We start from the raw sequence: 72,089 nt of genomic DNA, 5'->3' as shown, positions 1-72,089 counted from the left end.
GAATTTTGGCAATTTGTACAATTAAAACTCAGGTGGTATGAAAATGGCAATCACAATTTTAAGCTGTATGTAGTAAATTATAGCTTCTCAGATTCACAGGACATGTAATTATTCACTGATCATGTTTATTTCTGTGGTTTGGATATTTATATCAAAGCATTATGGTGCTTATTCAGCACAGGATGTTTAAATCAATGGTATGCTGGCAAAAGCTGTTTGGATTAGTGTAAGCTTTGCTTAGTCAACATGTCTTGGTGTTACAAACTTGAGTCATCTTTGAGGAAATGTGATGGTGATTTGCAATGTAATTTCCCACACACTGACAAAGCAGTGACAAAGCAGAGGAGCACATTGGCAAAGATGTTAATAAAGACTCTTTATTCTAATTGGAGATAGGTCAGAACACTATGGAAGAGTCCCATGTTAGTTAATCTTCTTGAAAACATGAGTCCAACACGGTTGGAAAGAAGCTCTTCTTCATCTTAGCTGTTTCCTCTTCCTCCCGCACTCAAGGGACACCTTACAAACAATAATAGAAGGCGAATAGGCTTGGGATAAAGTCATGCTGTTATTTTGATTAGTATTTTTTTCTGGGCTTTCATGGACTTTTTACTCAGAAATTAAGAAGCTGTACATTCAAGGAAAGTTTTCTTGTTGCAAGTAAAAGGAAGTCTGTATTGCATTTTATTAACAATTTTATTTATTAAGAAAAATACTGAGAGACATTCCAGGACCTCTTAAGTCACTCAGTCACAGTGTCCATTTACATTGCTATACTTACCATGCTAGTTTTCATTCTCCTGTAATTGGTATTGGCTATGAAATCATTGATACAGATCTAGGCACTAGTCCTCATACAACAGTATGAAAAAGAAGAAGTAATTTAGGAGAAAAGGAACCTTTCATCATGTGATTCTCTCCTTTAATCAGGAAGAAATTATTTCCAGGAGATACCCACTCTCCAGCGAACCTTCTCTAGTTCCAAGTTCTGATGTTCACATGACACCAATTTGTGATTAGTCTAGACAATATATAGCTTGTCCCCTTGGGCTTATGAAATGAAACCCAGTAGTATCAAGTAAAGAGGTCCAATGATATTACCTTGGTGAAGAAGGAAAGGAATACCAACAACTGTAGGATGTCTGCTATGAACTATGCTTGACACAAGTCCTCACATGGGTTTCCATCATTACCAATATACAATGTTGAAGGCCAACAGAAATCAACATGGAAAACAAGAAAAAACAGACATTTTTAAATAAAATAAATCTTATGTCTTAATATTTTCATTTTAAAGACATAACTACTCACTTTCTTTTAAATTATTTTTACTGAGATACAATATTTAAGAGATATTAAGAGATACAATATTTAACACAATATTTAAGATACATATTTAAGAGTGTTGATAGACTAGATCGATTCATTTATACTTACTATGTTCATATATACATAGCATATGTAAATGTTCATGGGAGGCTCATAGATCTGGTTATATACTAGATTATAAACTCTCACTAGCGAAAAAAATAAAATATTTTCAATTCTATAATAGCATTATAAAACATCAGTAGGAATATCAACAGGTTACTGCAAATTCCTTTCCACCAAGCAAAAAAACTGAAAGTATGCACTTCTGAAATAAGCTGTGCTTATATACCAGATCCAACTTCTTTTTATGAAATTAAAATAACACTATGAAAATGTGTCCATGCACCACAGAAGAGAGCATAGAGTGCACAAAAGAAAGGAAAAAAATCAACAAATGAAGATGGAGATCAGACGACCATTACTATCCTTGAACAAACACATCTGAGTTTATCTTTTCCCCTAAATATTTGTTTCATTTGCTAAAATAGCTTTCCTGATGCTTAAACTTTTTCATGTGGCTCGACACCCTTCTCACTAAATTATACTGTAAATAGTGATGGAGAAACTTTATAGAACATCAGGCAACATGTGACAATGATCTGTTGTAATGGAAGGCTAACATCTGTCCAGAAAAAAATCATGAAAGTGACCAGAATCATCATTAAAAGAGAAATGACACAAATGTGGGTGTGGAAATGCAGGGGACAGTATAAAAACTGGAAGACAGATGTTGGAAACAGGAAGAATATGATGGGAACAAACAGAGAATGGTAGTTCCTACTTGTGGAGATTCTTGGATTGTTTTGGTGATCTTTTTTACCCCTAGTTAAACCTTATACTACACTGTTACCAGCATAACAATGTGGTACCACTTTAAAAGGTATCCCACTAAATTTAAATGGTGTAGATTGGCTCTCCTCTCTTCCCACTACCTATCTTTACTGAAGCATAATTAACACAAAGAAAGATTTTGTATAAATGCATATAGTATATAAGTTGATGACTTTTCATACCTACACATCATGAAAAATTCTCTAAAATCCAACTAACATATTCATCACTTCATAGTTACCTTTCTCTCTGTGTGTGTATGTTGAGAATATTTGAGACTCTTCTTTTAGTATGAAGGATTCCCACAGCTTCATGTATTTTTTAGTACACAGCTGTGCTAGCCTTTGGGGAGGTGAGACCCATCTGCCTGAAGTAGGCCACTTGGGCATGGTTTTAAAGGTTGCACTTGGTCCCAAGTCTTCTCATTGATTGTGCTTCCTGTCTACGTGAAGTTGAGACTATCTTTCGCTACACACTTCTACCACCATGATGTTCTTTCTACCCTAGAAATGAGCCACACAACTATGGAGAGGACCAGATTAAGTCCTTCCTCTTTTCAGGTGTTCTCTGAGGTGTTTTACTTACAGATGTTCAAAAGTTAAAGTTCAGCAGATGTTAATTGAATGAATGCATCCTTTGTAAGAGAAGATTCGCCTGGTGCTGGTGGCTCACTCCTATAAGTCTAGATACTCAGGAGACTGGGATTTGAGGATCACAGTTAAAAGCCAGCCCATGTAGTCTCTTATCTCCAGTTCACCACCACAAAGCCAAAAGTGGTGCTGTAGTGTTAGAGCAAACAGAGTTCAGAGACAGTGTCCAAACCCTGAGTTCAAGTCCCATGACTGACAAAAAAAAAAGAAAAAGACAAAGATTGGGTCTGGGAAAGTGGCTCAGTGGTACAGCACTTGCCTTGCATGCATGAGGCCCTGGGTTCGATTCCTTAGCACCACATAAGCAAAAACAAAAAAGCCGGAAGTGGCACTGTGGCTCAAGTGGTAGAGCGCTAGCCTTGAGCTGAAGAACTGAAGGACAGTGCCCAGGCCCAGAGTTCAGGCCCCATAACCGGACCAAAAAAAAGAAAAAGATTCATGTTTCTGCTTTGTTTTATTTAATCAAATAATTAATTAAATTTAGAGTTATATGATAGATTTGTTTAAAATTAATATAAGAAAAATTTCAAATAAATTTTTATGTATTCTCTTATATAAGAGAAAATTTTACCCTGTCTCTTTTGTTCAGATCCATTCATTATTTCTCTGGGTTTTATGCTTGGAATTTCCCGTGAGGGAAATAAACAATTCAGCCAATATTAACCCTTGTTTGGATATATTTTGATCTTGATGAGTGAGTAATGGTAATTTGTTTCATTTTCTTTGGCCTAACAGGAAATTTATATCTAGAAGGATTTCCTTTTGGGGAGGCAATTTGTCTAGAAGTATTTATTGAGCTTAGTCAGGATGAATCATGTTGTCAAGGATTCATACTTACAAATAAAAATAATTAATTATATAAGTAGAGCAATGGAGAATATTGGTGAGGCAACTGTTAGTACACAGAGGTTATTAGACATCAGAATTGACAATGAAAGGTGCTTTGGAATCTCTTAAAACCCTTAGAAGTTATAAACTAGCTTTGGGGCTGGTCCTTCCTCTACTCTCATGTGCAAAATGGAGGAAGTAAATGAGTTACTGTATAAGTTGTGAGAATTCAATGAGATACTATGTATGATGCACCTAAATGAAATATAAAGATGAAAACTGGCTCTTTGTGATTGCTCAGTACGTGTCAACAACAGACATTAATTACTCTATACAACTTGGTGTTTATTTGATAGAGTTCTGAGGAAATAGAAGGCACAATGTTCCCTTTCATTACAGCAATTAAATTAAAAAATTACACTAATATTTCCTAATGGCTTGTCTTCTTCCTGCAAACCACAATAAAGTGCAATTGACTTTTGAAGAGTCTAAAGTTTACTGCTTCCTCCTTCTGAAAAATTCATAATTGGTCTGTCTTATACTGTCTTCCTAATTCTTTCTTAGATAATTGAAAAGTAGTCATCAGCATAATCAACAAAAATATTTTTGTAACACTACAAAATCCAGGCAGTTATGCTACATACCACGTCATGATATAGTAAGAACTTTTTCATATATAACCTAATTTGTTTTTAACAAACTACTACTGAAGCTAATTTTATTATTTCCTATCTTCAGTAGGTGTCAGAAACTCAAACAAATTCCCATGACTTACCTTTCACTAAAGGCTAGCACTCTACAGTGCCACTTCCACTTTTTCTGGGGGTTAATTAGAGATAAGAATCTCACAGACTTTCCTGCTTGGACTGACTTTGAGCCCTGATCATCAAATCACAGCCCTCTTGAGTAGCTAGGATTACAGGCATGAGCCACAGGAGCCTGGCTTTCCCTTATGGTTAACCACTATGCTGTAAGTACTGATGCTGTGTGTGTGTGTGTGTGTGTGTGTGTGTGTGTGTGTGTGTTTGATCCTGGGACTTCAACTCTGGTTCTTGGTACTGTATCTGAGCTTTTGTGTTCAAGGCTAGTACTCTACCACTTTGAGTCACAGCTCCATTTCCAGATTTCTCATGGACTTTTCTGCCTGAGCTGAATTTGAATGGCGATCCTCTGATCTCAAGCTTCCTGAGTAGCTAGGATTACAGGCATGAGACACCAGCACCCAGCTCTTACTGACTTTGAAGCTCATTCCAGATTAGCCTGCTCCTTCTCCTATATGGATAGAGCAGACTCAAAGTCATACAAAGCTTTACATTCCACAACACAGTGTTATAAAAGCATCCATAGTCCTTCATGCCCTCCTCTTCATCCACTCCACAGCTATAATGTTCCACCTCATTCATTTTATCATCCTTTCTCACGTCCATAATTTCCTTCTGCTCTTCGTCTGCTGTAATGGTCTTGCTTTCATGGGTCTTTTTTTCAGTCCAATTTCCTTCCGATCAGCCTCGATTCATCCAACATTGACTTTGCTCCTTCAGAGACCCTTCTCTGATCAACCGTAGCAATGTTCCTACAGCACTTCAGACAAACATGGTTCCTTTTGCTCCTAGCCACCACATTTTGCCGACTCCCATGTAATGTATGACCCAAGTAGATCTATTCCCCAGTAGTGCTCCCAGGGCTGCCCCATGTTATTTCCCAGACCATAACTAAAAATATGTGAATATGTGAATATGGCAGCTAACATAAATATTTGAATATCAGAACTGAACATGAGGTGAAGATTGCATCACTGTGCATCCTGGTGGAATCCTTAAAAAGTATTGCCACCTGAAAAGTGTATGGTTGATTAAGAAGACCCATTTTACATGGATGTTCCTGAAGGACGTTGTGTTAAATGAAATTAAATGGGAACCAAAAACACAGAGCAACCATATTGATACAAAGAAGCTGAAGAAGTTGATTTGATAGAAATAGAGAATAGGAGGATGGTATGAATTCAGGTATAGTGATGAATGCCTGTAAGCTCAGCATTACATGAGCAAGGTAATGAGTACATTTCTTATCAAGCATTGTTGCCTCCTCCTTTGTTTCCCCTTCCCATCACTGCCCTCTCCTCCCCCCCCCCCCCCCCAGTTGTAAAGTTTGTTTTACAACATAACATCTTGTAAATCTCATTGTTGCAATGGATTCACCTGTATCCTTATTTAAACAATTTGTTTTTTCCCTTCCCCTCCCCGAATTATACCAACATCAAATACAATGTAAACAGGGGTTATACCTTGGGGGAGGAACATAAAAAGCAACAAAAAATGGTCTTACAAATATGTTAGAAACAATAGCAAGAAATAAAAAAAAATTTTGAATACTTATCTTGGGGTTCATTTCACCTAACATCACCTTATCTGACAGTTTCTGTTTGTCTCAGACATATACTAGTTGTTTCAAATAAGGGAAACCATGGGACCTATGTTTCTTTGGGCCTGACTTACTTCACTTAATATAATTTTTTCCATGTTTTTCCATTTCCTAACAAGTGGGGCAATGTTATTCTTTCTGCTGGAGGCATAGAATTCCATTGTGTATATATACCACATTTTCTTGATCCATTCATCTACTGAGGGGCATCTGCGTTGGTTCCATGTCTTAGCTATGGTAAATAATGCTGCAATAAACATAGTTGTACTGGTACCTTTAGTATGGTCTTGTTTGTGATCATTCGGGTAAATGCCCAAAAGTGGAATTGCTGGGCCATAGGGGAGCTCTATGTGAAGTTTTTTGAGGAACCTCGATACTACTTTCCAAAGTGGTTGAACAAGTTTACACTCCCACCAACAATGCAGTAGGGTTCCCTTCTGGCTACATCCCCTCCAGCATCTGTTATTATTAGAGTTCTTGATTTTAGCCTTTCTAACTGGGGTGAGGTGGTATCTCAGTGTTGTTTTCATTTGCATTTCTTTTATGGTTAGGGAGGTTGAGCATTTCTTCATGTGTCTATTGGCCATCTTTCTTTCCTCTTCAGAGAAGTTTCTCTTCAAGTCTTTAGCCCACTTATTTATTGGGCAGTTGTTTCTTTGAGGATTTGTTGTTGGAGGATTTAATTTTTTGAGTTCCAGGTATATTTTAGATATGAGACCCTTGTCCGTTGTATGGCTAGTGAAGATCTTCTCCCAATCTGTGGGCTTTCTATTGATCTTGCTGGTATGTCCTTTGCTAGGGAGAAGCCCTGCAATTTCATGCAATCCCATTTGTCCAACCTTTCTTTGATTTGTTGTGTTTCTGGGTCTTTATTAAGAAATTTTCAGCCTGTGCTAAGGAGACCTAAGGTTTCTCCTATTCCATCCTGTAATGTTTTCAGAGTGTATGCTTTGACTCTAGGGTCTTTGATCCATTTGGAATTGATTCTGGTGCAGGGTGATATATGAGGATCTAGCTTTAGTTTTTTACAAATAGTTAACCAATTTTGCCAGCACTATTTACTGAAGAGGCTGTCTTTCTTCCCTTCTATTTTTTTAGCTCCCTTATTGAAGATTAGATGGCTATAGATCTGTGGGTTCGTTTCTGGGTTTTCAATTCAATTCCATTGGTCCTGAGGGCTGTTCTTGTGCCAGTACCAAGCTGTTTTGATTACTATGGCTTTGTAGTAGAGTTTGAAATTTGGTATTGCTATTCCTCCAGCACTGTTATTTCTGTTGAGGATCATTTTTGCTATTCTGGGTCTTTTGTTGTTTCATATGTATCTTTGGATTGCCTCTTCTATTTCCTTGAAGAATCGGTTGGAATATTGAGAGGTATCACATTGAATTTGTAGATAGCCTTGGGAAGTATTGCCATTTTTACAATGTTGATCCTTCCAATCCAGGAGCATGGGAGGTTTTTCCACTTTCTAAGTTCTGTTTTGATTTCCTTTTTCACATTTTTAAAGTTTTTATCACAGAGGTCCTTCACTTCTTTGGCTAAGTTAATCCTAGGTATTTTATTTTTTGTGGGGCTATTACAAATAGAGTTGTTTTTCTGATTTCAGCCATGCTCTTCTCATTGTTGGCGTACAGAAAAGCCATTGATTTTTAGGCTTAATTTTATAACCTGACACTTTGCCAAAGTTTTGAATCAGCTCGAATTATTTGAGAGTGGAGTCCGTAGGATTCTTTAAGTACAAATTGTGTCATCTGCAGAGGGAGAGTTTTACTTCATCTTTCCCTATTTGGATCCCTTTTATGTTTGCATCTTGTCTTATTGCTGTAGCTAGGCATTCTAATAATAAATTGAAGAGGAGTGGAGAGAGTGGACATCCTTGTCTGATTCCTGAGTTAAGAGGAAATGGCTTTAGTTTTTCACCATTAAGTATAATACTGTCATATACAGCCTTTATTGTATTGAGGAATGTTCCATGGAGTCCTAGTTTTTCCAGAGTCTGCATCATAAAGGGGTGTTGGATCTTGTTAAATGCTTTTTCTGCATCTATTGAGATAACCATGTGGTTCTCATCCTTAATCTTGTTGATGTGATGAATTATATTAATTGATTTGCATATATTGAAATTCTATTTCTGATAGACACAGCACCTTGTTTATGACATGAGGCTTTTGCCATGCTTTTACTTGGATGCATTTCTTGTTGCTTTTTTCTTTGAGTATTTAAGTTTGTACTCAGTTTAAGATTTTAACAAGCAAATTATAATGCTGCATTCCTGTATTTTTTTCTTGATACTTTTTTATTCAGTACGAGGATGATAGTTTTCTGGAAAAAAAATAGATGATGTTCCAGTGGCTACTGTTGTCAACTGCTATTATTGCATAATTAAGAAGGCTTGCCAGATGAGACGAGCTTACCAAGCAATTGTTAAATCAGGTGGTTGATTCTGAGTAGACAATAATCAAGTTTTAAAACTAAAGTATGAATATATAGTGTTCATTGACCATTTAAAGCAGATTAATAGAAGGCATAATATTGATTCTTACAATGAATCACACCTTGTATAATTAAGAGGAACTATAAAAACAACACGATTTATTGACCACGAAAAAGAAACAGCTCTCCACTTGGTCATTTATATCTGTACAACAGCAGAAACAGGATACCAGTTTTCATGAGCAGAGGTAAGCATGCTTTAAGTTCAACATATTTGGAAGGATAGTGTTTGTACTTCAGATGTCATATTCATTAAGGCTTATGATAAATGAATTAAGCATAGTTATACTAACATATACAGTGAGGTGAATTTCAATTGTAAAAATGTAATCTCTCATTTTTCTACCTGATGTTCTTTGGTTTCAATCTGACCTAATTTCTATCATGTGTTAGGTAAGATATATTTTTACTATAAATCTAATTCATTTGAGTTGTTTGAGCTATAATTGTCTAGAATTATAAAGAGGCTTAAAACTTGGAAATCTTAAAAAGGATTTTCTTTTCATTGACTGGGATACATTCATACATCTTTGAGCTAGTCTAACAAGAATATCTCTTTAAACTGAGGACAGACTCTGAGCTACAGATAAATTAAGTCCAATCAAATATTTCCATGTAATAATTTTAAATAGTTCTGTGTTCTGAAAGTTCTGGGTATAATAAGAATTATTAACCCAGGTGGCAGAGTGCTTGAAAAGGAAGAAACTTTCTTTGGAAGTCATATGATCCTAAGCTAAAATGACTTGGGTATACATTATATGCATAACAAATAAAGAGGGTTTTCACAATCAACAGATGGCTTGAATTGTACTTCCAAGTCCTATCTAGAAATCCTGGAACAATGAGAAATTAGCATATCTCTCATTCATTGGCAAATGTTGTGGAAACACATTTTAAATATTGGCTATTCCTTCAGGTTACACAGTAAGAAATACAAATGCCTGATGTGAATTGAAATCCATCATTTGATGTAATAAAGCATATGTAAGCGTTATGAATTTAAAATATCAATCAGATGTATTCATGCCATATTTTATTCTATTTTTTCTATTTCCTCTGATGTAATTGACTCTTAGAAAGGTTTATCCCGTGCCTGGAAGCCAATTTAATTAGCTTTTTAAAAAAGTCATTTTAAATAATCTTATCAGATTACCATTTTTATTAACTATTCCAATAACAGCTCTAGACCATGTTTGCCAAAGGCTATGGTATTGGTTCTAGATAATATATGTGTATAACTTGGCCTTCAGGGAAGTTCAAAGGGCAAAATTCAGGCTAAGGCAATTGTACTGAGGTTCTCTGTTTTTCTGACAGGAAAATTATGCAATTCATAGGTATCACAGTGTATTTTGTGTATATGTGTGTGTTTGTATGTATGTATGTGTATATGTATGTGTGTGTGTTTGTATGTATGTATGTGTATATGTATGTGTGTGTGTTTGTGTGTGTGTGTGTGTATGTATGTGTGTGTGTGTGTTTGTATGGTGATTGGTGGATTTATCTTATCACGGTCCCAGAATAGGCAGAATTTTCTGGGACAGTTGTCAACACCCTAAAGAGGAGACTTAATTACCTTCTCTCTCTCTGACTCAATATTCCAAGTGTATACAAAATTTATTTCCAGCTCATACAATTTAGCAAAAGGAAGATCCAACATTTTTAAAATTACATGGAAAGTAAGACAAAACAACTGAAATAAGGCCTGTCTTCCTTTCCATCTGAATTCCTATAAAATGGTAAGCAAAACAAAACCCAAATCACAGTTTTTAAGAAAAAAAAGCAAGTCCAAAACAGAGTGGGAGAAAAAGAACGCTACCAAAGAGGTGAAAAATGTTAACAGATTCCAGGAAAAAGTAGAGAGGATTGGATCTATGAAGTTATTAAAATGAAGAAAAACACAAGTTAAACTTGGAAAAGATTACTGTGATGGGAAGATAAGTGGGTGGGTGACTCTGAACCTAAAGTCACAACCTCAAGCATTCATCTGGGAAGTTGTTCATTCAAGAGCAAAAGAGAGAGCTGGCTAATCAGCAGGGCTCGCCTCTCTGCTCCATACTGAGCAACAGGAAGCAATGGTGTTTCTCCATGAACTAGGAACGAGCATGGCAATTGAAACCTAAGGTCTAGTAATGCTCCTAAGAGGACAAAAAGCTGTTCTCCATAGAGGAGAAACTTAAACACACTGACCATCCTCCGGCATTAATTAGGCCTTCCCTTCACCAGAGTAACCTTAATGAGTACAACAGAACATGAATGTAGAGATACAACGACACTACATGAGCAGATAGATTCAAGGAAACTAGTAATATTATAATGAGGAAATAAGAATACAGGAGAAGCAGGTCAATACTTAAGAACAAATTAAAAGTGTGAGAATATACACACACACAGAGTTAAAGGTAATTTGCAGAGTCAAAGATAATCATTAGACTGCACTTGATCACAGCAGAAAACAAGATGAACTACAGCGTTTGTTGAGTTTCACAATCATGCAGTTTCAGAACAGCAACAATAAAGATGAAAAACTTTAGAGAGAAAATAAAACAATTTATAAAGAAAGGAATAAGAAGGCAATTAATGGAATGTACCTTACCTATAAAAATGTATTTTGAAAAATAATAGCTAATGTCATTCAACAACATTACCACATAACAGCTGAAGATGTCTTCTTATTTTTAAAGACATTTTTATTGTAAAAATACTGTGCAGAGAGGTTACAGTTACATGAGCAAGGTAATGGGTACATTTCCTATCAAGCATTGTTACCTTCTACCATCCCTTCCCTCCCACCTCTGACTTTTTCTATATATAAAACAATCTCCAATATAGTCATATAACAAATATGTTATATGTTATATAACAAATATGTTATATAACAATATATAGTCATATAACAAATTTTGATTAACTTAAATGCATTTAAATTTATGAAGATTGAAATCCTATGAAATATGTTCTCTGACCATAACTAGATGTCTTAGATATCAACAACCAAAAGAAATTTGGAGAAATCCTACATTCTTGGAAGCTAAACAACATACTTCCAAAAGCAATTTGTGAGTCAATGAAGAAACCACAGATATAAACACAATAAACCAAAATCTGGAGTTAATGCAATGTTTAACAAGTATTTTGTAGGTGGGTTTTTCCTATTCCTTTTTTCTCTTTTGTTTAGTGCTAGGACTAATCCCAGGGCTTCACACATTCTGCCATGTGCTCTGCTATTAAGCTACATTCCAGTTCATGTTTGCAGTTTTAATAACTACATGAGAAGCCAGAAAGAACTTAAGCTGAAAATCCAATTCCCTGCCTCAAGGGAGGCAAGGAATCACTTTTTCTACCTCCCTGTGGGGGAGGTAGAAAAAGAACAAATCAAGCACAAATAATTAGAAAATCAGAGAAAAAAATAGAAAACAATGAGCCCCAAATAGGAAAACAATAGAGGAAGTCAATTCTGTTTCTTTGAAAGGATAAATAAAATAGATTATTAGCTAGATCTGTTTGGGAGTCATTAATAAGTAAAGCATCAAAGGTAACCTAAATTCCTAAGGAATGTAACCAACAGTAACAAGGAGTGAAGATGAGAAAGATCATAATATTATAGGATGAAAAGACCAATGAAAGCTGGAAATTATATGTGTGTGTGTGTGTGTGTGTGTGTGTGTGTGTGTGTGTAGACACAGGGGCTTGAGCTCCCACTTCGAATTTTGTTCATAGTTGGTACTCTACTACTTCAGGCACATCTCCATTTCCAGCATCTCAGCCTCTTGAGTGGCTAAGATTTGTGGACTTGAAGCAACCAGGCATCAATTTTATTTATTTATTTATGTATATATGTATTTATTTATTTATTGTGAAAGTACCGTACAGAGGGGTTACAATTACACAATTACATGAGCAAGGTAATGAGTACATTTCTTATCAAGCATTGTTGCCTCCTCCTTTGTTTCCCCTTCCCATCCCTTCCCATCTCCCTACCACCCCTCCCTCACACCACAGATGTAAAGTTCATTTTTCAATGTAACATCTTGTACATCTCATTGTTGCAATGGGTCCACCTGTATCCCTATTTAAACGATTTGTTCATTCCCTTCCCTTCCACAAATTATACCAACATCAAATACAGTGAAAACAGGGGTTATACTGTGGGGGAGGGACGGAATAGGAGAATCCTAGGTCTCCTTGGCACAGGCTGAAATTTTCTTAATAGAGACACTGAAACACAACAAATCAAAGAAAGGTTGGACAAATGGGATTGTATGAAATTTCAGATCTTCTGCATGGCAAAAGACATAGTTAGCAAGATCAATAGAAAGCCCATGGTTTGGGAGAAGATCTTCACTAGCCATACAATAGACAAGGGTCTCATATCTAAAATATACCTGGAACTCAAAAAATTAAATCCCCAACAACAAATCCTCAAAGAAACAACTGCCCAATAAATAAGTGGGCTAAAGACTTGAAGAGAAACTTCTCTGAAGAGGAAAGAAGGATGACCAATAGACACATACAGAAATGCTCAACCTCTCTAGCCATAAAGGAAATGCAAATCAAAACAACACTGAGATACCACCTCACCCCAGTTAGAAAGGCTAAAATCAAGAACTCTAATAACAACAGATGCTGGAGGGGATGTGGACAGAAGGGAACCCTACTGCATTGTTGGTGGGAGTGTAAACTTGTCCAACCACTTTGGAAAGCAGTATGGAGGTTCCTCAAAAGACTTCACATAGAGCTCCCCTATGACTCAGCAATCCCACTTCTGGGCATTTACCCGAATGATCACAAACAAGACCATACTAAAGCTACCAGCACAACTATGTTTATTGCATCATTATTTACCATAGCTAAGATATGGAACCAACCCAGATGCCCCTCAGTAGATGAATGGATCAAGAAAATGTGGTATATATACACAATGGAATTCTATGCCTCCATCAGAAAGAATGGCATTGCCCCATTTGTTAGGAAATGGAAAAACATGGAAAAAATTATATTAAGTGAAGTAAGCCAGGCCCAAAGAAACATAGGTCCCATGGTTTCCCTTATTTGCAATATCTAGTATATGTATGAGTCAAGCGGAAAAGGACAGATAATGTGATGTTAGGAAAATGAACCCTTAGATATGTATTTTAACGTTTTTTTCTTTCATGCATGTGTTTCTAACACATTTATAAGATTATTTCTTTGTTGCTTTGTATGTCCCTCCCCCACATTATAACCCCTGCTTTCACTATATTTGATGTCAGTATAACTTGTGGAGGAGATGGGGAAAAACAAGTCGTTTAAGGATACAGGTGGACCTGTTGCAACAATGAGAAGTACAAGTTGTCATGTCGAAAAGGAGCTTTACAATGTCGGTGTGGGGGGGGATTGAGAGGGAGGGGGGAGGCTGGGAAGCAATGTGAAGGGTAAACAAAGGAGGAGGCTGCAATGCTTGGTAAGAAATGTATGCATTATCCTGCCCATGTAATTGTAACCTCTCTGTACAATATGTTCACAAATAAAATAAAATAATAAAATAATAATAAAAAAAGACTCCACATAGAGCTCCCCAATGACCCAGCAATCTCACTTTTGGGCATTTACTCAAGTGATCACAAACAAGACCACACTAAAGCTACCAGTACAACTATGTTTATTGCAGCATTATTTACCATAGCTAAGCTATGGAACCAACGCAGATGCCCTCAGTAGATGAATGGATCAAGAAAATATGGTATCTATACACAATGGAATTCTATGCCTCCATCAGAAAGAATGGCATTGCCCCATTTGTTAGGAAATGGAAAAACTTGGAGCAAATTATATTAAGTGAAGTAAGCCAGGCCCAAAGAAACATAAGTTCCATGGTTTCCCTTATTTGCAATAACTAGCATATGTCTGAGACAAGCAGAAACGGTCAGATAAGTTGATGTTAGGCTAAATGAACCCCAAGATAAGGACATAAATGGTTTTTCTTTCTTGCTATTTTTCTAACATATTTATAAGATATTTAAATTTTATTAAAAAAATCAATCATTATAGATCTATACATAGTGGGAAGAAATCCCATATTTCAGGAAACACAATTCTTTTAAATAGCCTTGGTCACCAATAGGTTAGAATACAGAAAGTCTATAAGATTCTTAGAAGTCATTTTCACAGTAATAGACAAATTGATCCTAAAACTTAGATAGAAATGCAAAGCACCTATATAAGCCAAAACAATATGGAGAATGAAGAATGCATTTGAAGAACTTATATTATCTTATTTCAATCTTTAAATGAAGCTACAAAATCAAGACCATGTGGTATGGACTTAAATGTAGACATATTAACCAATGGAATAGAATAATAAATTTTGAAATAAACATTTACATTAGCCAGATACTGGTGGTTAATCCTTGCTGCTCAGGAGGCTGAGATCTGAGGATTGCAATTTGAAGCCAGCCCCGGCAGTAATGTCCATGAGACTCTTATCTCCAATTAAAGACCAGAAAACCAGAAGTGGTGCTGTGGTACAGCACTAGTCTTGAGCTGAAGAGCTCAGGGACAGTGCCTAGCCCCAGAGTTTAAGCCTTACAATGGAACAAAAATCTCCAAACATTTACATTAATATTCAAGATCTTTTATTATATTTCTAAAGCAATTCTAAGTATATTTTAAAGAAATGCTAATCATTGTATATCCATATATAACAAAATGAGCTTTAGACTTCTATTTCACACCACATGTAAAATTACCACACAATGAGTCTATGTAAAAACTAAATCTGTAAATTTCTAAACAAAACATTGAAGAGAAATCCTTCTAATCTTGATATCAGCAAAACTTTTCACTATATGACATTCAAAGCACAACCAACAGAAATCTTCACAAATTAGACTTGTAACAAATTTTAAATGTTTTGATTTCCAAAAGACAACATTAAGAAAATAGAGAAGCCAAAATATCAAAAAATTCAAATTATCTAATAAAAGACATTTAAAAAGAGAACATTATATCTTAATTGTAAGAAGACAATGCAGTCTTGAAAGAAGAAACAATTTAATAAATGTTCCATTAAGAAAACACAAGTGGTTAGTAAGTGAATAACAACACTGACAGTATCATTATTCATTAGGGAAATGCTAATTAAAATTACAATAAGATATCACTGTATCCCAGTAGAATGACTAATAACAATTGGATAATACTGAGGTTAACAAGGATCTGGAGTAACTAAAGTCTTCATGTAGTGTTAGGACAGATGTATGGTATAGCCATTTTGTAAAACAAGCTTCATCAAAACTAACCACATGCTTATGCAAATGGACACTTATGCTATTAGGTATCTAACCAAGAGAAATGAAGATGTATGTCCACACAAGAAGCTTTACAAGAATGTTCATAACATTATTTATAATATATCAAAACCAGAACTAATACAAATGCCCTTCAACTGATAAATACAGCAACAGGTATATGCAAGTAATGGAATACTACTGAACAATATAAACAGTATACACTATAGCACAGTTGAAGCTCTAGTACACAAAGCTAAGCAAAAGAAGCAAGATGCAAAAACTACATAGAACATGAGTCCATGCATCCCAAAACATTTTTATAAGTTTTTTTTTATTGTGAAAATACTGTACAGAAGGGTTACAGTTACATGAGCAAGGTAATGAGTACATTTCTTATCAACCATTGTTGTCTCCTCTTTTGTTTTTTCCCTACCTTCCCTTCCCTCCCACTTGTACAACTACACTCCCTCCAACCCCATCCCCAGCCCCCGCCTAAATTGTAAAGTTTGTTGCTCCACAGTGCCTTGTACATCTCATTGTTTCAATGGGTCAACCCGTATCCCTATTTTAGGCTCAAAAATTAGAGACAGATCCTCAGCACCACATAAGCAAAAAGAAAAAAAGCCGGAAGTGGTGCTGTGGCTCAGGTGGTAGAGCGCTAGCCTTGAGCTGAAGAGCTGAGGGACAGCGCCCAGGCCCAGAGTTCAGGCCCCACAACTGGACCAAAAAAAAAAAAATTAGAGACAGAAACTGTACCACGGAGAAAGATCAATGGTAGAACTGCTTTTGGGATAGAGAGCTGTCTGCCTTTGGTTATAAAGAAATTTTTCTTGTATTGATGGAGTTAGCCTAAAAAAGACTGTCCAAATAGTTATGTAATTATAAATATTTGTGAAAATCACCAAACTATCCACATATCATTTTGTCCTTAAAGAAAACATGTAATACAAATATTCAATCTGTATATGAGGCCCCATTTCATTACATTATTATGTGAAGAAACTTAAGTGAACTAACCAGTTTATATTCAGTTATAGGTACTAGTAACAATATAGTTTAATGGCTTAAAATATGTACATTTTTGTAATTAATTGGTAACTAACTTATTTTTATTGGTAACAATAAAGATAAGTTTCAGTAATTTAGTTTTTGCTAAAAAAATAATTATTGAGATTATATTTGTATGTCACTATATTTTACCAAGAAATTTTAAGTACAAGTTTTATTGTCTGCTTTTGAATAAGCCCCTATCAAATAACAAAATATAATTTGATAATAACAATTACTTTTTGGAAATTTCTATGAAGGATATCATCTCTAATATTTATAATTTTGGAATTATAAACTGGTATGAAATGTTATGTTTCATTAATAATTAAACTATTAAATTATTATCATCAATAATTAAAGTTCAAAGGAAACAAGATCCTAATTGTAAGTGGCTAGATGCCATCATTTTCCTGTCTACATTATGCACTTAAAATCCAGTTATTTTCAATAAACATAGTCCAATTAAAGGATGCTTCTGCTAGATAGGAAATAATGAAGCAATAACAAACAGTTACAGGGTTGGGGTAGTCTTAGGAAAATATTGTTGAGAAATGCCTAAAATGAACAAATCCAAACAAAGATAATAAAAGTGGTCATAAAAACATGTTTCTCCCTCTGTTCATTTCAGCAGAAGGCAGGGGAAAATTCAGATATCTCACACCATGCATCTATATTTTTTAGTGTTGAAGCAGGAAGGGGACAAGTTAGAAATGATACATGCTTTGGATATATATTTCGTATGTATGTGTGTGTGTGTGTTGTATATATGTAGGGGGAACACACATAGAAATGGGCGCAGGAGCAAATTTACAGAAATGGTTATGTGTAGAAATTGTGTGCTGGAAAAGATATAACAAAGAAGGGCTGTTGACTTCCAGCCACGCTTTTCCCAGCATCCTCCATGGCTGAGTTCCCTGAACCCCTCATCCCTGTCTCAGAGCTAACATAGCTCTCTAATGCTTGCTGCTGTGATATACCCTCTGCCCCAGTTTCCAAAACCATCACTTGCAGAGTCCTCCTTATTCTCATTTGCCTTAGTGATCCTTCTCAGCTAAGTGTAGAGAAAAGCAATTAATCACAATAATTCATGGTAAGAAGCAAGAAACATTAATACTCTTGGAAGGTATTTCCATTACAAAATAGTGGGCCATGGGTACATAAAATGCCAGGCAAACAGCAGGATCAACGAAAGTTCCTGTGTCTACCCATCCTTCTGATTCGTTCCTTTCTTGGTTTTTCCAGATGCATTACCTACTTCAGATAAATCATAGCAAGGTGTGTGGCCAATCCCTGCCCCGTATGTCCTGAAGAGAGATGCCTGTGGGAAAACTGTGCAGGTGGTGAGATCCAACATCTATATTATCCTTCATCAATCTTGCAATAATCCATACTACTGGACAGATGGTTGGTGATACACTCATTCTAATTCCACCCCAGTGGTGGAAATGATTGCAACTTGCCATTTCAATCAGAAGATTTGGGGAAGACTTTTTCACAATTCTTCAAGATCATCATGACCACTCTACTTACTCTTAAATTCAACTCAGTGTGCCCTAAGTTGATTGTCAGCTGTATTGAGGTCCTGGCTTCCTGTGTTTCTTGTGTTAGGTGCCCCAGGTGTCACTTAGGTGTAAATTCCACACTCTAGGGCAGAGTTTGCCAAAGCAAAAGACAGTTAAAGCTAAGTTCCATCCTGAGCAGTAGATGGCTTTGGGAAGCAGTTTTCTTGCTTTCTACCCATGTGGCACATGTGTAAGCAGCAGTTTTCGAGGTTTTCTTATCTCTACCTAAATGGAAAACATCTCAATTGATCAGGAACGTCTTCCCTGGCACACAGTTTACACCTAGACTGTTGAGGAATCAATGAAACACAAGCCCAGGAAGATAAGTCTCTCAAACAAAGGTGGTGACGAACAAGTCAATAGTGGTTTATGTTTAACCTGTCATTCTCTTAATATAAACCATTCTTAAATACGAAAGCATAAGGCAGGCTAATATTGCTGTTATCCAAAAGACTGGGGACCTGGGATTAGGAGGGACTTCATTTAATCCCAAACATAGGATGTGGTTTCTTCCAAATATCTGGGTTTTGCTTAAAATCAAATCAAATACACACACACACACACACACACACACACACACACACACACACACACACACACTTCAAATCCAAGAGACCCTCCAAGGGAGGTGGATATAGGCAAGACAGGTTCAAGAGTTTTCTTTAGAAAAACAATATCGTAAAAAATTTTCCCCATGTAGAATGTTGGAAAGTATGATATTGGTCAAGATGCAGTGAACTCGGTATGTTGAATTAAAACCCCTTTGTACAGCTATTTTAAAAATGTACCAAATAATACAACGCCCTCCCCCGCCCCCGCCCCATATATCCAGGCGTACCCTCTCCCTCTCTCACTTATTCGCCCCCTACACTCCCCATGCACCCTCGTGGTAGGGCTGAAGTGTTTTTTAATAGAACAGATTCACTGAACCCACGTCAACCCCAGCAGTCGCGTTGTTCTCCTAAAGGGGCGCGTCCCAGCCCAAGCCAAGGCTGCGTCTCTGCCTCCTCCTGCGCCCCGCCTGCTTGCTGCCCTACAAGTAGCACTGACCCGAGCGCTCCTGCTAGAAGATCTCCGGGCTTTAGGGCAGTTTTCTGCGGGCCGATGGGGATTCCATACCTGGCTTGATTGGTGAGCTGGGGGCACTGACCCGCGGCATCCCGGTCCCAGCCACTTGCGCCCGCGCCCGCCGACCGCGCCTGCGTGCTCCCCGCAGGAGCAGCTGCACCTGGTGACGTCCAGGTGGAGTCGATGAAGCGTAGCCTGAGAAAGATGCTGCGACCCGCGGAGAAGAAGGAGCCGCAGGGCGTAGTGTACCAGGGCGTGGATGACGATATGGATAACTCTTTTAAGGTACCTTGGGCGACCCGCGGACAGAACAACTGTTAGGCACCGGCGTGTGGGCAGGGAGGAGGGCGGCCCCGGGTTTTCTGGGGTGCAGCTTCGGGATAAGAAAACGTGCGGCCGTGAGCTTGGAGAGGCTAAGCGCTGAGGTGCTCACTGTGGGGTGCATGTACCTTATTAAGTGCTTCTTCCAATCAGGGTGCCTCTTGGGTCCTTTCTGTGTGTTGGCTTGTCGGGTTAGCTTGTTCTTGCTAATGGGTGGATAACTTCCCTCTAGGCAACTGCCTAGAATCAGAAGTTTGGCATGGACATGCTGTTTGGCATGGACTGGTTTTGGCAGATTGTTCAATGGGAGCCAAACAGCTGAACGGTGCATTGGGGTGGAGAAGCATTCCTGTCTGATGGCGAGACACAGCGCTCTGCATGTGGTGCCTTCCAGATAAGGACTCTGGAAACAGAGGCATCCGAAGTAGAGGCATCACAAAGGCTTTGGCAGAGAAGACGGAAGGCAGAGATAGCTGCTACTCTGGTCCGAGGATGTGAGGGGCCAAGGGTGTTGGATTCTCAGAATGCCCATGAGGTTTCCTCCTAGAGGGATCCCTTTTGAAACAGCGGATTGTCAATAACTGCAAACCCTGGCGCAAACTCACAGTGGAACCATGTTGACAGTTTATGTATTTTCCAGGGGAAAAACACACCTACCCAAATGCACAGATGTTCATATATTTTTAACAGAAGCGTGAGGTCAGAGATGTGCATTCTGATTTACTCATCAAATATGTTTTGGAACACTTTCAAACTCAGCACTTTGCGATTTACCCTCCCTTCCTCCTTCCCTCCCTCTCTCCTTTCTTTCTTTCTTTCTTTTCTTCCTTGCTGTCTGTCTGTCTTTGCTTCTTTCCCTCCCTCCCTCCCTTCCATCTTTCTTTCTTTGCTTATTTCTCTTTCCCTTCTCCCTCCCTTCCTTTCTCTTTCTTTCTTTCATTCTTTCATTCGTTCTTCTCTTTTACTTTCTTCCTTCCTTCCTCTTTCTTTCTCTCTCTTTCTTTCCTTCCTACCTTCCTTTCTTTCCTTCCTTGCTGTCTGTCTGTCTTTGCTTCTTTCCCTCCCTCCCTTCCATCTTTCCATCCTTGTTGTCTGTCTGTCTTTGCTCCTTTCCCTCCCTCCCTTCCATCTTTCTTTCTTATAAAGTTTTTTTTTTTTTGGTCCGTAGTGGGGCTTGAACTCTGGGCCTGGGCGCTGTCCCTCAGCTCTTCAGCTCAAGGCGAGCGCTCTACCACTTGAGCTACAGCGCCACTTCCAGTTTTCTGGTGGTTTATTGGAGATAGGAGTCTCACGGTCTCTCCTGCCCGGGCTGGCTTTGAACCGCGATCCTCAGATCTCAGCCTCCTGAGTAGCTAGGATTACAGGCTTGAGCCACCAGCGCCCGGCCCATCTTTCTTTGTTTATTTCTCTTTCCCTTCTCCCTCCCTCCCTTTCTCTTTCTTTCTTTCATTGCTTCTTTCTTTCATTCTTCTCTCTTTTTCTTCCTTCCTTCCTTCCTCTTTCTTTCTCTCTGCCTTCCTTTCTTTCTTTCTTTCTCTAAGGCTTGTCAAGGCCTCTTGATATCACTCTGCTTTCTTGCTCATGGCCATTACCCTACCACTTGATCCATGTGTCCAGCCCAGCTCTTTGATGGCTAACTGGAGATGGAGTCTCTTAGACATTTCTTTCCAGGCTGACTTTGAACCTGGATGCTCCAAGTCTCAACTTCCTGGATAGAATTACAGTTATTTGTGAGTAGTTCTGTCTGCTAACGTCATAACAGTCATGAGGCATATACAGCTTGACTTGGGGTAGAAATTGCCAAATTGTGAAATGTTTGCAATGACTTAACACCACTGTGAGTAATGTGTGAGTTAGAGATGTGTAGTAAATCACACAAACCCACAAACCAGGCCTACAAAGAGGAATTTCTTTGCCTATCTAGATTTACCACCAGATTTCCCCCCTCCTTAATACTAACATAATAATCATTGCCTTTTGGCCTAGTTAAAGAACTGAGTCATGAATGAATAGGATAAAGTCTTTGGAACTAATTTAGGAGAAGACAAAAAGTTTAAATTAAACAAAACCAGTCATGACTTGCTGAAGGATTTCTGCAACTCAGTTTCAATATCCAGGCTTTCACATATTTTATTTAGTTTTTTTTATTGTTGCTACTGTTGGTTTTGAAGTACTAGGACTTGAATGCAGGACCTTGTGCTCAATTGTGTTACCACTTGAGCCATACCTCCAGCCTTGATGTCTTATTTAGTTGTGTTGTTTAAGTCAAGTGGAGACATTTGGGTGGATCATTTAGGTCCTACATTAGGACCAAGAATATAGAGTATACGTGTAATCTCAGCAATAAGGAGACTGAGGCAGGAGGACTGATTGGGAGTCCAAGGCCACCCTGGGATACGAAGAGCCCTATCCGAAAAACAAAATAGAAACCAGAAAACCAATGAATAAAACTGTAGCTTATAGGCTGAGGACTTTTGATATGTTATTTTATTAAGTACAGTAATTCTAGATCATTCTATAAAAAATCTCAGTTCTTAGAATCACGTCAGTTCTATGGAGAGTTTTTATTCTAATGAATTTCTTGATAACTTCCAATTTGACAAATAAAGCATATAACATATATTCATCAACACACACACATACACACTCAGAAATATTAACCAAGTTGAGGAATCACTGAGCACTTGCAAAATGAGAAATGTGCAAAAGAACTATCAAATAGATGCTTTTATCCTTATTCCATAACTCTTTCAAGGAAGTTAATACTTTAGCATTTAGCCTTTGCTTTTTTATAGTCTGTCTCCTTAGTTTTCCTTTCTTTTTGCTCTACTACTTCTTTAGTAAGATAAAACAGATGGATTCGATATTTCAAATGTAAAGGAATTAGAATTAGCTTCTGTAAAAGTGATGCCGTCTAATAGATATGAACCTAATCCTGTAGCTCAAAATCCTATAGAACCTGGTGACCCAGCAATAGGAAACCATTTCCACTGGGCACATATGATTTGTCTAGGCTTGCTTACCTGCAACCATTTCTCTAATGAACCTCTTCAAAGCCTGAAAACATATCAGGTTCTGGCCTGAGGCTGAGAGCCCACCTCATGTGTTGCTTTTCAGTGTTTAGCTGCTGTTTTGTTCCTATGACTTCCATAGTACTTGGAGGCATCTGCACCTAAAGAGTGTAAAACTGGGTGACAGCACAGGGCTTACAGGATCTGTGCATTGTCCTTTCCAGTGCAAAGAGCACAGAAGGTAAATCCCTTCATTGTCATTCAAAAAACATGAAAATCAAGTGCTAAAATGCTTCCTAACTGATTCTAAGATAAAGCAAGACATTAAAGAAGTAACATTTGTGTAAGAAGCTCATCTTAAATTAAATTTACTAGTGATTACGTGTAAATTCAGAAATATTTCAATGGTCGTTCCTATATGCTGGAGCCACTAAAGGTATATGTGGTTTATACAGAATTCTTTGTTGTTGTTGTTGTTGTTGACAATTGACAAATATTTGTGTATGTATGTGTGCTTGAATTCAGGTCCGGGGTACTGTACCTGAGCTTTTTCACTCAATGCTAATGCTCTACTACTTTGGCCTCAGCTCCATTTCCAGCTTTTTTTTTGGTTAATTGAAGATAAGAGTCTCATGGAACTTTCTGCCTGAGCTGGCCTCAAACCTTGATCTCCAGATCTCAGCATCTTGAGTTGCTAGGATTATAGACATGAGCCACCATTACCCAGGGACAAGTTACAGATCTTTACCATGCCACAGTAGAAAACCACTTTCTTCGTTGCTGCTTGCCTTGTGATAACAAAGGCAGAATCCAAAGTTCAAGTCTTTGAGATTAAATTCTTATCCCAACCTGACTTCTCTAACTGCATGAAAATACTGTACATATGTCAGCATTTTACTTTGGCAGCTTTTCTTTTCAGTAATAAGAAATGTCCTATCTTTAAAATAACAAATTAGGATAATGACAAACATATATAAATATATAAATGACAAACAAAATATAAAGTAGATGTATTAATCTTTTGTTAGGAGACATTATTTTTTGCATTTTCATGAAAATGTTTTATAGTGGCTTCTGTGAAAAATGACTTGTAAAACATTTTGCTTTTGGTATGTGTAATGAAATATTGATTAGAGAATTATGGCTGAGTGCTGGTGGCTGTAATCCTAGCTACTCAGGAGGCTGGGGAGGAAAGTCCATGAGACTCTTATCTCCAGTTAACTAGCAAAAAACTGGACATGGCACTGTGTCTCAAAGTAGTAGAGTGCTAGCTAGCCTTTTGTGAAAAAGCTCAGGACATTGCCCAGGCCTGAATTCAAGCCCCAATACCAGCACACACACACACACACACACACACACACACACACACACACACACACATTTGTTAATTGTCAATTAAAAAATAGAAAATAGTTATTAAAATTTTAGGGAAACTTTTTATTTGGCCTCTGGAAGATATACTGAGAAATTATTTTAACCTGTATAGTACTGTAGAATACAATGTATTTCCATTTATTTTGCCTATTTTTTGTATTGATATGTTTATGCTTCTAGAAAATTAAAACTTAACAAATAGTCTAGGAGATTTCTAATGTATAAAGTACTATGTAGCTTCTCCTGCTGTCTATAAAGCTTTAAACTTTCCTTTCTTCCTCTTTCCTTTGCTGTTTCTCTAGAAAGATATTTACAGCTATGGAATTAAATGTACAAATGTGTAGTAAATATTGAATATATTTTTAGACAAGAGATCATGAAAGGACTAGAAGGCTTCTCAAACTTATTCTCAGAATCCCATTAAACTTAAACAATATGGAGCATTATTAAACTTAAACAATATGGAGCATCCTGAAGAATGTTTGTGTTGAGCTATAGCTACTAGGACTTATCATATTAGAAATTAAAGTGTTTAGCATTCTTAAAACAAGAGAGAACACATCAATTCCTATAGCCATTAATTCTTTGTAATCCTACATTTTGTGGAATATGGAAGAGTGGATAGTAAATCCAGGGAGAATATGAGAGAGGCATAAGGGAAGGATGGTCTCTTGGGCTATCAGCAGGGGTAGGTTGGATGTGGGAAGCTGAAGGAAGCTGAATGGATGTAGAACAAGGAGAAGCATCAGATGTCATTCGTGCAAGTGAAGAACCTCAAGCAAATAAGCAGAGCAAGCCAGCACAGCATGGGTTTGAAAATGCTGGGCTTGGGCTAGGAAGGTGGCTCAGTGGTAGAGTGCTTGCCTTGCATGCATGAGGCCCTGAGTTCGATTCGTCAGCACCACATAAGCAGAAAAAAAAAGCCGGAGTGGCTCTGTGGCTCAAGTGGTAGAGAGCTAGCCTTAAGCTGAAGAGCTGAGGGACAGCGCCCAGGCCCAGAGTTCAGGCCCCACGACTGGACCCCCCCCCAAAAAAAATGCTGGGATTCCAGAGGAGGGTACCATATACAATCAGGAATGTGTCAACATTTGGCTTCTGTCTGGGTTTGGCGTCCCAACATGCAATTCAACTTTGTACTTTTTACCTTTCCTGTGGTAGCCAAACATCAGAATACCTAATGTATTGACATTTCTGGCATCTGTGATTTAGCATGTGGCCAATATTATCACCGTATGTAAGCAATGTAAAAATGTTAGCAGTAAACCAGGAGCCAGTTTCTCATATACTAACTATTCAGGAGGCTGAGATCTGAGGTTCATGGTTTGAAGCCAGCCCAGGGCAGTAAAGTCCTTGAAACTCTTATCTCCAATAAACTAGGGAAAAAAAGTGCTGGAAGTGAAGCTCTGGCTTAAATGGTAAAGTGCTAGCCTAGAGTAAAAGAAGTTCAGGGACAGTGCCTAGGTCCTGAGTTCAAGCCCCAGGACCCACCCCCACAAACACACACATACACACACACACACACACACACATTAAAATACATGTTAGCAGTAGAATAAATTCTGCCTTTTAGCTTCACTGATACCTCTTCATTCTCAAGTATAAGTAACAGTGCTAGAAATAACTTTTAATAAAAATCATCAAATAAAGTATATTTAAATGCTGCTGTACAAAAGATTTTGAAAATTGTCAGCCTTCTAATAGTGTCTAGAAAATGTAGTTAATGTTTACAAGTTATGATAAGAAAACTAAAACACTTATTTGCATGCTATCAATATTTATGCATTTGCTTTACCTTCTATCTGTAAGTATTTTGATAGTTTTGAATACTGGGATATGAGTGTTGTTCAGTAGCTTTCTTGTTCAAGGCTAGTGTTTTACCAGTAGAGCCACAACTCCACTCCTGTTTTTGGTTTTGGTTTTGTTTTTGCTGGTTAATTGGATATAAGATTCTCACAGACTTTTCAGCCTGAGCTGGCTTCAAACTGGAATCCTCAGATTTCAGCCTCCTGAGTAGCTACAGGCTTAAGCCACTGATGCCTAGTTACTAGTAAAGTTTTTAAGCTATAAAGTGAGTAACTTTATATTAGTACATTTTGCAAATGTTTGTTTAGGGTAACATATTTTTCTCTACCTATAGGTGGATTGTGAAAGAAGTGTGTATAAATTGCACAAATGCATGAGGAACCTAAGAAAATCAAACAAAGATGAGGATGAGAATGTCTCCCCTTTGCATCATGCTGCAGCTGAAGGTCAAGTTGAATTAATGAAGATGATCATCAGTGGCTCTTCTTGCGATGGTAAATAAATGTTACTGTAATGGTTCCACAGACCCATCATCCCTTAGATTTATTGAGATCTGTGGTATGTAGAGATTCTGAAGGGTATATTAGTATACAAAGGACCAGAATGTTTCACTTGAGTGGGAATTTCCCTATATTTGAGTGCTCTTCAAATTTTGCCTCCTAAGTTATGACATCCTCTCTCTCCTTGCCTAGAAAATCCAACATTGGACATATCTGGGAAATCCAACATAAGACAATGAAATAGTGGATGCCACAGATATTTAAACAGGGAGGTGTAGGATAAAATCTTTATGATAGAACCCCACTAATACTGTGAAAGTGTATTAGAAGGCCAATTCAAAATTGATGGCGAGCTGTGTGTGTGGCAGATGCTTTTAATATCATTACTTGGGCAGGGGAAGAGATAGGAGGATGGAGAGTTTGAGGCCAGCATGGGCTACATAGCAAGACATTGTTTCAAAAACTACATCTTCTCTGAAATCCATTTTATTTATTTATTTATATTTAATTTTTGTGAAAATACTGTACAGAGGGGTTAAAATTACATGAGCAAGGTGATGGGTACATTTCTTATCAAGCATTGTTGCCTCCCACTTTGTTTTTAAGTGTAAAGGGAAAATGAAATTCCATTCATGTGGCTGAAATAGGGCCAGGGGGAGATTCAGGATATATCACATGCAGTGTCAATAGTGCTGGACAATAGGATTGAATCTGAAGAGTAAGTGTACTAGAGTTGTGCCTGACTTTGAGATTCCTAACATAGGGAAGTAGGCTAGTAGTATAAATAAACCATCCCAGGGAGGAGGCCTAAAACTAACCAGAAACAAAGTGAGTGTCTGAGGTTAAGGGGATTTGGTCATGCTGAGTTTATATAGGCTAGCGGATCACCGCTTGGAAATGCACAGTAGAACCAGAACTATAGAAGGAAGGGATTTCCCTCAACTACCAGGGGCTATTATTGCATAGGAAGTAGATGAGAGTGAGAAATGTGCTTTAGGAAACCATTCATTGCTAACAAAAAGTGGTTAAGGCCTGAGGACCAACAGTTAGAGACAAATAGTAGAGGAAGATTAGAACGGACAAGAGAGAGGTGGACAAGAGTGATGACGGTGCCCAAGCCAAGGAAAGGCATTGTGACTGATGAATTCCAAGGACCAGCTAGTCCAAAGACATCAAATATGAGAGGTCAATAGCCTCAATAACGTTTGTACAAATGAATTGTGAAGAATAGTAAAGATGAGGTCATATTCAAGTTATTTGGTTATAGAGTAGAAGAGTAGAAGTATAGATCCTTGTTTAGTGCTTGATGTGTGGCTACAGCTTGCTCAGTTGGAATGACTATTGAGGGTTGGATGAAATCACAGTTACATGGAACACATAGATTGCCTGGCATACAGTTTCTGCTCTTATATTATCTCAATATTTTATCACAGCCTCCAAATTCATAAATAATAGAAACATTTGGCTATAGGACTATCTATTATTTCTTGTGGATACTAGAGACTGAAATTTATCTCAGCTTACAAGATCAGTGCCACAGTTCCAAAAAGTTGTCTTAATTCCAAACATACCCATTAGATGTTTCTTGAGAACTGAAACTCTAGTATTGTTTTTTAATGTGTGACAGTACGGGGGGCTTGAACTGGGGCCTGGGCACAGCTCCTTAGCTTATTTTTTCAAGGCTTGAGCTCCAATACTTGAGCTACAGCTTCTCTTCTGTAGTTAATTGGCAATTACGAGTTTCACAGACTGCCTGGGCTGCCTTTTAACTGTGATCCTCAGATCTCAGCCTTCTGAGTAGGTAGGATTACGGCTGTGAACTACTGGTACCCAACTGAAACTGTATTTTCATTTCTCATAAAGGAGATGCAGCTGATTATACTTAGACTTGGCACTGAGATCTAAAGTGTGCAGGTACTTAGGGGATATTCAATGGAATTAGAACAAAACACTTTGCTATTGTCTTCCAGTGCTGAATGCAATGGATGATTATGGAAACACCCCTTTGCACTGGGCTGCAGAGAACAACCAGGTTGGAAGTGTGAAGTTCCTTCTCTGCCAAGGAGCAAACCCAAACCTCCGAAACAGCAACATGATGGCTCCCCTTCACATAGCTGTGCAGGGCACGTACAATGAGATCACCAAGGTTAGTGTGCCAGACCACTTCCGAAGGCCTGACTGCTGGAGGGGTGTGGTGCCCATAGCTGCTTCTCTCTCCAGATCCATAGTGACCAATCTAAACTGCCACAGTAAATGAAATGTGATCATTATAAGTATTTACTCTTAACAACTGATGATGATGATAGTAGTGAGGGTAGTGGTTGTGATGGCGATGGTGATGACATTTAAAAAATAGCTTTAGCTTATTATATGTGCCGATTCTAAGACTCAGGTCTTAGGCACTATAACTTAGCCTTTTTGCTTAAGTCTGATTCTCTTCCACTAAAGCCACACTTCTATTTCTGGCTCTTTGGTGGTTAATTGAATACAAAAGTCTCATGGCTTTAAATTGGAATTTTCAGGTCTTAGCCTCCTGAGTAGCTAGGTTATAGATGTAAGCCACTAATACCCATTTTACTACCATAAATTTTATTCACTTTTAAATTTTATTTTATTGTAAAGATGCTGTACAGAGGGGTTACAGTTATATGAGTAAGGTAGTAAGGACATTTCTTTTCGAGCATTGTTACCCATCTTCTGTTTTTCTTCCACTATCCCTTCCCACCCGTATCTCCCTCCCCTCCTCGCACCGAAGTTGTAAAGTTCATTTCCAACAATTAATGTTTCTGTGCTTATTAAATTCTTATTAAGAACCATCTATACATTAAGTCTATTATTTTACAGCTGAACAAGGCAGAGAAAATTAAATAACTTGCCTAACATCCTGAATGATGAAAACAAGAATTAGAAATTCGTCTCTTTCAAAAGTTCCCAAGATCAGGCTTTGGCACTCTTAGTCTCATTGATTTTATGATTCATAGTAGGAAGGTCGTGAGCACTTTGGCAAAGATAGAAAATACAATTGTAATGTGCTGTTTTTGTTAGAGCAGGAGGCCTGTTAGAATACAGGCTAGCAGAAAATACATAGACAACATTGGGAAATTTTCTTATTTTTTCAAAAGTTGAGAGTGAATTTCTTCTAAGAAAGGAAATATTGGTGAATGTCCATCAGGTGAAAATTAGATTTAGTCCCTGACTTTTCAACTACATCTCAGAGCCTCACAGGTACAATAGAAAATACATGTACTTCTTTAACAAAGAATGCCATTTTACAAATGAATCATGTTCTTCATGTTCTTTTTTTTTTGGTGGGGGTCCAGTCGTGGGGCCTGAACTCTGGACCTGGGCACTGTCCCTCAGCTCTTCAGCTCAAGGCTAGCACTCTACCACTTGAGCCACAGTGCCACTTCCAGCTTTTTTCTTTTTGCTTATGTGGTGCTGAGGAATTGAACCCAGGGCCTCAGGCATGCAAGGCAAGCACTCTACCACTGAGCCACCTTCCCAGCCCCCTTCATGTTCATTTCTAAGTTAAGCTATTTGGAACTAACAATAAACTTTCCTGTGGAAATAATTTTGGTAATGATGATTTTGCTTTTGTACTAAGCCATACCCAAATCTAACTATGTATAAATAAGTAAAGATAAGATGATGTTGGGCAAAATGAACCCCAAAATAAGGACACAAGTGGTTTTTTCTTTCTTGCTATTGTTTCTAACGTATTTATAAGGTGATTTTTTTGTTGTTGCTTTGTATGCCCCTTCCCCATGGTATGTGAAAACCCCTGTTTTCACTGTATTTGATGTTGGTATAATTTGGGGAGGGAAAAGAAAAAACAAAATTTTTAAATAGGGATACAGATGCACCCATTGCAACAATGAAATGTACAAGATGCTATGTTGAAAATGAACTTTACAACTTTGGCATGGGGGAGGGGCAGGGGGTACTGGCAGGGGAGTGCAGTTGTGGAGATGGGAGGGCAGGGATAGGAAGGGGAAACAAAGGAGGAGGCAACAATGCTTGATAAGAAATGTACTCATTACCTTGCTCATATAATTGTAACCCCTCTGTATAGTATTTTCACAATAAAAAAAATAAGCAAAGAGATCCATTTCCCTTTAACAAAAACTTTTAGCCCTCCAAAATGGGCATACAGGGACAAAGGGAAGCCTGCTTCATGTTGTCTCACTGTATCTGATTTGAACATCATAATTCTTAACATGTAGTATTGTCAATAAATATTCACATGCTTTTCTTTCTACCGGATGGTTATCAATGAAAGAGGAACTCTGCTTTGCTAATGTCTCTAGTGCCCAGCACTGTACTGCTAAGTGGTGGCTGCTAAATGAATGAATGAATGAGTGATTAGAGGAGATTGCTGAGGAACTATAAAGCTGTGGCAAGATGACCTCTGGGGAGGTTATTAGAAAGTCCCATGAGAATACACTTTTTTTTTGCCAGTCCTGGAGCTTGAACTCTGGGCGTGGGCTAGCTCAAGGCCAGCACTCTTAACACTGAGCTACAGCTTCGCTTCCAGTTTTTTCTATGATTAACTCGTGATGAGTCTCCTGGAGTTCTTGAACCATGATCCCCAGATCTGAGCTTCCTAAGTAGCTAGGATTACAGACATGAGCTGCTGGTGCCCAACAAACATTTTTATTTTAATGTCTACATTATACATGTTCCGTATAGAAAGGAACATGTTGGGTTGGGTCCCTAGTCTTTGTAGGGAACCCTCAGCAATGTCAGAGGCTGTCTGAAGACTTTTCAGAGACAAATGCCCATTAATATAATTAATGTTGACTCTAAAAGTATGATTTGGGAATTAGAAAATTTCAGACCAATAAATACAGAAAGGTGATTATTGCATAGAAATAGAACAAAAAGGATTTAAAATAAGCTCATAACAGATTTATAAACTAGATTGTAGACATAAAAGAAATGTTGCTGGGTCATGACTAGAAAAAGAAGAGATGTATGGTCATGAAAGGACTGAAATAATCTCTTCTTTCTTGGTGCCACCAGCCATAACATCATCGAAAACTATTCTTAAACCCATCTGCTTCAGTAGAGATATCAGGAATAGGAAGCAGATGGAGTAAAGCCCTAAAGCCTACCTCTACACATATGCCCAGAGCACTGGCCTACACCCACCAGCCCTTGACCATTTACAGAGTATCTTCCAGTCTTCCCTGAGACTTTCCGCCATTGCCCATATGATTGTAAAATAAAAGAGGTGTAATCTGTTTATCACCTCACATTCTTACATGGGCAATACATAGGCAGTACAATATTCTATGGGGCCCATTGGACTGGGAATTAGTCAGTGGTCTTCTATCTCCATAGTCTTTGTTCTGGGATATAATCTCAAAATATCAACTTATTTGCCCTTTTTGGATTCCTATCTCAGGGATCTCTAGAGAGTTCACCTCTCAGGTTTCCAGAAATGCCTAGTCATGATTAAATTTGTATACTTTCATTGCTCTCTCTAGAAGATAGAACTTGAAGGCTTAGTATCATGTGTAAAAGAACCTTTCAACATTTATACAAAGAGATTTTTTTCATTTTAACCCTTTAAATGTCACAGATTATAGATTTGTAGCATTTGTTAGAGTATAGTTATTGTACTGTCATATGCATAACTTTAAAAAAGCTGTTTAAATTATATGCAATTTTAGATCTGTTCTACTACCCTATTGGTTAGAATGTAAAATTGTTCAACCACTCTGGAAAGCAGTATGGAGGTTTCTCAAAGACTAAACATAGGGCTTCCTTATGATCTAGAAACCCCACTCCTGGGCATCTATTCAATTAACCACACTAAAGCCACACTAAAGCTACAATCACAACCATGTTCATTGCAGCATGATTTACCATAGCCAAGATATGGAATCAACCCAGATATCCCTCAGTGGACAAATGTTTGTGTGTGTGTGTGTGTATGTGTATGTGTGTGTATAAATTCTACTCATGTATCTGAAAGAGTGATATTCCATCCATGCATAAGGAAATGGAAAGACTCGGAAAAAATCATATTAAGCGATGTAAGCCAGACCCAGAGAAACATGGGTTTCATGTTTTCCCTCATTTGTGGTAACAAGAATGTGTCTATAAATCTACATACAAGTAAACACACTGGATACTAAACAAGAAAATACTATGGGACATGGTAAATTATACAGGTCTCTAGATAGTCACACAAGTAAGACCAAAGGAGGATATTTATAGGAGCAGATCACAAAGGTTCAATAGCTATGTGTATATAAATAATATTTTAATAAATGGCCTTCAAGAATCGGAAATAAGTGGGGTTTTATTGTGGTTGTTGCTGTTTCTTGTTGTCTTCCTTTTGTCTTGCTTGTTAGTTTGTCTTTGAGAGGGTAAGGGAGCACAGAAAAGATAGGACAAAGGACAAACAAATACTGGATACTATGTGGAAAATGAACTATACAACTTGTGGGTGATGAGAGGAAGCAAAAACTGGGAGAGAATGAGGGAAGGGATGACATGGTTCAAAACAAAATGTACTCATTACATGACTCATATAACTATAACCCCTCTGGACATCACCTCTACAATGACAATAAAATATTTTTTGAAGGAACAGAGTGAGAAGTTGTCTAAAATCCAGGAAATGATCTTTTTGGTTTTATTTCCTTGTATCCATTGTCAGTTTCCTCATGTTGTTGAGCCCTAAAACCTAGAAGTTTCTCCTAGGAGCAGAGCTTCTTAGTGGCCAAATTTATTTGCTGACATTCACACTGGGACATATTCTATTGGGAATGTACTCTGATAACATAGTTATTTAATAAACCTTTTGAAAAGTTAAAATATGTCATAGTTTTATCACACCATTTTATCAAGAGGAGAAGTATCTGGTGGGTCAGTTCAAAGATGTTAGTTTTAGGAGGAAAGAAAAAACATGAAGTAATTTTTGTTAAGTTGAATCCCATCCTTCTATCATTTCTCTTTCTCTTTTCTTCCTTGTCTTCCCATGCCTCTTTCATTCTCCTCGTGTACACATTCCAAATACTTCTACAAAGTAATTTTTGAAAATATCACTTAATGTAATTCACTTTAAAAATAGTAAGTATTCAGTGAAACTCCAATATGTATCTATAATTGTATTCTATTTTCAATTCCATAACTCAACATTGCCTTAATTGATGTGATATTACACTTATAATTTTATCCATTTTGGTTAATTTACTTTCTATCCATTATATGCAAGTTTGTTAAGAGAGTTAAATGAAGTGGAAAAAGACATCTCAGCATCTGAGAGCTTAGAGTCGAGGGAAAATAAGTTCTTATTTGGAAATCTGAAAATTTTCTTCTTGACAATTGTTCCTCTCTCCTGTGTAGGTCTTAACTGAGCACAGCACTACTGATATTAATTTGGAAGGAGAAAACGGAAACACAGCGGTATTGAGCACATGTGCCAGAGATAATAGTGAAGCACTGAATATTTTGGTTTGTATGATATTATTTTGCTATTTTCTTTTCACAGAAGATTGGTTTAAAATCTTAGTTCTGTATATTTTTATGTCTTTCTACATTCTTAGATCCTAAATGGACTTAACATTGAATGTGGAGCATATGAATCATGTTGAAATAATGTTTCATGGAAGATGTGAGAAAACTCAAGTACAAGGAAATATAGGCAAGAAAAATTAAGATGAAACTAAGGCTTAGGCTAGAATAAAAATGCAAAGTGTACTAGCAAGTATATTGATAAAGATATTTAATTCTGAGCCTCCAAGTAGTCAAAGGTAAAGATGAATTATTTGACCCATAATATAAAAACCAAAAGGAACATAGCCATTCCAGCTCCCAAGAGCAGCATTGTTACCTCAGTTTTCAAATGGGAAAATATCAGCAATGTAATGACTAAAGATTCTCAACCACTGTCCTGAGTGTGCAGAACCAGTCTATTCTCAGGAAAGGCTACCTGGGGGTCCAGAAAGACTAGCAATGGGGATTACAATTTGGTGACTTCATTTGCTTCTGTCATTACCTTTTTAATGCACTCCTAGAATTCCAGGCAATAGCTTTCTGTCAAATATTCTTTAATCTCATGTGTACTATTCAGAACAGTTTCTGTATTTGTTATCTATTTTTATTATCTTTAAGTAGTTGTACAAAGGAGTTGCCATTCAATAAAGCAGTTTATGAATACAAATCATCTTGGTCAATGTCACCCCTTTTAACATTCTTCTAAATCTCTCCCAACCCCAGTCCTTTCCTTGCTTTTCTTAATATTGTAGAAAGTTTAGGATTTTATTCTCTCCCTTTCCTCTTCATTCATCTACCCCTCTCTCCTTAACCCTACTCCTCTATTCAAGTACCTCCTTTCTGGTTTTATTGGTTGAACTGTGAGTTAGCCTTTCTATGAAATTACATTGAGTTCTCCCTGAATCTTACCATTGATTTTGCTTATTCAACACTCCAAAGAAAGAACATAAAATGAAAACATTTTAAAATGATTACCTATACTTGCATGTGCAAATATATGTTAATATATTCACTAGATAGACTTAGAAATGAATATGTAGCCTACAAGCTGACATGATTATACCAAAAAGAGAATACAGTACATAATAAAAAGAATGAAAATAAACTTCACTCCAACCAAAAACTAAAAATAATTAGATAGAAAATAGGAAAAATTAGAACAATTATATATACATATATATGTTCATACATACATATATACATAATTGCATATATGCATATTTGCAAGCATATATGTGCATATATATTTAAGATGTTATCTCTTTCCAAGTATAAGTTTTATGTGTATACTGTGTGATGGTATTGTTTTATAAAGAATTTGCTCAAAAATGTATTTGTTAACAATATGTTTTTTTGAGGCATATGCTCCATTTTTAAGAACACAAAATTATACAGAGGCACACATATATGTTAAACACATGCATATGCTTATCCTGGCTCTCAGATGCAAGATTTTAAGAATTTACTTTCAAAGTCTGATATATCATAATGGTGAAAGGTACTTAAAATTGAAGTTTAAGGTATACAAAATAGTACTTCAAAGTGATTGGCTCAGGTGAAATGATAAATCCTAATTCTAATTTTTGTGTAGTAAAGAACATTTATTAATGAAAATAACTGATTTTCTTGATTTTATAACTACTGGTATATTATTAATCTTTATTTATAGCTTATATAGTTCTTATTAACTTTAAATAAATAAAGGAAAAATCTGGAGACTATCACTTTATTTTCATAGAAATTGCAACACAGCATAGAGATCATGATATTCTTTTTTTTAAATATTCATACATTCCATTAAAGTATGTTGCATTTATGAGTTATCAAGTTGATAATTTTGAATCACGGTGTTACTCCATCTTCAAAAGTTATAATGTAAGTATATTGAAGAATCTTAGCCTACTTCTGAAATTACTGTCTTTCATAGATTTTTGTATAAGTACAAAGTCTCTATGTTTTTATTGTGGCCCAGGGAAGTAGAACATTCCAGGAATGGCACAGATATACACATTCACTCTTGTGATTTCGGGTTTAACTCATGTCATTGACTTTTGTCTTTATCTTTTCCACCAGTTAAGTAAAGGAGCAAAACTCTGTAAGTCGAATAAGTGGGGAGATTACCCTGTACACCAGGCTGCGTTTTCAGGTGCCAAAAAATGCATGGAACTAATATTAAAGTTTGGTGAGTAGAGACTTGCTTTAATTCTTCGAAATACAGAAGAGTGTCCTGGTAGATATGCTTGAGAAGTTTCTAATAGGATCTCTGCATAATCTTTCATGTAAGTCTAAATTTCCTTATAAAATCTTATTTTATTGAAATGTTCATTTCAAATTATACTTCCTTTTAAAGGTGAGGAGAGTGGATACACCCGGGAGTCTCATATCAATTTTGTGAATAACAAGAAAGTCAGCCCACTCCACCTGGCAGTTCAGAGTGGTGACTTGGAAATGATTAAAATGTGTCTGGACAATGGTGCACACATTGACCTGCAGGAGGTATTTGTTCATACTTTGTAAGATACTTTTATTTTAGAACCATCACAAGATGTATCTTGTAATGTATCTCAAGATACATTACAATTTATTTACAGTAAAATGTGAATTGGAAATGTATATAGCAGAAAGTATATAGTATTCCCTTCTGTTCTAGTAAAAGCACAATATCTTGATTTTTATATTTGTAAATTTCAATGTATCTAAAACAATTACAAATGCAGATGCAGTAAAGACTACAAACAGCTCACCCATCATTAAATAACTCAAAGTGTTCCCTCAAGTACAATAATAAATTATTGTCATCCAGGAACTCTGAATTCCAATCATGAATATCTTTGGTTATAATTCCATCCTGAACAGTTAACATATTTTAGTTTTGGACCCGTCTAACTAATTTCTAAGGATATGTATATACAAGAATTGAGTGACCCCGGGGCCAGTTATGGGTGACTAAAAGTATAGATTTCAGGTCTTTGCCTGTCAGTGTCTGGAATTTTGTTGAACAACATGTTTTCCACAAAACAGTATATAAGTTATATCCTCCTCTGAGATATAAACACTGACTCTGCTATCAAACCTGTTTCTAGAATGGCAAGTGCATGGCCCTTCATTTTGCTGCAACCCAAGGAGCCACTGAGATTGTTAAAATGATGATCTCTTCCTATTCTGGTAACAATGATATTGTTAATGCTGTTGATGGAAATCATGAGACTCTGTTGCACAGGCAAGTTCCCCACTTCTCATTCTGTATAAAGATCTTTAGCCTTCACAAGTTCAATTATACATTCAGCAAAAGGATTCTAAACAATTTTAGCCCAAGAGAGAAGAACAACTAACAAAGGTCCTATAGTTCAACTGGATGTTTTTCTATAGCCTAGATATCAAAACACATTGTTAAACTGATTTTTACAGAATAAAATTTCCATTGGTGTGTTCTGTATTCTTAGGCCACTAGATTTAGGCTCAAGAATAACTTCCTATGTGCTAAGGAAAGCCAACACACATGACTTTCTAAGCCATTTCAGTCCATCCTGCTTCAGTTCTCCCATGCTCAGTGAAGACAATGGGGCAGGAACAGGTGCAAAACACAGACACCTCCAATCTCTTCTACTGGCCCTCACAAGTATGGATAGATATTTTCCAAATATGCAGCTTTGGGAAAAATCTCCCCAGATGACATATTTCTTTGCAGTTTAACAGAAACATAGTAAGTAAAGTGCCTAAAAACTATAGTCTTCATACTGCGATAGGGGGTGTAGATTGAGAATTTGGGGGAAAGTTTTGTGAAGTTTGGGGGGAAGTGTTAATCTGTCCCCCTGTGAGTAAAAGAAGTAGATGAGATGTCTGTCTCTCCCTCAATTTCTTTCTTGCTCTCTGTTTCTCTCTTCTCTCCTCTCTTCTTCCTCCCTGTGTCTCTGGTTCTGTTTCTCTCTGTCTCTTTCTCTTTTTCTAATACAACAATCGCAAAACACACATACGCCACAGACTTTTAATTAGACTTGAATCATGGAATGTCAGAAAAGAGCTCACAAATCGACACTAGGTAACTGGACCAGAAATTCTACTGTACTTCCAAGGGAAAAAGAAACTCCAGCTAAAATGTAAGGTGGCTTCTAAATTGTAGGCTTCTAAATATGAGGATGAATATGCATTAACTGCTATGAAATATTCATGGATAAAAGGAACTTCTACTTCTGAGAAATTTGTGAGCAACAAATTTGTTGTGAGCAACAAATCACCAAAAGACTTATTTACTTCAAATGAATCAAGAAAGATAATAACCTGAAAAATTTAAAAATAAGGATTTTCAAAAGTTAAGAAGGAATAATCAGTTATGAAGATAAATATATATCACAACAGAAGATTAAGAAAACAAGCTTGCATATATTATATAAATCCAGGACTAGTGATACGAAGTGATATGACAAGAGCCAGCTAGGAACTCTTAAAAATTTTGAAAGAAGGCAAAATTTAGAGTTAGGGAGTTTGGGGAACATCTAGACTAGAATTTCTCAAATCGCTATATAATAAAATCATACAATTGTTTATAAAGTTCCAATGCCAAAGAAGACCCTCAGATTCAAATCTCTGATAGGAGTACCAGAGATTTTTAGAACTCTTTGATTCCAATATTATTCAATTTGGAAATCTGGTGACTGGAGTATAGTTAAAATGAACCTTTTGAATACAATCTTAAATAGCAAATGTGCCTAAGAAGGAATTGGTTTAGAAAAATAGAGACTTAATATTTCAACTCCTAAAGTTTCTAAATATAATTAATATTTTTATCCAGAAAAGCAACCTCTTATGAGGCTTTCGGTAAAAATAAAAAATCTGATTCTCAAATCCATAAATAAAAGACCAAGAAGAGGCGATAAAGTTTGTGAAAGGAATATAGAAATGGAATTTACACTATAAAGCATGGTTTTAGCATGTGTTACAGTGCTGCTCTACTATTTGCTTTACTAATTAGCACTACCCTTTTAACTGACTGTGACTTTAACTCTCTCCATTAGTGTTGGCTTCATAAACATTCAGGGAAGCTAAAGTTATCTTGTTAGCTTTTGTAACTAAACAGGTCTCAAGCAGGGGAGGGGGGGGTAGGAGGGAGGCTATTGAACTCCAGAGGTAAATTTTAAGTGTGTCTTGCTTGAATTTGATTTTCTCCTATCACCATGACTTTGAAAATATGCTAATCAGAATCAGTGGTAAATTCTGAGAGATTACTAATCATTAACATATCATATTATTTGATATTCAGCTAAGGACTTGTATTCTGATATAATAACTTTGTTTTCTATATTTTTATCAATATTATCTCAATTTTCTTTTTTGCAGAGCCTCATTATTTGATCATCATGAGCTAGCAGACTACTTAATTTCAGTGGTAATTATTCAACCAATAAGTGTACTTTTCTTAATTATTATTTACAGTTGAAAACTCATTATCTAAGTATATAATCTTGATTTTCAAAATTAAACCACTTGTTAGTTTCTCACATTGCAATGAAGAAAGGGTTCCATGTTGACAACTAGAGTATATTTTGTAGGGATGTATCATGGCCAACCTTCTTACCAAAGTGTGCCTTCTGATGTCCCCATCAATGCTTTCCTGCTTAGAGCTTATTTGGCTATTCCAAGTAGAGGCCTTTTGATGGTCCGTGAACCAGTTGAGAGTACAGGTCTTAAGGAGTTCCACTAATCCTTCCTCAGCATCAGTGGCTTGAGGCAGACATGGACTTTCAACTTAAGTTGCCTTCACCTGCCAGTAAGCTTTTAGTCCCATGCCTTGCCACCACCTGTCAAGCCAGGAAAAACAAAGAGATTGAGAAAAATTATTGAGGAATTCTTGCAAATGTAAGCATGAGGTCTTTTTTTACTGTAAGCAATCAACTTTTGAATTAAAGTTTTACAAGTCCTGTAAATGGATACATCTATGATAGCCCTTTATAGGTCCACCATAGTAGCTAAAAATAGAGTTTCACATGTATATAACACAAGTGTGTTGCCAGTAACAGCTACTGAAATCATAATGATTATGTAAAAGAATCTTAGAAGGCCTCAGTGAACATCATGGGTATTTTGACACACACGCTTTCCTGGGGATGCTGCCATCTGTTCCCTCCGCTAGCAAGAGAACTATGGCAGACTTGCACCTGACACCAGTCTCTCAGAGGGGACCAGCAGCCAGTCACCCGTGTCCACTAGATCCTGAACGAAGGGAAATGTCCATAATCAGTGTTTAAACTTTTGGATTACCCTGTCAAAATATAGACTTATTTTCAGGAAATTCTCAAAGGCTTCTTTTTTTGTTTTTTGTTTTTGTTCCAGGAAACATTATCATTGTAATATTTTATAATACTTACAATATTTTATAATACTTATAAAATATAATTGTTAAATTTAGAACATGGTGGTATGCAGATTTGAACTCAGGGACTCACACTTGTTAGGCAAGTACTCTATTATCTCTTAGCTTATTTTTCAGGTAGGGCCTTTTGCCTTTGTTTATTTTATTTTTTCCAAGGGCTGGCCTCGAACTATAAAACTAATAACTCTGACATAGCTGATATTGATTAGATGCTTGATTAGATGATGATTGATATCAGTTAGATATTCAGTTTGTTGAAATTGAGTCTCTCTAACTTATTTTTGCTAGGGCTGGCCTCAAATCATTATTCTGTTCCTTGAGTAAGTGTTATGATAAGCATGTGCCATCATTTGGGCCTTTAAATAAAAATTGTCTCAGAGAAAAGCTGAACAGAAAACTTTACCTTAGTAATTTCAATACAGTTATTTTAGTTTATCTGTGTCAAAAGACATAAAATTCATATATGCAATCTACAAGTTTATTTAAAATAATTTCTTAGCTTTGATATTAGAGGGTTTTATTTTTAGGGTTTACAAAGCAATACAACTATTACAAGATAGCAGTTAGACACCTAACATGTGAGAATATTTTCAACATTGAAATTATCTTAAAAAGCCCTGATTTCTGATATTCTAATGTACAAAATAGAGGGAAATTTCACGTAATGCAATGCTTAGTCATGTGCTTGAGTAGTGTCCATAATATAGATGCTCTATCCCACTGTATTTCTGATACTTCAGTGCAAGCTGATTGATCTGTGCATAGCTCTTTGTGAATGACTTACTTTGTCTTAGGGAGCAGATATCAACACCACTGATTCAGAAGGGCGCTCTCCTCTGATATTAGCAACGGCCTCTGCATCTTGGAATATTGTGAATTTGCTACTCTCTAAAGGTACAAAGATGGAGCAAGCCAAGTCTTTGGAATAAACATTTATTTACTTGTGTTCCTGTATATGAAGCCTTGACTTTCACCTGTTATGTATCGAACAGAACACTTCCCATTTCTAGTAAAGGAGGAATTTCAGAATAGTGATAGATAACATTCATAGGCAATAGTTACACATCAGGTGTTTGCTGAACATTCTATCAGTTGTCTATAAATGAGTCAATTCTCTATGGTATAGGTGTTGTAACCATCCCTGTTACATCCATTAACTTACTGCTGTGAGAACAAAGAGTAGAGCTGTCCCCAACTCTTCCCATCCCCTCCCCCTCTTCTCCTTTCCACTTTACCTCCCATCATTCATCTTTCTGCTCCCTCTTCTCCTTTTTTCTCTTCAGAGAAGAAAGAGCTCTTCCCCCATTTCATTCTTTTTATTTTCCAATTGCTCCATATTCTTCAAAAGTTAGGGTTTAAGGGTGACATTGTCCAAAAAAGAAATTAACTCTTTACCTGGCTTATGTAACTGTAACCCCTATATACATCACCCTTATGATGACAAAATGTTTTTTAAGTTATGGCTTTATGTATTCATGTAATATATCAAACATTTGCTACCTCACACACATGTACATGTGCACAGATACAGACAAACATGCACCATATTTTTAAACATTTAGTTTTTCCATCTACATTAAATTTTCTGTTGAAGGTTGGCAAAAAGTTTTAGTCAAGATATTAAGTTGAAAATTTACCATAAGCCATCCTTTCAATAAATGTTAAGAATTCTAATTTATATTATATTCTTTTTTATAGGTGCAAAGGTTGATATAAAAGATCATCTTGGACGTAACTTCTTACATTTGACTGTACAGCAACCTTATGGATTAAAAAATTTGCAACCTGAGTTTATGCAGGTAAGGTATGTCTGTGGATTTTCACAGATTGAGCTGTGTTTTGCAGGAAATAAGCTGGTTTTGTTTGCTATGAATTTTACTGATATGAAAATTTATTCAGGGATTTCAAAACTGTTTTAACATAAAAGTGCTGTATTTGAATGTGTATTCCCATTGTGGTGGTGGTGGTGGTGGTGGTGGTGGTGATGCTGATGATGCTGATGCTGATGCTGATGATAATGATAGTTCATTGAATTTGGTTTTTGGTTTTTGATGTTACAAAGAATTGTTATACATACACATCTATAATAAGGATACATCTTAATTTTAAAGTCATGTTTCCTTCAATCATTCATGGTTATAAATTTTATAACAGTGAGAAAGTTAAGTATGTAAGCAAATTAACAATATTCTACCAAGAATCTCCTTGATACACTTGACTTATTGATTCCAGGCTGAAAGCAGTATCTCTATATTTATATTTATCAGTAGTTACAGACTGGGCATATGTGAAATGTGCCATTTTTAGTAATAAATAGATTTTTATACAGTGTCTCCCTTTAATAATCAATCAAAACACCTGTACTTGAATATTTTAAACAAAATTAACAATGTCTATTAATTTGAGTAAGTGACTCATTTGCTCTGCTTTGTTTTGTTTAATATACTATAAAAAAAACAGATAAGCCTAATTTTAATATTCTCATCCATTTGCTTAAAAGAACATGTTAAGCATTCTTTTGGGAAATAAAGGAAGAGATTAGAAAGTATGGCCACATATGTTTGGAAAATGCTGTTTAGGTACATTCCCTGACTGCAGAATCTCTCAGAGCCTTTAATAGGGTAATGTACATTTTAGAGAGAGCATGATATCTCATCCTTACTTATTTTATCCTAATATCCTTTAGGTAGTTTACAGGTTTGTCCTTGAGGAATACAAATTGACACTTATTGGAAAATTCTATGCTGCAGAGTACTTAGAAAAATGCTGTATTAACACAATAGAGTTCTATACAAATATTCATTTTCCCATAGATGCAACATATTAAGGAGCTTGTGATGGATGAAGACAATGAAGGGTGTACCCCTCTTCATTACGCATGCAGACAGGGGGTCCCTGTCTCGGTAAATAACCTACTTGGTTTCAACGTGTCTATTCATTCAAAAAGCAAAGATAAGAAATCACCCTTGCATTTTGCAGCCAGGTAAAAGCCAGTCTTCATGATCTATGAGTATGTCCTTCTCTGGTGTAATACAGACTTTGAAAATACATAAACATACTATCTTTCAAGTTATGGGCGAATCAATACTTGTCAGAGGCTCCTGCAAGACATAAGTGACACAAGGCTCTTGAATGAAGGGGATCTCCACGGGATGACTCCTCTCCACCTGGCCGCCAAGAATGGGCATGATAAAGTTGTTCAACTTCTACTGAAGAAAGGAGCATTGTTTCTCAGGTGAGGACATGTGGAGCTTCAGTATTAGGTTGCCGTTTTCTATATTTTAATTATGTTATCTTAATTTTTATCTCACTAAACATTTCTGTCCATCGTATTCTTAAAACATACGTGAGTTTTCAATTGTTTAAAGGCAATATCACTATGTGTCAGTGGCTCATGCCTGTAATCCTAGCTACTCAGTTGACTGAAATATGAGGATTGTTGTTCAAAACCAGCTTGAACAGGAAAGTCAGCAAGAAATCTCCAATTAACCACCAAAAGCTGAAAGTAGAGCTGTGGCTCAAGAGGTAGAGCTCTAGCCTTGAGCAAAAAAGCTTATGGGCAGGGCTCAGACCCTGAGATCAAGCTCCAGGGCTACCCTTACCACCCCCAATGATGTTATTATTAACACTAACTATTAACCATAAAAACTAATGCTACTATTATGGAGCATTATTGGCACAATATTTAATGAAACAATACAACAAAATTGAAAATAGCATTCAATAGCACATAGCACCTTTATATGACACAAACATGTGGTCATTTCCTTCATCCTCAAACATTTGGTAATGTGTTTATGTGCTCTATATTTTAACCTCCTGACTAAAATATTTGTTTGGATTATGTTATTGATAGATAATTATATGCTAAATATCAAAGTGGTGCCCACTTTGTCATTCGACCCACATACCATGAACAGAGTGGTTGCCATCCCACATTTCATCTGTATATTTTTTTATTGTGAAAATACCATAGAGGGGGTTACAATTACATGAGCAAGGTAATGAGTACATTTCTTATCGAGCATTGTTGCCTCCTCCTTTGTTGCTGTATACTGTGAGCACAGATCCTTTCTCAACTCTCTTGACAGTGACCACAATGGCTGGACGGCTTTGCATCATGCTTCCATGGGCGGGTACACTCAGACCATGAAGGTCATTCTGGATACCAATTTGAAGTGCACAGATCGGCTAGATGAAGAGGGGGTAGGTACTCTATTTTTCTTGCCAAACTCAAAATCGGATTCCAAAATTGCCAGGAAGCCTTCATCTTAGCTATCTGCTCTCTCCCTGTCCTTTTCTACCTCCAGCCTTTTGTTGTGGTAAGGTTTGAGCAACAGGGAAACAGAAATGGGAGAACACTAAGTGGCCACCTTTCCATGGTCACACAGGCCCTTCCAGACCCATTAGACTTGAAGATAAAGCTTTCACCATGCTCTGGTGAACCTAGAAGAATGAACAGAGCAGGACTGAGTTTTTACGAAATTGGGTTGTTTTGAAGTCCATTGATTGGAAAGACTGACTGTCTTTTGTGGTGCTATTAATGCCCTTCCTCCTTTGAAGAGTGTTGAAATATACATTGTTCATGAAATGACAGACATAGGAAGTCACTCTTGTCTGCTTTTAAAATGTCTTCTCACTGCAAGACAGAGAAGTGGCAACCTTACGACAATCTAATTTGTTTTTACTAGCTTATAAACCCCAAATTGGGAAAGCACAGCTCTTAGAGATGAGCAATCTCCTTGGAATATTCTCCTTTATATTCACAGCATCCTTAGCTGAATGCCTGCCCTGTTTCCTTGTGGAATCACCTCCCTATAAACAAATACACACACACACACACACACACACACACACACACACAGAGGCACACACACACACACTATATTAGGATGATAAATGCATTATTTCAAAGCATGATGATTCTGAATAAATCTTAAATTGATGCATTTGAGTATTGAATAGTTAAGTCTGTGAAGCATTTCTTTAGAGCAATTCCACAATACTATAAGACAATGATTTTCCATTGTCCCATTTTTTCTTCTTTTTATTGTTATTGTAAAGGTGATATACAGTGAGGTTGCAGATAAGTAATATAAGTCAGATAATGAGTAATTTCTTTTTAAACAGTATCACCTCTTCCCTTGTTTTCTCCCAATTTTTTCACTCCTGCTCCTCCTGCCCCACAATTCATGTAGTTCATTTTCAATGTCATGTCTAGTATCACTGCTGCATTTTTCACCCTCTCCCAACCATTTCTGTGCTCCCCCTGACCTTTCCCCAAATAGAGAAACTTACATACAAGGCAAAGGTTACGCAAATAAAAACCAGTGACAAAGAAGAAAAGAAAAAAAGAACATTTTGTTTTTATTTTGTGGAGTTCATTTCAATAAAATTATTGTATAGGATCATATTCCCATAGCTATTGAACCTTTGTGATCCTCTCCTAAGAATATCCTGCGCTGGTCTCACTATGAGAATGTCTAGAGTCCTGTATAATTTATCATGTCCAAGTGTAATTTTTTGTCTTTTACCATACAGTGTGTTCACTTATAGATTTATAGGGCACTTTTTAGTTGCAACAAATGAGGGAAACCAAGCAACCTGTGTTTCTTTGGGTCTTGCTTACTTCATGTGTTCTTTTTCCCATTTCCTTATGAAAGGTACAATGTCATTCTTTCTGATGGAGGCGTAGAATTCCATTGCGTACATATGCCAAATTTTCGTCCAAATGTTTTTTTTTTTTTTTTATCTCCCGTTTTCTCTAAAAGAACACTGCACTCCACTTCGCGGCGCGGGAAGGGCATGCCAAAGCTGTGGCGCTCCTTCTGAACCATGACGCAGACATCGTGATGAATAAACAGCAGGCTTCTTTCTTGCACATCGCACTTCATAACAAGAGGAAAGAGGTGGTCCTCACCACCATCAGGAGCAAGAGGTACCTGTCTCCCTGTCCACTGCACTCAGTGTTCCCTGAGTGATTCACAGCCAGAGAGGAAATAGAAAGGAAGAAAGAAAGTGGGAGGGGCTTTAGCATTTAATCAGCATATTAAAATGTCAGCTGTATACTTTATTGAAAAAAACTGACTAGCATCAATTAGCTGTGCCCGAGGACCTCATGTTAGCATTCCCATTAGTACATACAGCGCATCTTGACCTGAGTCACCCTTTCCATCATTCTCCCTAGTGGAAGACAACAAACACATTCATCTTTACTCTTGTAGCCACAAAAAGAAACCGAAGTTTTCAACTATTTTTCAGAAAAGAAGGATAAAGAATTAAAGAATGGCATGTGTCTTACATACTTGCTTTTATAGGTGGGATGAATGTCTGAAGGTTTTTACTCATCATTCTCCAAGCAACAGATGTCCAATCATGGAGATGGTAGAATACCTCCCAGAGTGCATGAAAGTAAGTGCCTATGTATTCATTACTGAAATGAGTAATGAGTTATTGCATTAATGAGTTATTGCATTAATCATTAACTTCTAATAGTAAATTTTATCTAGAACATTGGGTTTTTACAGGCTACATTGGAAGCTAGTGAACAAGTATTTGATTCCTTCAATTAGGAGTCCTATTAGTGAGAGCCTATAGTAAATATGTTTGTTCTCTAAACAGTCTATGTTTGGGGCAGAGACTGCAAAGTGCTGTTTGTTAGTAGAATAAAGGCGCCAGCTCTCTAGATATATTTTGTTTGACATGTATATTTTTGTTTCAAATTTCATTAGTGTCTAATATTTTACAGCTCAGGTATTTTCCTGAAGGGCCCAGATAATCTTGCTTTCCATAAAAATCAGATCTGATACCTGGACTCTCTTCTCACAAATCAAGAACTGTTGTTCTGAGCATCAGCTGCTCCTTGGCCTGACTTTTGTCTTCACACTATGTATAGAGGTGTAACTATGAAAGATTTGTACAGGAAAAGAACTTTCACACAAGTCCTGTTGGGCACTGGAGTTGAACAAAAGAGGAGAGGTGGAATGCACTACCTTTGGGCCATATGGGACCTTGTGTCTATTCTGGTTCTAAAAGGGAATCCTGGCCAGGCAGTATTATTTGTCAGAGTCATTTATTTGGGTCACTGGATGTGTAGTAAGGCAAATATCTTAGATAGGAGCTCCATAGAAATACCTGTCTCTACACAGCCAAGGAGTCATTCTAATGACTCTATAAACATTCTTTCCTGTGTTAAGCATCTATAGAATATTCATTTCCCATTTCAGCATCAATCCCTCACTGGTCTATCTACTCCCAGGTAGACATGTATTCTCTATTAATCCACAAGTAAGAAACAAAAGTAAAACCTCTATTCCAGACTGAGAATTATGGAAGACTAGACCTCAGTACAGGGGGAAAACATCTGAATTAGGGCAATAAATGGTCATTGTCTGAGCAAAGGAATCTTAATCATCTACAAATTCTCTAGAAATCCCGACAGACATGGTATCTTAGGGCAAACCAATGGAATATTTCTAGCTAGACATTTAGCAAAAGCAACTCATTCTTAAGCACATAGACTTGCTTGATATTTCTGAAGCATGCAGAGATCGTTATGTTACTTCATGTTTTATACTTTATGCATAAATCATATGGATTGTAATTTATCTTTGAGGTACAAGAAGCAAAGGAATCCAAGGGCCATATCTTTTGTGGTGTTTAGAAATGGGACATTTCAGACAATCTGCTTTATGCTCAGCTGTGTTTTCTCTCCCAAAGATTCTTTTAGATTTCTGCATGATTCCTTCCACAGAGGACAAGTCCTGCCGAGACTACCATGTAAGTTTATTTCATCGTTATAATTGGAAATTTATTTTATTGCAATTCTTTGAACAATACCAAAAATATTGCTACTACAAGTTTTACAACCTATTGTAGTAATCAGTTTAGTTTCACTTATCATAATATTTTCTTACCTACTTGGGAAGAAATGTTTTCTTTATATTCTAGGTTTCCACAGATAATGTGTTCCTAACAATATCACTTAGTGTTATGTATCATCTTTATATTTCCTTGGTTCATATTTCCTGGAGAGTGAAAGTCTAAAAATCTTCAAACTCTATAGATGGGGTTGACCAGATGCTCCAGAAACTCAATGATTCACTTATGGGACCAAACAAGTATATTATCTCCATCCTATGCCGAGGACAAACTGGCCAGCAGTAGATTTTCGTTGTTGGTTATTTTGGCTTTTGATTCCCAACCAGATTTGAGGTTACTAAAATTATTATGTAGATGGGATCCAGGCCACATAAGAATTCTTCTTTTTCCATGACTACAAGTTATAAAGCAATGAAAGAATAGCTTTCTAGAATATTTCTTATATCCCATATATGATCATTTAATTCCCCTTTCTCTACTTAAAATGATTCATCTTTGTCTAAATCAGTTAATTCTTAGCAGAATTGTAGCCTAGCGTATTTGATCTTTCAAGAAGTTTTTCAATAGACACTGGCCATTCCTAGTAACCCTTATGAAAATGTATCATCCACACTGTTTAAACTCTTATTTATCTCTGTTCCTGGATTAGCTGCCATGTATAAGAAGTTTTGTGGGATGGGGCTGTGTTTGAATGATAAAGCACTTGACTTTCATGCACAAGGCCCTGTTTTATTTTTCCTTGCACAAAAAGAAAAGTCAAAAAAAAGAAGAAAGAAGACAAGGTAATGATTAGAGTTTTATAATAGGCTAACAATTTAAATTTGTGTCCTTCACAGATTGAGTATAATTTCAAGTATCTTCAGTGTCCACTAACATTTACAAAGAAAATAACACCTACACAGGAAGTCGTATATGAGCCTCTTTCAATCCTCAACGTAAGTGCAGAGTTGTCCTTACCTACCTAGTTTGTACCTGGGTTCTAAAGTGTCTTGATAAAACAGGCCATTCTTGATGAAAATGAAAGGGACCTGGAGAGAATACTAATTTTGTAGCACAATGTTTATGTTTACCATGTCAGCCTCTTTATTTTTTAGTAAACAAGTCAGGACTTTGCTACAGATTCATTTTTTTCTGAGTAACAGGAATTCTGCCTTATTTCTATGCAAAACTTTCCCTGATAACGTGATACTACAGCTGCTGTGTTTCTATAGCACTGCCTAGTGTCTATCTGCAATAATGTAGCTTCTTCAGTGCTAGACCAAGCTTTTCTGATCCACTTTGTCCTCAGGGGGCCTCTCCTGGTGCTTGTTCCTGCTAGTGCTTAGAAATGGTTCCTATTGAAAGTCAGAACATTGCATGTACATACCTGCTTCTGTTTTTGTAGGAGGAAACAAGGAATTCAGAATTGTCTCCCAAGGTCATTTCACTGTGCCAGGAGAGATGTAGCAATTAAATGCCAGGAAATCTGTCATTGATTTGGTTCTTTTTCTTTACATCTTCAACCCCTGGTACAGGAATCACTTAACTAGATTCTGCATTAATCAACTGGGGGGCAGTGTGTGCATTGTTTCTCTGTGTAGGAAAGATAACCCCCAGAGGTTCCTATTCTGTCATCTTGCTGGTGTCAATTCCTATATGTATTTCTGGAATAATTAAGATGTAATTTTAAAATAAATATTTGGATTTTCTAATAATACTCATGAAAACATGATCCACATATTATTTTAACTACTATTTATATGCATTCTATTATTTAAAGTTCTCATTGAAAGATAAGGAAAGAATGGACATGTGTTTTTTGTTAACTTCTTGTGATTGTCCATGCCTGTAGAAATTTGGTGTAAAGTTTGAAAGTTGATCTCATCTCAACACTAAGGAGAGACTGAATTACATAACTGTACCTATATAAAATGATTCTCTGTAGCTTATGGTTTATATTTTAAAAGTCTTGATGTAGTTATTACTTTTATGAAATCCATAAAATTAATAAATACTATGTTTATAATAGCAAACTAAAGTTATAAATCCAGAAAAAATGCTCAATTTCTGAGTCTGATTGTATGTCTGTTGCTTTTCTTTCACTTTTAGGTCATGGTTCAACATAACCGCATTGAGCTTCTCAATCACCCTGTGTGTAAAGAATATCTACTGATGAAATGGTGGGTACTAAAGAGTATTTCTTCTCTAAATAAGTTCCCTATTAAGTCCATGAAAAACGTAAGAAAATGTGCTTTGTAGGTATTTCAGTGTTTTATATTTTGAAAAGAGATATGTATCACAAGCAAAATTCTGCCACTGTTTATCTTTTTTTTTGTTTGGGGAGAGTCATACTACCATGTATTAACTATCATATTTCTTTGGATATATGTCCAAGTATGGTATCAATGGATCATAATATAGTTCTAATTTTATTTTTTTTTACAAAACTTCAAAACTATTTTCCATAGTGGTCAACCTAATTTACATTTCCATCAACTGTGTGTATGTAAAAGTCCTTTTCCCCACATCCTTGCCAGCATTTGTTGCTCATATTTCTGAGGATGGTGATTCTGACTGGAGTAAGATGAAATCTCAATGTCATTTTAATTTGCGTTTTTATAGCCAGAGATATGGAGTATTTTGCTGTATTTTTTGGCCATTTGTATCTCTTCTTTGGAAAATTGTCTGTTCAGTTCATTTGACCACATATTAATTGAATGTTCATTCTCTGGGAGATTTTTTTTTGTTTTGCTCCCTGCAAATTTTTTCTGGTTATTAAACCTTATTAGATATGTAGCTAGTCAAGATTTTCTCCAATTTTGTAGACTCTCTTTAACCTAGTTAACATTCCCTTTGTTATGGAGAAGCTTTTAAGTTTGATAAAATGGAATTTTATTTTAATTCTTGTTCTTATTTGTTGAACTATTGGTGTTCTATATAGGATGTTATTGCTTAATACTGGATCTTTCATAACTGAGCTATGTGGATTTCTGTGTGTTCTGCTCTGTACCATTGGTCTACATGCCTGTTGTAATATCTGAGGGGTGACTGGGAATTGCTCTTCTAGGTATGAGAAATCCTCCTATGAACAGTGAAACGGAAGGTATACTTTAAGGATATGGATAAAGATGTATTGTATGCACAAACTGACATGTTGAATCAAAACTCCTTTGTACAACTATTTAAGGATGTTGATAATACTAAAAAGAATACTTTGGTTAAAGTTTGTTACTCTACTAATTGTTGACACTACAGTATGTTAATGAAGTAAGTCAGGCCCAGAGAGACAAAGGCTGCACTTTCCTCCTCAATTGCAAAAGCTAAGTTTAGCTTATAAACTTGTAAGTAGATATGTTGGGTGGTATGCAAAAGTATACAGATGTATTAATTGAAATGCAGTCGATTCAAGGGAGAACTCAAATAGTGGAATACCTTAAAAAGGCAAAGGCAAAGTTCAACAAAATAAACACAGGAAATGGGTACTTTAAAAGGGAACCAAGTAGGGAGGGGTAGATGAAAGAAGAGACAGAGAAAAGCAGAATGCAGTCATGAAATCAATGTGTGTCCTATAAAAATAAGAAACATAAGGAAAGGGGTAGGTTGGGAAGCATGACTGAAAATGTTGAAAGGGATGACATTGATCAAGAAGTATTTTATATATATATATAAACTGCTTTGTTAAATTGTAACTCTTGTACAACTTAAAGATAATTTTGTAAGTTAGAAGACATTTTGGTTCAGTGAATGTAGATAATGGAAAGAGATTATAGTCACTTTTTCTATAGGTGTCTTTAAATGTGTTTGTGATTTGCTTCTATAGGTGTGCCTATGGATTTAGAGCCCACATGATGAACCTAGGATCTTACTGTCTCGGTCTCATACCTATGACCCTTCTTGTGGTCCATATAAAGCCAGGAATGGCTTTCAATTCCACTGGAATCTTCAATGAATCTAGTGATCATTTGGAAATATTGGACACTACGGTATTTTCTAACTTCACCTTTTTAAAATAAGGGAGTATAAAAATTGAATTTTTTCCTAGGGGCACTATGGCCAAAATAAATCTGAAATATCAAGAAGCTATTTTATTTTATAGTAGCCTATAAAATTCATTTACATATTAATTTCTTCTTAAATCTTTTCTGAAAGAAGTAAAAATATAAGTAAATGGGTCAATAAATGAGTTTGAACTAATTCAAAAGAAATATGTGATCTGCTGGTAGCTCATTCCCACTCTATTAGCTATTTAGGAGGCTGAGATCTGAGGATCCCAGTTTGAAGCCAGACCAGCAGGAAAATAGGAAACTCTTATCTCCTACTATCCAGCACAAGGATGGAAATGGAGGTATGGCTTAAGTGGTAGAAAAACACCTTGGGTGAAAAAGCTAAGCAATAGCACAGAGCCTTGAGCTCATGACTAAGTACCAGCACTAAAGAAAAAAAGAAAAGAATGAAGAAAGGAAGGAAGGAACAAAGAAAGAGAAAGAAGGAAGAAAAATGTGTAAGATGTTAGCTTCAATGTTAACATGTAAAACTTCACAGATTTATGTTTTAGGAACAAAAGAAAGAAGGATGCAAGGGCAAATTCAGTGGAAATGCATTTTCTGCTTGGGGAGAGTAAAAGCTATAGAACTAGATGTTGGTTATAGTGGTAGAACACTGTGAATATGCTAATACCACAGAATTGCATATTTTAGAATGCAAACCTGCATGTAAAATGTAAACCTTAATATCATGTGCACTTTATCACAATTAAGAATTACGTCATTCAGATTTATATTCCTTTCAAGATCAATTGGAAAGAAGTTAAAAAACATATTATCTCTGCTCAAAGAGGAGCATTGGCATGGCAATAATTTTCTCTTTAATTCAAATATTGGCAATCCATAGGAATGAAGCGAAAGATAAACATTATATTTAATAGTATGAAACTATGAAGTAGTCATTGTTTCTTTTTTTGTACTTCTTATTTTCTTTTTCTTTTTTCTTTTGGGTCTGGTTGTGGGGTCTGTACTCTGGGCCTGGGCGCTGTCCCTCAGCTCTTCAACTCAAGGCTAGTACTCTACCACTTGAGCCACAGCGCCACTTCCGGCTTTTTTTATGTGGTGCTGAGGAATCGAACCCAGGGCCTCATGCATGCAAGGCAAGCACTCTACCACTGAGTCATCTTCCCAGCCCTGTACTTCTTATTTTCTTATAACCACCTGTCTTCTACTTTTCTGTTTCAGAATTCATATCCAATAAAAGTCTGTATGATTTTGGTTTTCTTATCAAGTATATTTGGATATTGCAAAGAAGTTACTCAAATTTTGCAGCAGGTATGTAATGCATTTTTTTCTCTCAAGTTGCAAATATTTTAATCTGTAGAACATAAAATAATTGGCAAATAATGATTTGAAAATAATATTCTGCCATAATAAAATCATATTGCTTTTCTGGAAATAACAAGATGAAACTTTTCAAATGTAGAAATTACATGATACTAAGTAAGACTGATGCTTGTTTCATGTTTCTAAAAAGAATATTCTACTTTTGCTGGTCTAGGTGGCTGTTAGGCTACAAGCAACCATTATGAATGACTATATGAATGTTCTTTTACAGAACTTATGAGATATTTTTCTGACACAATAGAAAGTTTTATAATTTAAATGTCAATATTTATTTAAATAAGCACATATGTCTCAAGATTCCTTTAGGTTCTGTCTTTGACTTCTTTCTTATTGAAAACGTTTTTAAATGAAAAAAAAATAGAAGCCATAATACAATTTGAGAACTTAAGAAAAAAATATATAAAACAGGGGTTATTATGTAACCTAGGCTGGCTGAAACTTGTGATTGTTTTTATCCCCACTTTGGTCTTTCAAGTCCTGGCATTATATTATGAGCCTCCATGCCTGGCATGGAGACTTCATAGCAGTATTTTCTTCATTCTCTTATTTTATTTTGATTTTTTAGAGTTTGGACTTAGGGCTTCATGTTGCTAAGCAGACGTTTTAATGCCGAGCCAAGTAACTAGCCCTTTTTGATCTAGTTATGTTTTTAGATAGAGCTTGTTTTTTGTCCCCTTCCTCCCATCCTGGGACTGTTCTAGACAGTAGTATTATTTATGGGTATGATAGATGTATGCCATCACAGCCCAGCTTTTCTGTTGAGATGGGGTTTTGCAAACATTTTATTGTCAAGATGATGTACAGAGGGGTTATAGTTATAGTTACATGAGTAAGGTAGTGAGTATGTTTCTTGTCATACTTGTTACCCCTTCCCTCATTTTTCTCCTGCTTTACCTCCCCCGATTCCCCACCAAGTCATACGGATCATTTCCAACATATTGTCTTGTGAGTATCGCTGTTACATTGGTTCCCCCATGTCCTTTGTCTCACCATTCTGTTGTTCCCCTTCACTTCCCTAATTCAGATAAACATAAATACAATACCAAGGTACCACATCAAATACAGTGACAACAGGGGATATGCCATAGAGGGAAGAACATACAAAAGAAACAAAAAAAAACCACATAGTACATTAAAAACAACAATAAAGAAAAACCTCTTATGTCCATGTCTTGGATTCATTTCACTTAGCATCATCTTATATGGTCATATGTACATAGCTATTGAGCTATTCTGCTCATCTGCTAAGATTATCCTGGATGTATACCAATTATTGCAAATAAGGGAAACCATGGGACCTATCTTTTTTTTAAGGTCTAACTTACTTCACTTACTATGATTTTTTCCCCAAGTCTTTCCATTTCCTTACAAATTGGGCAGTGTTATTCTTTCTTATGCAAGCATAGAATTCCATTTGTGTGTGTGTGTGTGTGTGTGTGTGTGTATCACATTTTCTTGATCCATTCATCTACTGAGGGGCATCTGAGTTGGTCATATCTTAGCTATGGTGAATAATGCTGTGATAAACATATTTGTGCTGGTAGCTTTAGTATGGCCTTGTTTGTGGTCATTTGGGTAAATGCCAAAAGTGGGATTGCTGGGTTATAAAATACCTAAGAATTAACCAAAGAAGTGAAGGAACTCTATGAGGAAAACTTTATTAAAAACCTGAAAAGGGAAATTAAAGCAGAATGATTGGGAGGATTAACATCGTGATAAATGGCAAATTAATGCAATACCCATCAGTATTCCAACCCCATTCTTTAATAAAATAGAAGAAGCAATCCCAAAATTCATATGGAACAATGAAAGACCCCGAATAGCAAAATCAATCCTTGCCAGAAAGGTAAGGATTGGAAGAATATCAAGACCAAAGTTCAAACTCTATTACAAAGCCATAGCAGTCAAAACAGCTTGGTACTTTCACTATAACAGACCTGAAGACCAATGGAATAGAACTGAAGGCCCAGAAATGAACCCAGAGACCTATAACCACCTAATCTTCAATAAGGGAGCCAAAAACCTAGGATAGAAGAAAGACAACCTCTTCAATAAATAGTACTGGCAAAATTGGTTAAACCTGTAGAGAACTAAAGTGAGATCCTTATATCACCCTGCACCAGAATCAACTCCAAATGGACCAAAGACTTCAAAGTAAAAGGATATACCCTGAAAACATTACAGGAAGGAATAGGAGAAAATCTAGAGCTCTTTGGCACAGGCTGAAATTTTCTTAATAAAGACCCAGAAACACAACAAATCAAAGAAAGGTTGGACAAATGGGATTGCATGAAGTTGCAGAGCTTCTGCATGGCAAAGGACAGAGCTAGCATAATCAATAGATAGCCCACGGATTAGGAGAAGATCTTCACTAGCCATACAACAGACAAGGGTCTCATATCTAAAATATACTTAGAACTCAAGAAATTAAATCCCCCCAAAATAAATCCTCAAAGAAACAACTGCCTTATTAGTAAGTGGGCTAACGACTTAACGAGAAACTTCTCTGAAGAGGAAATAAGAATGGCCAATAGACACATGAAGAAATGCTCTGGCCATAAAATAAATGAAAATAAAAACAACATTGCGATTCTACCTCACCCCTCACCCCATTCACTATTATCAAGACATCTAAAAACAATAGATGCTGGAAGGGATGTGGCCAAAGGGAACCCTACTGCATTGTTGGTGGGAGTGTAAATTTGTTCAACCACTCTGGAAAATAGTATGGAGTTCCTCAAAATACTAAACATATAGCTTCCCTGTGACTCTTGCAAATTTTTTTTGCCCAGGCTGATTTAGAACTGTGATCTTCATGACCTTACCCTCCTGTGTGGCTCAGATGACAGTTGTGCACGACCATACCTAGTTCAGAGGAGATGGGATCTCAAACTTCATGAGATCTCAAACTTTTTGCCTTGAACCATAATCCTTCTGATCTTTGCCTGCTGAAGAACTAGGATTACAGGCATGAGCCATGGAACCCAGTCTGTGTGTTAAGAGGGTGAACTAAATTCAGATCAGATTCAAGAATTAAATAAATTGTCCACATGCCTTTGCTGTTTAAAATTCTCTTAATAGGGAGGTTTTAAATCTCAGGTTCATATGCATTTTCTGTGATTATTTTTGTAAGTTGTACCAAATTGCAACATCTAATTTTCCATGAAAATTTTCTTTATGACATTATGTAAGAACATGGATATGTGCATGGCCACAGTTTGATGATAATAATACTTTGCATTTACTTACTAATATATAAGATTTTTTCATTACATTGTCACAATTCTGAGAATTAGACTGCATTGTTCAATGGTTTAGAGTACATTATTTAGTCTCCCATGCCATTTTTTATTTTCCTAAGTAAAAATTCAAATCATAGTTTTAATTGATCTATGATTATATACAATTACTTAGATTTGAACTCCACATTTGCTTAGTGATATTTAAGTGGTCTATGAGATGAGACTATCCTAATATCTGAAAGATGAAATTTTTAAGAATAAAATTATGCTTTGTTTTCCTCTCTGATTTAGTCACAGCACAAGGCCCAAATTTTATTCAAAGAAGATTTTGTTCATTTGTATGCTGAATGATCCATATATGTGTCTTTAGATAAGCAGAGCGATCTCACAAACATTAAACCAACTTGTACTACTTTCAAATGGTATAGGCCCCACAGGGAAATCTCACAAATGTGTTAAGATTTTCTTAGGCATTGAAGTTCCATTGCACTGGGTCAACTGATGATTTGGTCAGTACACATCCATACCCTAGAGGCTCATAAATCAACTGAGGGTGGCAGGTGAGGACTCCCTGGTCCTAGCCATCATGAAACTATTCATAAGAAACCTCTCTGTGTGGTAACGCTTTACTCATTTCAATCCCAGAAAAGGAATTACTTTTTGGACTACAACAATGCCTTGGAATGGATCATTTACACAACAAGCATCATATTTGTGCTGCCCTTGTTCGTGAGCATACCAGGCCATGTGCAATGGCAATGTGGAGCAATTGCCATATTCTTCTACTGGATGAACTTCTTATTGTATCTTCAAAGGTAAAAACCAGCTTGAATGATTTTGGTATTCTCTAAGGAACTTTAATATCAAAGGAAAAACTATTAGAACTGACAAGAATCTTTAACTAGATCAGTCTTTTGTCAGCTTGTTTAAAATAGTGAAGATCATTTCATATCCTTCTAAGTCAAGGTGAAGATGTAAGGATTTCAAAAAGCAGGACAGGGTCTCCCAACCTGGGTATTATTGAAATTTGGGTCCATTTTAATTCATTTTGTATGTATATTGGGGAAAGAGGTGTCTTGTGTATTATAAAATGCCCAACATTTCTGGCTTCTACCCAATTGAAGAAGTAACACAGACCTCATCCCAGATGTTACAGACAAAAACATATATAGACATTGTCCCATGTCTCCTCAGATCCAGGTCAAGAACCTCTCATCCAGTCAAATCTAGATTTAAAGTGGGCATAAAAGACAGTGACATCAGGCTGGGAATGTGGCTTAGAGACAGTGCTTGCCTGCCATGCATGAGGCCCTGGGTTCAATTCCTTGGTACCACATAAATGAAAAATAAAATAAACAAGACAGTGACATGATGCCTGGCACTGGTGGCTCACACATGTAATCCAAGCTACCCAGGAGGCTGAGATCTGAGGATCACGGTTCAAAGCCAGCCCAGGGAAGAAAAGTCCTTGAGACTCTGATCTCCAATAAACTACTAGAAAACTGGAACTGGCGCTATGGCTCAAGAGGTAGAAGGCTCGCCTTGAGCTGAAGAGAGCCAGAGTTCAAGCCCCACGACTGACCAAAAAAAAAAAAAAAAAAAGACAGTGACATGATAAAAGTGTCACTACTCTTGTTTCACCTAATATTATTTGATAAGCACTTACTCTGCATTGAAACACTCAAAATGAGGTGACAAGCTTCATGGTTAATAAAAATGATATGAAAGTTAGAGGGAAAAATGAGCCCTAAAATTCTAACTCAAGTGAAAGAAAGTAAAAGGTTCATAGTTGTTGACATTACACTGAACATTAGTGCAGCCTTTACATGAAGGAGAAGTAGCTATTACAATTCACCGAGTATAAAAGAAAAAATGAAAATTCTGAGTTGAATAACCTGTAGAAGACCTCAGCTAGGAAACTGAGTAACAGAAACGTAAGCAGAGTCTTGTTAACTCCAGGAATCTCACTTTTTCTGCTGTTTTACCCATTGCTGTCATGAGCCCAGTGATAACTCGAGGCAACCCCAGGTCACCAAAGAGGACAGTGTGGTGAGATGGGTAGTGGCCTACAAGCCAAGAGGACTCAAGCCGGGCTCAGGCACGGTCGCACCCTTTGCTTGGTTACTATTGATGTCTATGGTTATTTGCTATCTCTGAAACTCAACTAACTTCCTTTTACAGTTTATTTCTCAGCATACAGTTGCATTCACTTTTCAGTTCATACAGAATATTTTTTATCCACTTCTAAAGCGGAGTGTGATGTTGGATTCATATATAAATTGGGTGGTGGTGATTTTAAAATCTGATTCTTTTAAGAAGTTATCTTTGGCTGGGCGCTGGTGGCTTGTGCCAGTAATCCTAGCTACTCAGGAGGCTGAGATCTGAGTGATCAAGGTTCAAAGCCAACCTGGGCAGGAAAGTCCATGAGACTCTCATCTCCAACTAAGCATCAGAAAACCATAAATGGCTCTGTGGTTCAAGTAGTGGAGCTCTAGCCTTTATCTGAAGAGCACAGGGACAGCTCCCAAGCCCAGAGTTCAAGCTCCACACCTACTAAAGGAAAAACAAAAAGTTATTTTTGGCAAGAGAAAAGTATGCTAGGACAAGCTAGTGGCCAGATGAGGCATCCATTGTTCACCTAAATATTTGACCACGTAGGAACTGGGGAGGAGTGGATGTAAGAATGGAAGAAGCCAACATGGCCTGTGTGCTCTGAAATCGGAGCCTTGGAACACCTGAGCTTGTCTCATCAGCTGCTACTTAATGCGTCCCATGGTTGCTCTCTCTTATTCCTTTATTACCAATTTAGTATTTTCTTTGACAGTAGAAACCTGTAGGCTTTTTTCCTTCCCCAATTTTGGTAAAAGAAACATCCAGTAGTCAAGTGGTATAAGGATGAGAGATAAACATCAAACCAAAGGAGAAAAAAAAATCAGTTTGATGAATGGATTAAAAAAATCAGACTTGATTTATTGCTGAATTCACATGTCTTTTTTTTTTTTTTTACTTTTTACAGGTTTGAAAATTGTGGAATATTTATTGTTATGTTGGAGGTAATTTTTAAAACCTTGTTGCGATCAACAGGAGTCTTTATCTTCCTTCTTTTGGCTTTTGGACTCAGCTTTTATGTTCTCCTCAACTTACAGGTGTGGCAGTTTTACACATGCAGTTGATGTCATTATTGTGAATGTTAGAAATGTATGTTTGTAATTAAATCTCAAAGGTCTACTATTTTTTCTGATAGTTTAGGAATGGTTTCTATTGAAGAAAAAGTAGCTTTAACTAAACTTTTTCCGTTGTTAGAAAAGATGATCTGTGTGCACAGATTTTCTAACTTTGGTAGAGTATAGAAATATTGCTCAGGACTACATTTCTAGGGATATATGCTTATAACTTTTTAAAAGTGTTTGTGATATATTTTTTGTCAATTGGTCTCCACAAAAGACCTTTCAATTGTCTTCATTTTGTATTTAATTTTTACCTTACTTTATTTTTTCAGGATGCCTTCAGCTCGCCATTGCTGTCCTTAATTCAGACTTTCAGCATGATGCTAGGTGATATTAATTATCGAGATGCCTTCCTAGAACCATTTTTGAGAAAGGAATTAGCATATCCAGTTCTGTCCTTTGCACAACTTATTGCCTTCACAATGTTTGTCCCAATTGTCCTCATGAATTTACTCGTAAGTAATTTGCCCTTATATAATCCGTCAGTCATTTGAATAATTTAATTATGGTGATTTTTCTTTGTATTTTTAATGGCCTTCTACTGTGGGAGGATAGGTGTTTTAGCTGTGTGTTACTAAGATAAAATACCTGTGGTGAGTAAGTTACAAAGAATAAATGTCTGTTGAGTTGCTACTTTCAGAAGTTCAAAGATCTGCTATGTGCTTTGGTGAGGGCAGCAGATAGTGGGTATATCATGGTGGAAGCACATGTGGGATGAAAACAATCCTCTCACAAACCAGAGCAGAGAGGAAGAGAGTGGGTGGAATCCCACAACCCTTTTCAATTACCAAGGACCTCCCAAAAGATTCTACTACCTCTTAAAGGTCCATGGCACATCCCTATACTGCCACCCTGGGGATGATGCTGTTATATATGGGCCTCTGGGAGACACTCAATACCCAAGCCATAACAATGGAGAAGCAGTTACAATAAATCCACTCATGTAACATATATCTAGTGTATGGGGTATACCAAACACATCCAGAGGCTGGGGTGTTTAAAGAATACAAATATGCATCCACTGGACAAATATTTCCAAGAATCTACTAAATGCTAGGCACAATTGTAGTTTCTGGGAAACAGCAGTGAACAAAACTAAATACTAAAGCCTCATCTGTACATGCTCAAAAGCTCCTCGGGAAGTTAGATATATGCACACAGACACATGTGGAGCAAATGGAATGAGTGCCAGAAAGAGCAAGACAGTAAAGGGGAGCCCCAGGTTGCTCTGGGGTGGAGGAAGGCTTGGCAATTTGGCAGATCTTAATAGAAAGCATTGTGTTACTGTGTTTCTCATTGAACAGAGATTCAAGTGGAAAGAGACCCTCTCTCAGAGGGCATCTTCTTATTCAGATACCAACTCTAGCTAAAGACAAACTTTCTCTGGCCATCACTCTATATCAGAGTATGCGTTGGTGGACCGAGTTTCCAAAACAGAAACACATGTGCATACTCCCTAGTGTTTCAGTTCTTTCCTGTGCTTCAACTCCTTAGTTTTATTTTCATTACTTAGAAAAAATAAAGGATGGCACTAGGGAAACCAGAGATTGATGACACAAAGCCCAGATTTTTCTCTTCCAATGTTTTAGGTTTGGGGAGATAATTATTCAGAGGACAAATGGGCTGTGTAGTAGTCCACATTTGCATGTACATATCAAATACCCACTGAGCATCTCTATCTGTGTTTCAAGCCCCAAATTTGCCCCTGCGTCATCTAATTCAGATCAATGGAAGGTATTTCTTGGTCCCTTCTCTTTAATTTCCCATAGTCTCTCCATTACAATTTCCCTTTTACATCTAACACACTGACATACCCTTAGGGTACTTCATCTAAGTTGCAGCAATGGTCTGGGGAGTCTGCTACATCAGTTCTCTGTGCAATCCCTTTCTTTTCCTTTATTGCAGAGATGACTCAGAAGATTCTGGGCTTTTATTAAAAATTATTTGTTTTCTGTAACTCTTTCAATATTCTTAATCCATCCTAAACCCATCAGCATTTCACACAAAGGTCTCTAAGATCTTGATTTTACTCACTTCGTACCTGAAATGGTGTCACTTTCCTTTCCTGACACTTGAATTCTGCAGGCTCTTTCTTGGTCTATAAAAACCTCCCACCATAGTTTAAGTCTTTCTGAGTGTTCAGAACTCAGCTCAAGCACCATCCCTAATGGGAAGATTTATTAAGTACGGTGCCTATTAAGTGCCTATTAGTCATTGTACCCTTATTATTTTAGTCTGAATTGGGGGCTGCCATTTGTGTTACTACTTTTGAAAACACAAATCAGAAAAGAATTATAATAACGTGTATGTCCCAGGACTTTGTGAAGATTGAATGAGCTAAAACAAAGCACATTAAACAATCATGATTAGCATCCAATGAACCTTAAATACCAAGGAATTGTTAATAATTGATCTTGTGTGTAAGCTCAGAGTCCAGCAAGCATCATAAATGTGTGAAGCAGCAAATATGGGATGATTTGTTTTGATAGGAGTTTTGGACCTGTAAATTAAAGAATAAAAATCTATAGTCCTGCCAAATAAAATGGATTTACTAAGCACATATGTTTCTTAGTGCTAGCTTGAAATCCCTAACATATATTTTCACAGTATTCATTCATTCACCGTGTTTCCTGTCCAGTTTTAAGTAATGGGCATACAGTGGTAGCCTGCACAGACACAGCATTTCTTTCCTGGAGATTCTTGAACTTTGAGCTCCCTAAGAGAAACTAGAGATTTCAGGTACAGCATGTAAGAGACAATCTTAGGAAAGACACGGACTATGTGTCTAAATAGAGGGAAGAGTGAGTGAATTGTACTAATTTACTCAGGTAGAGTAAATCTGAGCTAACAGTTCCACTTCAGCTGATTCTATCTAGTTCTCTCTCTCTCTTTATCTCTCTCTCTCTCTCTCTCTCTTCCTGTGTGTGTGTGTGTGTGTGTGTGTTTTCTCTGGTCCTGGGGTTTGAACTCAGGTCCTGGGCACTATCCTTGAGGTTTCTTTTGTTGTTGTTGTTTTTTGTGTTTTTTTGTTTTTTGCTTAAGACTACATTTTAGTACTTGAGCCACAGCCTTTTCTGGATTTTTGATAGATAATTGGAGATGAAGTGGCTTTAAATCCCAATCAATTGATCAATCAGTCCTCAACTCTCAGCCTCCTGAGTAGCTAGGATTACAGATGTGATCCATCAATGCACCACCATGGCTGGCTACTTATGTATTTTTAGAGGTTTCCAACTGAAGTCCCACCCACAAAGAGTAATTTTTCCTGCTGAACATATGTAAGATAAACACTCATTTATTCCCTTGGCTTAATGTTTTAAATACTTTTATGTTGTGAAGTCAGTTGTCTCTATCCTAAGTTGGAAACTCCTGGGGTTTCCAACTGTGTTGCATGAAAATATCCCAATCTTCTTTGATATCACTTTGTGTCCCTGTCCTTTCCAAAATAACCTAATTTTTATCCTAAGGTAAACTGCAGATTCAACTGAATATCTGAAGATTTCAGGGTAACAGTTAACATTATTCGACCACTAATGTGGCCATCAAGCAGCAATGGCTAAAAAGACAATGTGATTCTCTATAAAATGCAGTCTCAAAGCTTTATTGAGCCCCTATTAGGAGCTCACAGGCTCCTGCTTGTGTTTTGGCCAGAAAGACATTGTTGTGGTTTACAGCACAATTATATGTGGACACCTACCCACCAAGGTGACAATATTAGAACATGGGATGTATGGTCGATGAGAAAAACCATGGTGAAGAGCCATCATGAGTAGGATTTGTGCCTGTATTAAAGGAAAAAGTCTTCTGGTGCTTGTCAGACCTGTTCTGCCCTCTACCATGTGAGAATGCATAGAAAATCATGAGGAAAGGACCCAAACCCAAATGAATCTGTTGATAGCTTCATGCAAGACTTTTCAGCTCTTAAAATTGTGAAGAGTAAATGTATGTTGATTATAAATTAGTTGGCTTAAAGTATATTAACATTGAAGAAGCCTGAATAGACTAAGACAAAACTTAAGTACATGTGGATGTGAGTCATGCTAAAGTTTTGTGTCCTCCTTCAGATTGGTTTGGCAGTTGGTGACATCGCTGAGGTCCAGAAGCATGCATCACTAAAGAGGATTGCTATGCAGGTGAGCATTATATTTACTTAAAACTGACTGAAATTAGTACAATCATAATTACTTGCATATAAGAATAGCTTGTTTTCTGGAAACATAATGATTTAACAGAGGTATTTTCTCAATAGTGAATAGTGCTCTCTTGTGTCTGGTTGTATGCTTTCTGGTATTCTTGCTATAATCAAATATCCAGCTGGGCACCAGTGGCTCACACTTGTAATCCTAGCTACTTGGGAGGCTGAGATCTAAGTATCACAGTTCAAAGCCAGTCTGGACAGGAAAGTCTGTGAGACTCTCATCTCCGATAAACTACTAGAAAACTGGAAGTGGAGCTGTGGCTCAAGCGGTAGAACGCTAGCCTTGAGTTGAATTGCTGAGGGACAGCGCCCAGGCCCAGAGTTCAAGCCCCACAACTGGAAAAAAAAAATCCAAAATGGTGAAAAGTATCTAACAACACTCTCTACAGGGCAATGATGAAATTGCTTGAACATCTTTTTTATGGCCAGCTATGTAACTAGCTGCTGGACACCAGTGTGTATTATTTTGTATCTCTTTGGTTTTGAGACAGAATCTCACTATATATCCGAAGCTGACCTTAAACTTCCAATCTTCCTGCTTCAGTGTTGTGCGTGGTAGGATTCCAGGTGTGTACTGCTATGCCCAGCTGATGTGAATTATTATGTCTTTAGCCCAGATGTTCAAAGTGGCTCCTGATATTTTTCTTGACATTACTGGGGACCCTTGCAGCATATTTTACATTGAAGTTTTAACTGTATTCAAGGCATTCCTCTCATTTTTCTAATAACGTGACAGTTCTTTGACTATTGAATCTTGTGAGGTAGTTTCTAGGCATTCATCATAACTGTAGTCATTTCTATGTTCTTGCATTGTCTTTAAATTTCAAATTTGAATGGAGGTATCTGATGCTTTAAGAATATTGGATAACCCAGGTGATTGTGGCCCATGCCTGTAGTCCTGCCTACTTCAGGAAGCTGATAACAGGAGATAGTATTTTGAGGCCAATTCAGATAGAAAATATAATACATCTCTTATAAACCCATAGCTGGACACAGTGGTACAAACCTGTCTTCCTAGTTTTGTAGGAGACTAAAATAGGGAAGATCACAGTTCTAAGCTAGGCCCTGGCAGGAAAGTCAGTGAGACTCTTATCTGAATGGAAGAGGCTGGGTACTATATTCCCAGCTGCACCATGAAACCCAGAATAGGTAGATTGTGGTACAGGCATGTTCCTGGGAAAGAAACAAGACCCTATGTCAAAAATAACTACTGCACTGTGTTCCCTGAAAACTAGCAGCATAGAGCCTGGGGACCCATGCCACCTGATCCGGTTTTGAATCAAGAACAGGGACAGAGTCTGTACATAGAGTTTGAAAGTTATCTGAGCCTACAATAGAAGCAGAATCAGAGGTCAGTCAGCAGAGCATTTCATACAGAGCCATTTTGTCCTCTCTCAAATTCATCTCAAACAAAAGAGAGACAGAGAGGTTTCTGAGACAGTGCCCATTATAGGAACTGGTGATGACTCATGGACAGATGTTATAACTTGGGGGGTTTGCCATTGGTTGCTTTTCAACACTAGTATGTTCATTATTCGGATGAATGCTGGCAGATGTAGTCACTCCTAAATATTTTTAAGCCCATGGCTAATTAAGAAAGAAAATTGATAGATCACCCTTAACCCTTCAGTGTGGAAATCTTACCTGTGTGGGCAGGTGAACATATCACCTTAGTTCTTGAGGATCTAGATGCATCTTGGACATAGGGCTTGGAATGCCAAACTCTCAAAACCACATTTGACAGCTCATAGACAGATGATGAACAAGAGTAACTCACATGGTGTCTTGTATCTGCTGGCTAACACTGGGCTTAAATGAATCATTTTCAAGACTTTAAGTAAATAATAACATGTGACAGGTAGGCATGGTAATGGATGTCTGTAATCTCAGCTACTCAGGTGAAAAGGCAAGATAATGTGGTTCCAGGCCAACCTGGACAAAAGCCTATCTGAAAAATAAATTAAAGCCAAAAGAACTGTGGGTGTGAGTCAAGTGGTAGAAAGTTTGCCTAAGCAAGAGCACAAGCAGGAGGAGCTGAGTTCAAACTCTATTACTGAAAAAACTAAAAAGCAAACAAAACAAAACAAATAAAATGTGTCCCCTACATACACATGTAGCAAGGGAAAGGGAGAGGGAATATTACTTTAAGGATCAAATGGAAAAATGAGCTCAGAAAAATACTATGGAAAATTAAAGGAAATATCTAATTGGTATAAAACAATTAGAAAATAGTTTTTAAAACTGAAACTAATATACAGTCCAATAAGGGTAGCAGCATTATAAAAATAATAGAGAATCTGTGCTCTGATGACTCAAGCCTGTAATACCAGATATTCAGGGAGATGAGTTTTGAGGATTATGGTTGGTACCAAGCCCAGTGCTAGAGACTACATCTCCAATTATCCTGCAAAAAAACAAAACCAGAGGTTAAGATTATGTGGTAGAGCACCGGCTGTAAGCAAGCAGGCCAAGTGAGAGACCCTGAGTTCAAGCCCTGGTAGTGGCAAAAAAGTAGGAGAGAAGTGGGGCACTGGTGGCTCACACCTGTAATCTTAGCTACTCAGGAGACTGAGTTCTGTAGATTGCAGTTCAAAGCCAGTCTGGGTAGGAAAGTCTGTGAGACTCTTATCTCTAATTAACTACATACAAACCAGAAGTGGAGATGTGGTTCAAAGTGGCAGAGCACTAGCCTTGAGCAAAAGCTCAGGGACAGTGCCCAGGCCCTGAGTTCAAACCCCACTACCAACAACAACAAAAAACAAAAAGTAGGAAAGCCAGATATAATATTTTATTTCTTATTGGGGTAGGGGCAGTGGGTGTTATAATTTAAGCCCTGTCATATTGTTTTAAGGAAAACAATAATGGACAGAGATCTTTCTATTGAACAATGAGGTACATATGATGTTGCCTTTAAGCCATGTCTTCCCTCATATTATGAATATTCAAATGTCTAGTTTTGTAATATTCAAACATTGTCACTCAGCACAAAGCACTGGGTTTGCCCTGAGTATGTGTTTGAGAATATGTGTGGTAGCAGGAAGGTAGAGGCAACAAAAATGGACCAGGTCAGTCCAGTGTGTGAATGGTGTATGTAATGAGATGATTAGCAGCTGTTGGAAATATTAACATCTGGTAATTGTTTATTTCAGAAATAGAAGCAAATAGAGTAAAAGCCACAAAGTAATATCTTTTTATATTAAAAGCACTCACATTAATACTATTTGCATATAACACAAGGACACAGTCATAGCCCTGTCATATGGGAAGTTGCTACATCTGATCATTTATTACTAAAAGTCACTTAAATACTCAGATATTGAAAGCATATGATTTTAAGTTAGAAAGCAAATGTCATTATATAGTAGCTATGGATTGAAAAGACACTCTTAGTACCATTCTGATTTTTTACTACCTTTAGTTTTCACTACCTTTAGTTTTTAGTTTCTTCCTCCTTCCCTCCTATCCTATCCTATCATATCATTATACTGTCATACTACTGTACTTTCCAGAATAGACGCTCCATCTTTATATTTCCAATGTTAGTCACAGCTCCTGAGCAATAAATATCTGCTGACTTAGAATGAGCTCTGCAACCACTTACACGTCCCCACTGTCTGCAGGTTGCATTGGAGGTCCTGATGACAGGTGGGGCCAGGTGAGGAAGCCAGAGGTAGGGAGGCCTGCCCTGCCCCGTTGCTCTGTGCAGAAATCAGGGTACACATCTGTTTTCAATTTTTATCTACAGATGATTGTTCTATACAGTGTAAGCTTTCTGTGTACAAATTAATGACTCTACTAATCAGTCGAAAATGCCCTGTAGGTAGAACTTCATACCAGCTTAGAGAAAAAGCTGCCAGTGTGGTTTTTACGGAAAGTAGATCACAAGTCCACCATTGTGTATCCCAACAGACCCAGACATGGGAAGATATTAGTAAGTACATTTACTAATACTTACTGTGGCTTATGAATATTTGTGCTATGGAACCTTGCTTGATAGCTCTATTTCAGCACATACCCAGGAAATATGTCCCTTAATTGAAATCAGTTTGAGTAACTATTATGTTTTATTCTACAGCGTCTATTTAATTATTTTTTTGGTACCCAAGAAACAAGACAAGAAATACCAAACACAGATGCGTGTTTAGAAATGGAAATATTGAAACAGAAATACCGGTATGTATTTTTCTTCTATCATTATTTGCAAAATTTAAAACTCTTAAATAACAATGCATGATACACCATTATATTATCTATTGGCCTCTATCTCCTACATTAAATTGAGCTTAATCAACTAGTATAGCTAGGTTATGTGTTATCACCACACATTTTTAGACTCAAAAACTTATTTGTCAGTATTAACCAATTAGCTTGCCTTCCAATGATTAAGTGAATGAAATATCTAATTGTTAATTTCCTTAAGGCTGGAGCATTATTTTAAACCATATTCTTCATGAGTAGTGCAATTTTATATAGCAAAGTTCTGAATGAGGGTCTCTTGAGTAGCTAGGCAGGGGGACATAGTAAACCATTGGGGCTTCTGATTTTGTTTACCCAAATTTAAACCTTTTCCCACTATTTAGTAACCCTGTAAAAGGCATTTAACTTTTTTATCCAACAGTTTCCTTGTCTGTAACTAGGACCAATAACAATAACAACAACAAAATGTGACCACAAATTGTGTCAACTTTGGGAAAAATCATTTAAACTTATCTCCCTTTAAAGCTTTATGACTAGTGTGAGGGAATGATCTGGGCACAGTTAACTACATGGACCACTTCTAGTATCTATACCTTCCTACCTTAGCAGAACAACAAAAAAAAAGAGTTGGAAATTCATTCACAAATTATGTATGTTCTTTCAGACTGAAGGACCTCAGTTCTCTCTTGGAAAAGCAGCATGAGCTCATCAAACTCATCATTCAAAAGATGGAGATAATCTCTGAAACAGAGGATGAAGATAATCACTGTTCTTTTCAAGACAGTTTCAAAAAAGAGCGCCTGGAACAAATGAATAGCAAGTGGAATTTTGTGTTGAGAGCAGTGAAGACAAAAACACACTCACCTAAGCACTAGTCACCCTGATGATCTTCATTGGGGCTCTTAGAGGGCCAACTGTTGTATCTCATTTCCATAAAGAGAGAGTGAGGAAGAGGCAGAAATCTGGTTGGTGTCATTATATAGGAAACTAGGAGTCCTGTTCTGTATTAGAGCCAGCTGTGTCTTCATTCACATATTCTGCCAATCACTATGTATTCGGATCATAATGGAAAATTATCTCATTATTTGAATAGATAGAAAACAAATTAGCACTCATAAATGTCAACACTGAATTCCTGCTTGATAATAATTATATAACATCAGCTGCCCTAGATAATAGTCCAAATATTAGATTCAGTTCTACTATACGGAAAGGTTTTCTGTTTTAGAAGAATTTGAAGGCAACTTGTGTACTCATCTGTTCTTATTATGATACACAGATCCACTCTTCTTGTTGTTCCCAGCATATGTCATATCACTTTGAACCATACAGTTGGAGTCCCATGGTATTCATGAATGTCATAATAAATAACCTGCCTTTCCTCTGCACTTTTTGTTTGCTAGTGATCATAATAAATGTAAAATCTAGTCATTTTCCTGTGGCTATGGTGCCTTTTGCTGCATTTAGTTTTTATTTTGGTATTTGTAAAATTTTCTCTATCACATCTATACATTTTTCTTTGATGTGTAAAGTATGAATTAATTACATATCCCTTCATTTATCTATCCAAAGTCTTTCTCTTATGTTAGTCATTCCCTTTATCCTAAGTCTCATGTTTACTCCTTTATACCCCAGGAGATACCTACTCCGTGATTATGTTTTTGGCTATGACTGTGTCCTTGTGTTATATGCAAATAGTATTAATGTGAGTGCTTTTAATATAAAAAGATATTACTTTGTGGCTTTTACTCTATTTGCTTCTATTTCTGAAATAAACAATTACCAGATGTTAATATTTCCAACAGCTGCTAATCATCTCATTACATACACCTTTCACACACTGGACTGACCTGGTCCATTTTTGTTGCCTCTACCTTCCTGCTACCACACATATTCTCAAACACATACTCAGGGCAAACCCAGTGCTTTGTGCTGAGTGACAATGTTTGAATATTACAAAACTAGACATTTGGATATTCATGATATGAGGGAAGACATGGCCTAAAGGCAACATCATATGTACCTCATTGTTCAATAGAAAGATCTCTGTCCATTATTGTTTTCCTTAAAACAGAAAGTCTGAAAACATAGGAGTAATAATTCGGGGGGGGAGGTCTTCTGATAAAAGTAAGTAGGATTTTTACTTAACATTTCAGTGTTCACACACTTAGACTTCATACAATATAGATCTCCATTCAACATCTACTGAGCACCAAGAGTGCATGAACACTGAACCACACCTGTTGTGGGTAGTACTGACAATATCAACAGCCTATAAGCATAGAGGGATCTGACAATTATATGACTTGTTACTTTCTGAAGTTCTCTGTCCTTTTACCTCCAAACATTGCTCTCATCTCTGCTTTGTCACTATTTACTTCCTGATCCTTCTCTCTTCTTAATTATCTTTCTCCTTCCCATGGACTGGCTCAATGTTACACCCCAGATACATTTGACCCTCATCCCTCACACACTCCTTCTCTTTACAATGTCAGCATCAACATCACTTCACTTCTGACTTACACACATGGCTGGCAAACTGATAAGCAATTTGTTCTTCCCCTGCACCCAAAGTTCCACCTTGCAGGTTCTTAGTTCTTCAAAAAAAAAAAACACATACAAATCTGAATGGATGGACAGGGTCACAAACCAACTCCTGACTTCCTATTTTTCATACATAGTACTGCCACTCCTTTGGGCTCCTTAGACCTGAGAAGGGTGTGTTGAAGCAGTGTTCCTAAATTAGAGCTTTAATGCTTTATGCACATGTTGGAGTAAACAGCTCAGTGGAAGAGCACTCTCCTAAGATGTGTGAGGACCTAAGTTCAATCTCAAGCAGATACTACAAAATAAACTTAAATAGCTTTAAGACTCGTTTTTCTTCCTAAGTAACCTAACCTTCTCAGTCTGGTTCATCAACTGGATATGGCCTTATCTTCCAGTTGTCTCAACTTCCCTAGCCCAAAAGATTGCTGACCAAGGCACTTTATGATTTCCCACCTCTCTACTTCTATGCTGAACTTGTTTCTACTCCGTCTGTACTATGTCCACCTTTTTCAATGCACAATTTCTGTGGCACCTCCACCTCAAAATCTTCCCTAATGCTCCCAGCTCATGCTCTCCCAGTGCTATCAACCTACACTTTACACTTCACCTCTGGTACTTCTGACTAAATGTTTTTTTTATTTGAAATTTATTGTAAAGGTGATATACAGAGGGATTACAGAGGGGTTACAGTTGCAGAAGACAGGTAATGTCATTTTGCTTTGAACAAGTTTAACCCCTCCCTCATTTTCTCCCACTCTGCCTATAATGTTGACCATGACTAACCACACCCCTTGCCTCAGGCCCAAAGGAGGCACTCTGAGGTTTATGGCTCATTATCATCATCAATCTAAAGTGTTACAAGAAACCATACTTTGTTTATTTTGTTCATCTCATGTAGTTATCTGAAATTATTACTGATGAGAGAAACCATGCATCCTATGTTTCTTTGGGTCTAGCTTACTTCACTTAATATAATTTTCTCCAAGTCTTTCCATTTCCTT

The 72,089-nt window shown here is 36.9% G+C and overlaps 1 protein-coding gene across 1 annotated transcript; it reads left to right on the top strand.

Moving 5' to 3' along the window:
- Window positions 1-19,725: 19,725 nt before the first annotated feature.
- On the top strand, window positions 19,726-69,416 carry Trpa1 (transient receptor potential cation channel, subfamily A, member 1). The gene is made up of 27 exons (XM_013028417.1): window positions 19,726-19,827; window positions 26,386-26,545; window positions 28,522-28,697; window positions 33,911-34,018; window positions 36,134-36,242; window positions 36,411-36,556; window positions 37,144-37,280; window positions 39,395-39,443; window positions 41,222-41,321; window positions 42,126-42,226; window positions 43,241-43,410; window positions 43,498-43,662; window positions 44,519-44,633; window positions 46,199-46,365; window positions 46,745-46,838; window positions 48,147-48,206; window positions 49,145-49,243; window positions 50,397-50,467; window positions 52,108-52,270; window positions 53,516-53,605; window positions 57,565-57,734; window positions 59,936-60,065; window positions 60,419-60,601; window positions 64,211-64,279; window positions 68,165-68,275; window positions 68,420-68,517; window positions 69,206-69,416. The coding sequence occupies exons 1-27, from the start codon at window positions 19,726-19,728 to the stop codon at window positions 69,414-69,416; spliced, it is 3,354 nt and encodes a 1,117-aa protein (XP_012883871.1).
- Window positions 69,417-72,089: the final 2,673 nt, after the last annotated feature.

Source organism: Dipodomys ordii, unplaced genomic scaffold (genome assembly GCF_000151885.1).
Source record: "Dipodomys ordii isolate 6190 unplaced genomic scaffold, Dord_2.0 Scaffold109, whole genome shotgun sequence".
Lineage (NCBI taxonomy): Eukaryota > Metazoa > Chordata > Mammalia > Rodentia > Heteromyidae > Dipodomys > Dipodomys ordii.
The sequence above is the reverse complement of the archived record's forward strand: the minus strand, read 5'-3'. Positions and strand labels throughout refer to the sequence as shown.

Bases quoted from the DNA above. Each gene is read 5' to 3' on its own strand.
- Trpa1 (XM_013028417.1), top strand. From the start codon at position 19,726: ATGAAGCGTAGCCTGAGAAAGATGCTGCGACCCGCGGAGAAGAAGGAG. The intron at 26,546-28,521 runs GTAAATAAATGT...ATTGTCTTCCAG, and splicing joins CAGTGGCTCTTCTTGCGATG to TGCTGAATGCAATGGATGAT. The intron at 64,280-68,164 runs GTGAGCATTATA...AATGCCCTGTAG, and splicing joins TAAAGAGGATTGCTATGCAG to GTAGAACTTCATACCAGCTT.